Consider the following 70,695-nt stretch of genomic DNA (forward strand, 5'->3'; position numbering starts at 1 on the left):
CCCATAAGGGCAGGGGCCTTCTTTGAGTCCATTCTAAGCCCCAGCCCAGGGCCTGGGCCCCTTTCTAACACCGAAGAGGCTACAGAAACCTGTGCCTCTGACACACCATCTGCCTGGCCAAGGCTGTGTCGGAAAAAGTCTTGCATATGGAGCTGGGTACCCAGTAAGTCCTCAATAAGCCCTTAGAGAATAATTAAGTCTGCTTTAAAAATTAAAAAGGCCTCAGAGGAGTCTGCCCCTCACTCATGCCTTGTAATAATCCCTGCTCCAACCAAAAGGCTACAGTTCCAAAAACACCAATAATGCTGTTTGTTTTTTTCTGGGGGATGCAGCATTTTCCACATAAAAGGTCATAACAATAACTCATTACACAAAAATCTATTGAAGCCGGGTGTGGTGGCTCACGCCAGTAATCCCATCACTCTGGGAGGCCGAGTGAGGCAGGAGGACTGCTTGAAGCCAGGAGTTTGAGACAAGCCTAGGCAATAAAGCCAGACCCTGTCTATAATTTTTTTTTAAATCTATTGATCTCCTACTATGTGCTAGACACTACTCTATAATACTGAATAGTCTCTTTAAAAAATATGCAATTCTCCAATCCCCTCACGCCCAGTCTGACATGCCCGCGAGGCCAGGGCCTGTCTGTGAAATCCCAGCGCTGGATGGAATTTAAGAGCTGAGAGTGAATTCATTCCATCACCTCCTGGGTGCCTAGGGTGCTACACTGAGCTACCAGGGTAGGAGGGAGTCCAGAGAATGATTCCAATGGGACCCATGCATTCCATAGGGACTTATGGAGCACCTGAGAGCTGGACTCACTTTCATGGGGCAGAAATGGAAACTCGCCACTCCAAAGGGTGGGGGACACAGAGGACTGGGGGAGGGGTGCCTGAGCACTACTCCACTCTGCCATTACTCAGCAGCCTCCCCACGCCAGGCCTGAAGGGTTTGCTGATTGCATTCTAAGTCTTCATGTGAATGAGAAGGGTAAGTTCACCCTTGTGAACTAAGGGCTGACTCTAGAGATCTGGAAAAGGGGCTGGAGTCCATTTGTAAGACTGGCATTACGATGGCACCCCCCTTCCCTTCCCAGGGCTGTTGGTGAAGTCCCGAGCACTACCTCCTGCACAGTAAGTACTCTAAGTGTGATAAGACACAAACCCGAACAAAAGGGGAAGGAGACATTCTAGGACATGATGGGCTGGGGGCGGGAGCTGCACGCATATGCAGGAGGCACAGACCCCCACTCCTCAGATCCCTCGCCCCCCAGACGCCTTCATGGTACTCCTGGCAAGTGTGAAATCGGCACCAGGCCGGCGGGGACAAAGGGCGCCGAGGGGGGCACTGTACATGCGATACCCCCGGATTAAAGGGGCCTGCCACGCAGTGCGCCAGCAGCTGCGACTGGAACAGGTGCTGGGCACCCCTGCCCCATGCACCTGCTCCACCCCTCCCAGCCCCCACCCACTGGGCCCACCATTAAGGCACACAATGGGAGTCAATGAGGACCGAAATGATACATTTCAAGGGGATTTCTGTGCCTCAGCCATGCCTTTACATTAAAATAATGTCCGGATGGGAGGCGAGAGAGGCAGGCAGGAGAGCAGCATCCTGAGGGGTTCAAATCTCCCAAAATAGAGCCCTGTGAGCTGGGCAGGCACGGGGAGGCCAGCAGTTGGACCTTTACATGTTAAAATCAGGGCTACTGGTGCAGGAAGGAAAAGAAATGGGTAGCCTTAGTCGAATAAGATGCCAATAAAGCCCGCGAAATGCCAGTCCTCCCAGATACCTCACTGACCCTCACTGCTCAGAGGTCAGGCGCCGGGCCAGGAATGGTAGAACCTGGCCAGCTTGAACCCTGTGGAATCTTCTCCCTCAACTGTCCCTCTCCAAAGAGCAGCTCCAGGCACAGTGGCTGCCACCGTTCAAGTTCTAAAAAGTTCTACCTTTTCTCCATGTCCAGAAAGTTTTCTACATATTTAGTAAATTTTTGAAAGACGTGATTGTGTTTTCTGCCCTAAAATTGCTGTTTCCTGGTCTGTGTGCTAGGATTGAGTGGGGGTGGGGAAGCCGACCTGAGAACTATTCGGGTATAATAAATTACTATAAAGTGATTAGCCACCTTTACAGCCACTCTCTAAAACATATGCCGTCATAATTCTCCCGAGTCTCAGAGAGGTTAAGTTGCTTGCCCAAAGTCACACAGCAGGGAAGCAGAGCAAATGCCAAGGAACCATTTTTGTGACAGTTTAGCAGGTACCCAGCACTTTGCCAGGTGATTCCCATATGCATTCCTGCATTTAGCCTGTACAGAAACCCCACAAGCTGTTCTCATGCCCATCTGAAAGACAGAGAAAATGAGGCTCACAGAAGTGAAACATCAGCCTAAGCTTTGAGAAAGTTCTCAAAGGATTCAGAGCCAGGTGGGGGGTCTGACAACATCCTGTCTGGCTAGGGAGGGGGCGGACCGGGAGAGGGTGGGGCTGGGTGGGCCCCTTCACACCTGTGGCCCCCAGAGCAAGGTGTTGGTTGCACCTTTCCGATATCCAGCTCCAGCCCATTTGGCTGAGAAACAGGCTGCAGGGATTGGGAAGGTGTCTGCTTTGCCCATCTGCTTAGCTGATGAAGGAACGTTTCTGCCAAACATTTCCAGAGAGCAGGCCCCTGAACTTGAGCTAGAAGTTAGGAGACTCGGGGCCTCAGTGTCCACAACTTTGCGAATGAGAACAGCAAGTCCAGATTCACAAAAGCTGCCACAGAAAGCAACGGTGGGGGCGCCTGGAGGGGCACTTACCAGTGTGGGTCCGGACATGGCCTTGTAGCAGCCAGGGCCTGGAGAAAGCCTTCCCGCAGGTTCCGCAGACGCAGGGCAGCGTGTGGCTTCGGATGTGCATCTTGAGGGCACCCAGGCTGAGGTATTCCTTGTTGCAGTATTTGCAGTTGAAGGCCTTTCGAGACTGGAGATCCTTGGCCTCAGAGAGCTGGGCCAGCTGCTTGGGCACTTGGCCCAAGCCTGGGAAGGCAGCATACGCCTCAGCCTCCAAGGAAGAGGCTGAAGTAGAGGAGAAGGACGAAGTAGCCGGTGAGGGTGGGCTGGGAGGCTGGGAGCCTTTCCCACTGTCCTCGTCCGACAGGGAGGTCAGCTCTGCCGCCCTGGGACTCTCCTGGGGCCGAAGGGAGGCCCAGGCAATTGGCTGGGCTTGGGGCGCCAGGACAGAGTCCCAGATGAGCATTGGCAGCGAGGCGGTGGGGTTGAGGATCTCTGGAGGTGGGATGGCTGCCAGCAGGTGGGCCTGGTCGTAGGGCTGCTGGAAGGTAAACTCTGAGAGAGAAAAAGCAGAGTCAGGCGTTAATTAAATCATTCACTCAATCAACAAACATGAACCCACCGCTGGCCAGGGGCTGGGTAGGGCTGATTCTCAACACATAATTAGATCAAAAAAATGATCCACAGGACAGACCAGGTTCCTGCCCTCCTGGCCCAGGTCACCCAATCTGAGTCTCTCACAGGTAGGACCCCCAGTTGAAGGGGGTCATTTCCAGATCTCCCTCTCCTAAGTCCCAAGTCCCCTGCCTGAGGCCAGAACCCCATCACCCCAGCCCTGGAGCCACCACCCTGCCCCAATCCCCCTCCTCACACACATCTCGTCTCCCCACCCCTCCCCTCAACCCTCTGGACTCCGGACTCTCCCCAGCAGCGTCCAGAGGGCCTTCCTGACACAGGCCTCCTCTCCCACTCTCGCGGAGCTCCTCCGCCTCTCGCCGGCTACACAGGCCACCCAAGCACAAAACCCCTGCTCTCTACACAGCACTCCCCCAACCACCCAGACCGATCCCCGGGACTGGGGACCCACCTGCCCGGTCTCCCGAGCCCGAGCCCGAGGCCGCAATGCTCCACAAAACACCCTGTGACTCGATCCTGGCTCAGACAGGCCGCCTCCCTCAGGTGGCCCCCACGCAGCCTTCGCCTGTCTCCCCCAAACCTCCTGGAGCCCAGCACCCCTCCAACACACCTGGATTAGAGTCCTGCAGCTCGCTGTAGTTAGGCTTCCGATTGGGGTCGGAGGGCTTCCTGACGAGGAAAGAGCGCGGCATGGTGGCCGAGGCACTGGGGTCGCCGAGTCGCGCAGGAGCAGCGCAGAGATACCACTCACAAGGCCGGTCCGCGGCGCAATGAGTGCAGCCGCGCCGCCAACTCCCTTAAATACTCCAAAGGGGGTGGGAGGGGAGGGGCCTCATCTGCCACGCCCCTTTGTCACCTCCGCGCCAATTGGAGGCCCGTCTCCGCCGAAGGCCACTCCCCGAGCAGGTGCGCCGGGGGCTGGCCGGGCTCGCGCCGCGTGGCGCTGGGAGCCCGGGCGGGGGCTCCTCCGAGGCGGAGTTCGCAGGCGCAGCGCCGGTCGTCCGTGGTGCTGGGACTGTCCGGGGCGGGACGTCGAGCGAAGCGAGGCCCCTGCGAGGTGGGACCCCGCCAGAACGCCGCGCGCCCACCTGCTCAGCGCCCCGTGGTCGGAGCGCTTCTGACGCCCCCTGGCGCTGCGCGCGGGCCGGGACACCTGACCTTCCGACGCCCGCCCCCGCCTCGGGCTTGGGAGGGGGCGGAAATTTCCTCCGCCCGGCTGGCGCCTGGAGAGCGTGGCATTGACGAGGGAAATGCACATTGCTGGGGAGGAAGCGAGGAAACGGACACCGCACGTGGCTCCTGGCGGCGTGAAATGCTACGGCCTTTTTGCAAAGCAGCCTGGCCCAGCTAGCGAAGAGCGCCCGTTCCTTCCCTTAGCCAGTGTTTGCGGAGGGCCCAGCTGTACCTGGGGCGGGGCACAGCCCCGGACAGGACATTCAGGGTCTCTCCCGAAGGGTAGCTCCCGGTCCAGTGGGGGAGACAGACGAAGTAAACAGACAATTACAATGCAAAGGGAAGTGTGCTTTGGCGGGGGAGAGACGGGACGCAGCGACCGTTAAGAGGCGGGTCACCTGACAGGGGGTCGGGGTGACTTCCCAGAGGAAGTGAAGAATTATCAAGGGAAAAGGCCCGAGGGAAGAAGTGGCAACTGCTTCAGAGTAACTCCTAGAGAGCAGCTCCCAGGGATGGCGTGGGGTGGGCAGGCCCGGAGGGGTCAGATGTGTTGTGCCCCAGGGCCTCGTAGGAGGTTGGACTTTGCCTCAAAGGCACTGGGGAGCCACCGAAGGATTTTCAGCTGACGAGGGACCTGGTTAGAGTTTCGTAGAAAAAGATCCTTGTAGGCCGGCAGGAGAAAGAAGGGATGGGCCGGGCGTGTCTCCTCACCCCTGTGAAGATCCTCGATCCTGTGTCTAAAGGCTCTAACACTGCTCTGTAGGGGCCCTGACTGAATGCATGTGGGGTGGGCCCAGGTGAGGGGCAGCTGCACCCCCACCCCAGCTTCCCTGGGAGGCATACCAGGCCCGGGGGTAGCGCTGAAATAAACCTCACAGGTCTCACCGTTCTTGTTTCCACCTGTGAAGGAAGACTAGAAAAACCTATAAGCACCCCACACCACCACCAGCAACATGAAGGGCAGAACTACTGTCTGTTTTGGTCACTTGGTGCCGGATGTAACAGCCGTGAACAAAATCGTCTTCCCCTGTTTCTAGCTGGAGAGTGGGGAGTAGGGTGGAGGACAGAGGCAGGAAGCAGTTATTAGGCGGAATACTCTCCCTCCCGTGTCAATTTAGCTCCAATCAGGATCCTCTGCTCGAAGCCAGAGTGAGGCCAGAGCACCCCCTCCTCTGCTCAAACCCTCCCATGCGCCTGTCTCAGAGTAAAAGCCAAAGTCCTTTCCTCGGCCAACTCGGCCCCGCTGCTCTGACCCCGGTTGACCTTGGCTTGAGCCTCTCTCCCTCCCCCATGAACAAGGATCCCTCCCCCACCCTTCCTTCTGTTCCTCCGACATCCCAGACCTTTCCCACCTTGGCACCTGCTGCTCCTCCTCTCCCCTACGTCTTTTGCTCCTAGATCTTCACGCTGGCTTCCTTTCATTCTTTGTTTCAGCAGCAACTTTACCAACTGCTCAGCCTCGTTTAGTAAAGAGAGAAATGGCAATTTCAAGCCACAGTGAGCTGCCATTTCACGCCCATCCGAAGGACAACAAGCAAAAATTTGGTCACAATCAAGAGTTGATGAGGAGGTGAGAGCTGGCGAGAGTGTCGGTGGGCAGAGTCACTTTGGGAAAGTTTGGCATCAGCTAGCAACAGGTGACTCCTCTCCCTGTCTGTCCTCAAGCCAACTGCATCCCAGGGGCTGCAGTTGACAAGTCTGTCCTCAAACCAACTGCATCCCAGGAGTTCTCAGCTCTGGCAGCACATTAGGTCCCCACAGGGAAGGATTAAAACACCTAAGCCTCGGCCCACCCCACCCCCACCCACATATTGATTTAATTAGTCTGGGTGGGGCCTCTGGCATCAGCATTTTAAAAAACTCCCTTGGGGATTATAATGAGCAACCAAGCAAGGTAAAGAACTGTTGTCCAGCCCAAACCCTGCCCCCCCAAAAAAGGATATTCATTGCACCCTCTTTCCTAATAGCAAAGAAAGCAAAAGCAAAAACAAAACTGGATACAGCACAAATGTTTATAAACAGTAGACTGGATTAATGAACCATGGTGCGATCCTGTAATAGAATACTATGCAGCAATAAAAATCAACTACAACTCCATGCAGCAACAGGGATAAATCTCAAAAACACAATGTCCAGCAGAGGTCACAAACAAATGCATAGTTATTTGGATTTCTATGAGGTTCTAAAGCAGGCAAATGAAACCCTATATTATTTAGGGATGTATGTGGGGGTTGTAGAATTCGAAAGAAAAGCAAGGAAGTTTTTTTTTTTGTTCTGTTTTTGAGACAGGGTCTTGCTCTGTCACCCATGCTGGAGTGCAGTGGCACGATCATGGCTCACTGCAGCATGGAACTCCTGGACTCAGCCTGCCAAAGTACTGGGATTACAGAGGTGAGCCACTCTGCTGGCTGCAAGGAAATGTTTGATACAAAAATCTGAAGAGTGTCTGGTGAGGAGGGGAGGCAAGAACAGGCTGCGCATGAAGCTTCTAGAATTTTGGTAATGATCTGTTTCCTAGGCAGGGAGGGATCTTTATTGTTAGTCTTTCTACTGTACATAGACTTTATTTTACCATATCTTCATGACATCCAGTGTACTGAGACAATTTAAACACTTTTAGGTATGAATAATATATTTAACACAAAAAATATAAGTCACTTCCTCAGGGGAGCCTTCCCTGATCACCCTAGCCAAAGTAGGACCCACCCCTGCCCCAGCACCCACCTTCTGTTTTCTTTTTTTCCCCTTTTTCACTGAGACGCGCTACCATGCCTGGGTAATTTATTTTTTGTAGAGATGGGGTCCTGCTATGTTGCCCAGGCTGGTCTCAATCTCTGCGGCTCAATTGATCCTCCCACCTTAGCCTCCAAATTGGTGGGATTATAGGAGTGAGCTACGGTGCCCAGCCCACAGTCATTGCCTTATTCTGTTTTCTTCAAAGCACATAGTAGGGGCTCAATCAAGTACTTGCAGGTAGCCACTGCCTGGGCCTCCCGCTTTCCACTTTCCTTCAGTGGTCGGGCACCTGCGTGGGGCATGGGGGTGGGAGGCAACGCAGAGGGGAGGGGCATTGCTCATATCGGATCGAATTGTCCCCGCCACCCCTTCCAGGCCCGCCCTCGTCCCACTCCCTCCTGCAGGCGGCGGAGACCACGAGGTAAGAGGAGGCTTCAGGCCAGGCCTCTCGGCCGCGGATCAGCTCCCTTTGCAGGGGAAGGCGAGGTGACACTTTTGATACTGTGGTGTCAGGTCCTCCCGGAAATGGGCGACATCTGCGGCCCAGGTGGCCTCGGACCCGGCAGGGCCAGGCCCTCCCCAGCTCCCTGCACAAGGGGTCCCGCCCCAGGCCCGGGGCGCGGTCCTCTGGCGCCCTCTGCTGTCCAACGCGCTTCCCTGCAATCGTCGCGGGGTGCAGGGGGCACGCGCCTTTCACGGAGATGAAGGCTGATACGACTGCCGGGGGGCAATCTGGGAATACCTAGTGTGCCCACGAAAGGCTTCTGGAAGGAAGATATATTTGAATAGACGCTTCCATTTTCTGCAGGTGCCAATCTCCCACTAGAAGTAAAACCAATAGCTAAATAATGTGATTTACAATTACCCAACTAAAAGAAGAGTCTCCCTCCATTCCAGACCTCCTTTTCCCTCCCCAAAGCAACCTTTTTTTAAAAAAACCAGTGTCTTGTATGACCTTCCAGGGATGGCCTATGTATATATTAATATGTGCAGGGGCAGTGCGTGGTGGCTCACACGTGTAATCCCAGCGCTTTGGGAGGGCAAGGTGGGAGGATCACTTAAGCCCAGAAGTTTGAGACAAGCCCGGGCAACGTAGCAAGACCCTGTCTCAAAAAAAAACAACAAAAACAAACAAACAAACAACCAGGCAGATTACGTGCCTGTCGTCCCAGCTACTCGGGAGGCTGAGGTGGGAGGATCACTTGAGCCCAGGAGGTAGAGGCGGCCATGAGCCAAGAAAGCACCACTGCACTCCAGCCTGGGCAACAAAGCGAGATCCTGTATTTTTAAAAATATATAGACCGGGCCGGGCGCGGTGGCTCAAGCCTGTAATCCCAGCACTTTGGGAGGCCGAGATGGGCGGATCACGAGGTCAGGAGATCGAGACCATCCTGGCTAACACGGTGAAACCCCATCTCTACTAAAAATACAAAAACTAGCCGGGCGAGGTGGCAGGCGCCTGTAGTCCCAGCTACTCGGGAGGCTGAGGCCGGAGAATGGCGTGAACCCGGGAGGCGGAGCTTGCAGTGAGCTGAGATCCGGCCACTGCACTCCAGCCTGGGCTACAGAGCGAGACTCCGTCTCAAAAAAAAAAAAAAAAAAAAAAAAAAAAAATATATATATATATATATAGACGGGCGTGGTGGCGGGCACCTGTAGTCCTAGATACTCGGGAGGCTGAGGCAGGAGAATGACGTGAACCCGGGAGGCGGAGCTTGCAACGAGCCGAGATCGCTGCACTCCAGCCTGGGCGAAAGAGCGAGACTCGTCTCAACAACAACAACAACAACAACAAAAATAAAATAAATATATATGTACAACCCTTTATGTATTACAGATAGGAACCTCCACACTAACCTACACCTTGCTATAATATTTTTTTTCTTTTGAATCGTCATTACACGGGTAATGCTATAACAATATTCATTGTTTTGAAAATCATTCCATATCATTACACACAGCTCCCTTAATTTTCTGCAGGGGTGCAGACTATTCATTGTATGGATTATACCACAATCACAATTTACCTAATGAGAAGACTCATGATGGGCATTTAGGTTAGATTGCAATGTATTGGCTACTACCAATAATGTGGCAATTTCAATGAATGCCCTCTACACACAGCGTTGCACTCCAGATCAAATGGTGTGTTATATAAAATGTTGATACATTTGTCTAAATGTCATCCAAAAAGATTAAACTAAATTATACTCCCACTAGCAGGGAGTTGAGGGCCCCTTTTCAAAAGTTGCCCAACACAGAGTATTGCCTTTTTGTTTTTCTTTTTTGAGACAGGGTCTCGCTGTGTTGCCCAGGCTGGAGTGCAGTGGCATGATAATAACTCACTGCAGCCTCCATCTCCTGGGCTAAAGTGATTCTCCTACCTCAGCCTCCTGAGCGGCTAGGACTACAGGCCTACAGGCATGAGCCACCACACCTGACCCTGTCTATTTTTTATTTTTTGAGACAGTCTCACTCTGTCACCCAGGCTGGAGTGCCATGGCACAATTCCTACTCACTGCAACCACCGCCTCCTAGGCTCAAGTGATCCTCCCACCTCAGCCTCCAGGGTAGCTGGGACTACAGGTGCGAGGCGTCACATCCGGCTAATTGTCTTTAGCATTTTTATTTTATTTATTTATTTTTTTTGTAGAGCTGAGGTTTTGCCATGTTGTCTAGGCTGGTCTCAAACTCCTTGGCTTAAGTGATTCACCTGCCTCGGCCTCCCAAAGTACTGGGATTACAGTCATGAGCCACCTTGCTGGCCTTTAACTCTTTTATCTTTGCCTGTCTGATAAGGGAGAATGGGATCTCCTGTTGTCATTTGCATTTCACATGACTAGGGTGGAGCATTTTTTTTTTTTTTTTTTTTTTGGGACAGAGTTTCACTGTTGTTGCCCAGGCTGGAGTGCAATGGTGTGATCTCAGCTCACCACAACCACCACCTCCCAGGTTCAAGAGATCCTCCCGTCTCACCCTCCCGTGTAGCTGGATTACAGGCATGTGCCACCACACCCACCTAATTTTGTATTTTTAGTAGAGATGAGGTTTCTCCATGTTGGTCAGGCTGGTCTCGAACTCCCAACCAAGGTGATCCACCCACCTCAGCCTCCCAAAGTGCTGGGATTACAGGCATGAGCCACCATGCTCAGCCATGAGCCACCGTGCCCGGCAGGGTAGAGCATTTTTTACATACTGCAAAGCCATTTCTGTTTCTCTGTGTTCTGAACTATTGCTTCATGTCCTTTGGTCACCAAATTGATGAACTTGATTTCTTTCCTTTTTTTAAATCCTGCATGTCTTTCCAGTGAATGAACTTCTTAATTTCTCTTTTTTTTTTTTTTTTTTTTGAGGCAGAGTCTGGCTCTCTTGCCTAGGCTGGAGTGCAGTGGCCGGATCTCAGCTCACTGCAAGCTCTGCCTCCTGGGTTCACGCCATTCTCCTGCCTCAGCCTCCCGAGTACCTGGGACTACAGGCGCCCGCCACCTTGCCCAGCTAGTTTTTTGTATTTTTTAGTAGAGACGGGGTTTCACTGTGTTAGCCAGGATGGTCTCGATCTCCTGACCTCGTGATCCGCCCATCTCGGCCTCCCAAAGTGCTGGGATTACAGGCTTGAGCCACCGCACCTGGCTGAACTTCTTAATTTCTAAGAGCTCTTTATTAGGCTGCTGGCCCCTGTTGATTAGATCATTATCAGTGAATGAATTGATCAGGAGTTGGAAAGTTAATCTTGACCAGGAGAAAGACATTGTCTACAGAAAGTTCAATGAACGAGTCAATACTCTACTGCCAACCTCATCCTGGATTTAACCTCTTCCGATGTCTCCCACTTGCCTAAAAACAAATAGTGATTCAGCCGTGGGCCTTACCCAATAAGCCCTCTGTGAAGTCACCATTTCAGAATACAAGTTGCTTCCAAGGGAAGTTTCTGGGTCAAGGTCTAAGTCTGTTGGGCATGACCCACAGGTGGAGGCTCCAAGATAAGCTATACAAGCCTTTTAAAATTTGTATTTATTTATTTATTTATTTATTTATTTATTTATTTTTTTTTTTTTTTTTGAGACGGAGTCTCGCTCTGCCGCCCAGGCTGGAGTGCAGTGGCCAGATCTCGGCTCACTGCAAGCTCCGCCTCCCAGGTTTACGCCATTCTCCTGCCTCAGCCTCCCGAGTAGCTGGGACCACAGGCGCCCGCCACCTCGCCCGGCTAGTTTTTTGTATTTTTTAGTAGAGACGGGGTTTCAACGTGTTAGCCAGGATAGTCTCGATCTCCTGACCTCGTGATCCGCCCGTCTCGGCCTCCCAAAGTGCTGGGATTACAGGCTTGAGCCACCGCGCCCGGCCTGTATTTATTTTTTATAATTTTAAAAATTAGAGACGGGGGTCTCACTATGTTGCCCGGGCTAGTCTCAATCTCCAGGGCTGAAGCGAACCTCCCACCTAATCCTCCCAAAGTACTAGGATTACAGCTAGCCTTTTCATTCCTATTACTGAACACCTGCTGGGTGCCAGGCTCGATGCAGGAGGCTCACCTCAGGGATGTCCCTATAGCATCCCACAGTTGTATTCTAGGCTCCTGCACACAGGCTGAGACCATGTGGGGAATACATTACCCATCTGCCCCGAAAAGAAGGAAAAAGCTCTGGATGTAATGAAATCATATCAAGATATTAAGCGCTAAAAAGCAAGGTGCAAGCTGGGCTCGGTGGCTCACGCCTGTAATCCCAGCACTTTGGGAGGATGAGGCAAGTGGATCACCTGAGGTCAGGCATTCAAGACCAGCCTGGCCAACATGGCAAAACCCCGTCACTACTAAAAATAGAAAAAAATTACCCGGGCGCGGTGGTGTGCGCCTGTAATCCCAGCTACTTGGAAGGCTGAGGCAGAATGGCTCGAACCTGAGAGATGGAGGTTGCAGTAATCCGAGATTGCGCCACTGCACTCCAGCCTGGGCAACAACTTTGTCTCAAACAAACAAACAAACAAACAAAAAAACAAGGTGTGAAACACCATTATACAGGTATTTCTTAGAGACATATAAACCATCTCTGGAGAGAGGGTAATGTGCCTGTCTCTGAGGAGTAGCTGGTAGCTGTCAGCAGGGGTGTAAGGAAGATTCTTTACTAAATATCCTTTCCCATGTCTTTTTTTTTTTTTTTTTTTTTTTTTTTTTTTTTTGAGACGGAGTCTCACTCTGCCGCCCAGGTTGGAGTGCAATGGCCGGATCTCGGCTCACTGCAAGCTCCGCCTCCCGGGTTCAAGCCATTCTCCTGCCTCAGCCTCCCGAGTAGCTGGGACTACAGGCCCCCGCCACCGCACCCGGCTAGTTTTTTGTATTTTTTAGTAGAGACGGGGTTTCACCGTGTTAGCCAGGATGGTTTCGATCTCCTGACCTCGTGATCCGCCCGTCTCGGCCTCCCAAAGTGCTGGGATTACAGGCTTGAGCCACCGCGCCCGGCCCCTTTCCCATGTCTTGATTTTATTTTTTATCATTTACAAGTATTATCGGCATTATTATTATTATTATTATTATTTAGAGATGGGGTCTCGCTATATTGCCCAGGCTGATCTTGAACTCCTAGGTTCAAGCAATCCTCCCTCCTCAACTGATCCTCCCGCCTTGGCCTCCCAAAGTGCTGGGATTACAGGTGTGAGGCACTGGGCCCAGCCAGTTTTTTTTTGTAAGCATGAATTATTGTTGTTATTATTTCAAGACAGAATCTCTGTTGTTCAGGCTGGAGTTTGATGGCACAATCACCACTCACAGCACCCTTGACCTCCTGGACTCAAGTGATTCTCCCACCTCAGCCTCCCAAGTAGCTGGGACTATAGGTGCCCAGGACTTTTCCTTTTTGGGGCAGATGGGTAATGTATTCACTGGTCCCCACATGGCCTTGGCCTGTGTGCAGGAGCCTAGAATACAAATTTGGGATGCTATAGGGACACCCCTGAGGTGAGCCTCCTGCATCGACACGGTCCTACAGGATTGGCCCCCTGTGGCCATTTGAGCTCCCCACCCTAGCCCCCATACTCACTATCGCCCACAAAGTATTGGAATTCGGGTGTGAGCCATGAATCTGGACAATTGGATTAATTTTTAATAGGGTAGCAAAAAGTCGTCCATGATAGAGGAACTGTTGAGTGTAAAACTGGTCCATCAATGGAATTTTTTACAGCTGTTAAAATGTTGATGCCCGGCTGGGCCTGGTTGCTCATACCTGTAATCCCTGCACTTTGGGAGGCTGAGGTGGGTGGATCATGAGGTCAGGAGATCAAGACCATCCTGGCTAACACGGTGAAACCCCATCTCTACTAAAAAATACCAAAAAAAAAAAAAAAAAAAAAAAAAAAAAAAAAATGAGCTGGGTGTGGTGGCAGGCACCTGTAGTCCCAACTACTCGGGAGGCTGAGGCAGGAGAATGGCGTGAACCCGGGATGTGGAGCTTGCAGTGAGCTGAGATCACACCACTGCACTCCAGCCTGGGCAACAGAGCAAGACTCCGTCTCAAAAAAAAAAAAAAAAAAAAGATGTTGATGCCTGGCCGGGCATGGTGGCTCACACCTGTAATCCCTACACTTTGGGAGGCCAAGGTGGATGGACTGAGGTTGGGAGTTCAAGACCAGCCTGACCAACATGGAGAAACCCCATCTCTACTAAAAATACAAAATTAGCTGGGCGTGGTTGCGCATGCCTGTAATCCCAGTACTTTGGGAGGCCAAAGTGAATGGATCACTTGAGGTCAGGAGTTTGAGAGCAGCCTGGCCAATGTGGTGAAACCCTGTCTCCACTAAAAATACAAAAAATTAACTGGGCGTGGCAGCAGGCACCTGTAATCCCAGTTACTTGGGAGGCTGAGACAGGAGAATTGCTTGAACCCAGGAGGTGGAGGTTGCACTGAGCCAAGATTGTACCACTGCACTCCAGCCTGGGTGACAGAGCGAGACTCCATCTCAAAAAAAAAAAAATGGCTCAAGCCTGTAATCCCAGCACTTTGGGAGGCCGAGACGGGCGGATCACAAGGTCAGGAGATCGAGACCATCCTGGCTAACACGGTGAAACCCCGTCTCTACTAAAAAAATACAAAAAAAACTAGCCGGGCGAGGTGGCGGGCGCCTGTAGTCCCAGCTACTCGGGAGGCTGAGGCAGGAGAATGGCGTAAACGCGGGAGGCGGAGCTTGCAGTGAGCCGAGATCCCGCCACTGCACTCCAGCCTTGGCGACAGAGCGAGACTCCGTCTCAAAAAAAAAAAAAAAAAAAAAAAAAAAAAAGTTGATGCCCTTCTGTGGGTACATAAACCCTCCCCCATCCCAGATCTCTTGTAGGAAAAGCCAGAGCCTTCACCATGGCCCACAACAAGGTCCTACAAGATTGGCCCCCTGTGACCATTGGAGCTCCCCACCCTAGCCCCCATACTCACTACTGCCCACAAGGCTCCGGCTACAGGGGAACCACATCAGCCATGCTCCTGCTTTGGGGACCTTGCATCTGGTGTTCCCTGTCTTCTCCCAGCTCTTCTCACAGATAGCCACAGGGCTCACCCCCCATCGCAGCAAAGCCTCCCAGGCCACCATTTCATCCCCCTCTCCTCCCTTTCCCTCTGGCACTCCTTACCCTCTTGCTGCTTAGTTTTTCTCCACTTCGCTCACAATTTGGCATGGTGTATGTTTCACTTATTTTGTTGATTTCCCTTTAGACCAGAGGTTGCCAAACTACAGCCCTCAGGCCAAATCTGACCAAGGTTTGTTTCTTATATGGTCCTTGAGCTAAGAGTAGCTTCTACGGATGAACACTGCAACCGATTTAATGATAGATAACACTAACTTGGAACCTCAATTAAGGCAATATGTAAACCTTCAAAATTCCATGCTTGCGGGACCTCGTGGTTCATGCCTGTAATCCCAGCACTTTGGAAGGTGAGGCAGGCGGATTGTTTGAGCCCAGGAATTTGAGACTAGCCTGGGTAAAATGGCAAAGTCTCATCTCTACAAAAAATACGAAACTCAGCCGGGCATGGCGGCGTGCACCTGTAGTCCCAGCTACTTGGGAGGCTGAGGTGGGAGGATCACTTGAGCCCAGGAGGTCAAGGGTGCTATGAGCGGTGATTGTGCCATCGAACTCCAGCCTGGACAACAGAGATTCTGTCTTGAAATAATAATATTAATAATAATTCATGCTTACAAAAAAAAAAACTGGCTGGGCCCAGTGCCTCACACCTGTAATCCCAGCACTTTGGGAGGCCAAGGCGGGAGGATCAGTTGAGTCCCGGAGTTCCAGACCAGCCTGGGCAATGTATCAAGACCCTATCTCGATTATTTATATTTTAAAAACAAACAGGTTGGGCATGGTGGCTCACACCTGTAATCCCAGCACTTTGGGAGGCCAAGAAGGGTGGATCGCTTGAGTTCAGAAGTTTGAGATCAACTTGGCCAACATGGCAAAACCCCGCCTTTACCAAAAAATAAATACAAAAATTAGCCAGGTGTAGTGGTGTGTACCTATAGTCCCAGCTGCTCAGGAGGCTGAGGTGGGAGGATTGCTTGAACCTGGGAAATCGAGGCTGCAGTGAGCCAATGTTGCACCACTGCAATCCAGCCTGGGTGACAATGGGAGACCCTGCCTCAAAAAAAAAAAAAATTAAATAAAAAAAATGAAAAACAAAATTGTACTCAAATATTATCATAATTTAAATATTGTCCATAAAAATTTGTGGAAATTTGTTTTATCTTGTTATATGAGTACTGACAACATCCTTGCTATTGAAGTCCGCAAAACCTAAACATTCACTCTGTGCTCTAGACAGCTCCGCACAGGCAGGAACTTCGTCTGTCCGCTGCTATGACCTGAGCGCCAGGAACAGGGTCTGGTTCAGTAATTATTAGCTGAATGAAATGAATGAACTCATACATATATATACACACACACATACACACGTGTGTGTATATATATATGTACACACACATATATGTATAATTTTTTTTTTTTTTGGAGGCAGAGTCTTGCTCTGTTGCCCAGGCTGGAGTGCAGTGGGATGATCTCGGCTCACTGCAGCCTCTGCTTCCCAGGTTCAAGTGATTCTCATGCCTCAGCCTCCCGAGTAGCTGGAATTACAGGCGCGAGCCACCACACCAGGGTAATTTTTGTATTTTTAGTAGAGATGGAGTTTCACCATGTTGGCCAGGCTGGTCTCGAACTCCAGTTCGAGAGTTATATATGCCCAGTCTGAACTCATATATTTTTAACTGAAAAAAATATCAGGTGTTGCCGGGCGCGGTGGCTCATGCCTGTAATCCCAGCACTTTTGGGAGGCCGAGGCGGGAGGATCACCTGAGGTCAGGAGTTGGAGACCAGCCTGACCAACATGGAGAAACCTTGTCTCTACTAAAAATACAAAATTAGCTGGGCGTGGTGGCAGGTGCCTGTAATCCCAGCTACTTGGGAGGCCGAGGTAGGAGAATCACTTGAACCTGGGAGGCGGAGGTTGCAGTGAACCAAGATCGCACCATTGCACTCCAGCCTGGGCAACAAGAGCAAAACTCCATCTAAAAAAAACAAAAACAAAAACAAAACAGGTGTTTTAAAAAAAAAATCAAGCGGGCTAGGTGCAGTGGCTCATGGCTATAATCCCAGCATTTTGAGAGGCCAAGGCAGGAGGATCAGTTGAGCCCAGGAGTTCAAGACCAGCCTGGGCAAGATGGCAAGACTGTGTCAACAACAACAAAATTAATAATTAGTTGGGCATGGTGGCACACACCTGTAGTCCCAGCTACTTGGGAGGCTGAGGTGGAAGGATCCTTTGAGCCCAGGAGTTGGAGACTGCCATTAACTATGATCATGCCACTGCACTCCAGCCTGGGTGACAGAGAAGACTCCATCACTTTTTCTTTCTTTTAAATTAAAAATATGGAATGCTTTATGAATTTGTGTGTCATCCTTGCACAAGGGCCATGCTAATGTTCTCTGTATCATTCCAAATTTAGTGTATATGCTGCCAAAGCGAGCGCAGGACTTCATCTCTTAAAAAAAATATATCAGGTGAACAGCATATGTAATAGGCTGCCTTTTGTGCAGAAGTAAATAAGATAATATCTGTCTCTGAGAGATCCAAGAAGCTGGCTGCTTCAGAGGACGGGAGCAGGGCGGGGAAGAAAGATGGCTTCTTTCTCTATAAGCATTTTTTAAAGTTTTATTTATTGAGACGGAGTCTCACTCTGTTACCCAGCCTGGAGTGCAGTGCCATTATCTCGGCTCACTGCAAGCTCCGCCTCCCAGGTTCATGCCATTCTCCTGCCTCAGCCTCCTGAGTAGCTGGGACTATAGGTGCCCACCACCACGCCCAGCTAAATTTTTTATTTTTAGTAGAGATGGGGTTTCACGGTGTTAACCAGGATGGTCTTGATCTCCCGACCTCGTGATCCACCTGCCTCGGCCTCCCAAAGTGCTAGGATTATAGGCGTGAGCCACCTCGCCCGGCACTTTTTTTTTTTTTGAGATGGAGTCTGGCTCTGTTGTCCAGGCTGGAGTGCAGTGGCTCAAGTTCGGCTCACTGCAACTTCCATCTCCCAAGTTCAAGTGATTCTCCTGCCTGGTCTCCTGAGGAGCAGCTGGGACTACAGACACATGCCACTGTGCCCAGCTAATTTTTGTATTTTTATTAGAAACGGGTTTTTGCCATGTTGGCCAGGGTGGTCTTGAACTCCTGACCTCAGGTGATCCACCTGCCTTGGCCTCCCAAAGTGCTGGGATTACAGGCGTGCGCCACTGTGCCCGGCCTCTAGAAGTCTTTGTTTGTTTTTGTTTTTAGATGAAGTCTCCCTCTGTCACCCAGGCTGGAGCGCAGTGGTATGATCTTAGCTCACTGCAACTTCTGCCTCCTGGGTTCAAGCCATTCTCCTGCCTCAGCATCCCCAAGTAGCTGGGACTACAAGTGTGCACCACCATGCCCAACTAATTTTTTTTTTTTAGTGGAGACGAGGTTTCACCATGTTGGCCAGGCTGCTCTTGAACTCTTGACCTCAGGTGATCCACCTGCCTCGGCCTCCCAAAGTGCTGGGATTACAGGTGTGAGCCCAGCCTAGAAGCCATTTTAAAGAATATGAATGTTTTATTTCAGAGATATGTGTCACTATTTCAAATAAACTTTTCATGAAAAAAATCCAGCCACAAAAAATGAGGCAGATACTGACAGCCTCTGAGACTCTTCTTCCTCTGTCCAATGGAGTAATATGTCTGGTGACCAACCAGCCCAGTTTGCCTGGCACTGAGGGTGTTCTGGGGCAATCCCAGACAAAGTGGGAGGAGGTGGTCACCTTGGAAAAAGGAAAGTTGTGGAAGCCTTCAAAGGTGGATGTTAGGGGGCTGAGCTGGGCCCCGAAGCCAGGCCTCTGTGCACCTGCCTGGGTCCGATCACGTGTCTGCCAGAGCCCAGTTCCACACCTGGGAGATCGATGCCTCTGGAGCTCAAGGCCTGAGATAGGCCACTGGGATGTCCCTATAGTGCAAAGCCCACCTTCCCCAGTGAGTCTCTGGGCACTTGCAGGGTGGGCGGGCTCAGGGTCTCATACATGCACACTTGCTCCCACACTTCTCATTCAGACTGTCTCAGACTTGGCCCCTTACCCGTCAGACTGCACTGATAGAGCCCTGCTCTCTCCATCTTCCTGGCAGAAGGCTGAACCTGCCTCCAGGAAAATCCCAGGGTCTCCTGGCTCCCCTGCCGGCACCTGCCTTGCATACCTGTAGAGCTTTGTGCATCTTTGACCCACAGCAGGTGAGAGGTATTGGCAAGAAGAGGAAAGTGAGAGCAAACTCTTTTGTTTTCTTTTTCTTTTTTATTTAGGGACTTGGCTGCCGCGCAGACCACAGTGACCTGGCTCTCGCGGCTGCCCGCAGTCTCCTTTTTCCCCAAGGATGCCTGGAATCCTTCCCCAGATCCTCCCAGAGCTGGCCTCAGTTCAAATATTACCTTAGTGATGTTAATGCCATTTCCCTTTCCCATCTCTGTCACATTGGCCTTGAGTGGTAGGCAAGATTATCAGCTCCATTTTATAAATGAGGAAACTGAGGCTCAGAGAGATGCTGTACTAACATGCCCAAGGCGTAGTGAGCAACTGTGGCGGGTACCTGGCTGAATGGGCTAGGATACTGTGATAAACCAGCTATGCAGACAAGGTTCCTGCACCGCGCAGCTCACAGGCGAGGGGGGAAGAGGGGTAACAGCTGGTTCAGTGTTCATGCAACTCTGAGGCACCTAAGGTGACTCAGAGGAGTGAGAGCCAGGCTGACTCCAGCTTGAGGTCACAGGCATGAGCAGGTGAGTGAAGGGGCTGGCGGAGGGTGGGGTAAGAGGACATTCCAGGTGACAGTGATAAAAAAGCCCAGGGGCAGATGAGTGTTCCAGGAAATGAAAGTGTTCAGGGAGGCCCCTTAGAGTTTCTGAGACTGCCAGTTTTTGTTGTTGTTGTTATTTTATTTTGTTTTATTTTTGGTGAAACGGAGTCTCATTGTCACCCAGGCTGGAGTGCAATGGCGTGATCTCGGCTCACTGCAACCTCCACTGCCCAGGTTCAAGCGATTCACCTGTCTCAGCCTCCCAAGTAGCTGGGATTACAGGCGCCTGCCACTGCATCCGGTTAATTTTTGTATTTTTAGTAGAGATGGGGTTTCACCATCTTGGCCAGGCTGGTCTTGAACTCCTGAACTTGTGATTCTTCCGCCTTGGCCTCCCAAAGTGCTGGGATTACAGGTGTGAGCCACCACACCCAGCTGAGACTGCCAGTATTTTTTTAAATCAGAAATGCTTAAATGGAGTTTAGAAAATTATGGCCGGGCGCGGTGGCTCAAGCCTGTAATCCCAGCACTTTGGGAGGCCGAGGCGGGCGGATCACGAGGTCAGGAGATCGAGACCATCCTGGCTAACATGGTGAAACCCCGTCTCTACTAAAAATACAAAAAAAAAACTAGCCGGGCGTGGTGGCGGGCGCCTGTAGTCCCAGCTACTCGGAGGCTGAGGCAGGAGAATGGCCTGAACCTGGGAGGCGGAGCTTGCAGTGAGCCGAGATCGCGCCACTGCACTCCAGCCTGGGTGACACAGCGCGAGACTTCGTCTCAAAAAAAAAAAAAAAAAAGAAAATTATGGTCTGTTTGTCGTACTTTTATTGAAAACATTAACACTTTTAACACATATATACAAATCACTACAGAGCACGGAGCCTGGGGTGGAGCCTAGCCCTTCAACCTTTGCTTCTGTGACCCCGGGTCAGTCCCTTTCCTTCAACTGTAACCACACCCAGGACAGGAGCTGAAACTGACGGCCACCTCAGCAGCCCACACACACACACCCCTTCACCAAGAGCAACCCCTCTCCTGACCTCACCTGGCTTTTCTCACTTATCTTAGAGATTAATAGTTTCCAGATAAAATACAGATGCCCAATTACATGTGAAGTTTAGATAAACAACAAATAGGTTTTTAGTGTATAAGGCTGCATGAGACACATGCTTCATTTTAAATTCAAATTTAACTGGGCCTTCTGTGGTTTTATTTGCTATTATCTGCCAACCCTACTTGGAGATGGGCTCCTATCAGCGTTTCCAGCACAATCTATAACCAGTCCCCTGTTGATGGGCAATTAGGTCGTTTCCCATTTTTTGCTTTCCAGGAACAATAGCCCCATGAAGATCCTTGCACAAAGGACTCTGACCTCATCTACGATTGTATCCACTGGGTGTGTTCCTAAAAGTCGCTTAGTCACTTTCCTGACTAGATTCCTGTGGCCATGGAGACCCCATGGATCAGAGGAATTCCTTCTCAGTCTCCATCGAAAGCAACTCCCTGTCACTCTCCCAATCTCACTCTCTATCAACCTTGCTCTTTCTCGTCTCTCTCCATCTCTCTCTTTTTTTTTTTTTTTTTTTTTTTGAGACAGAGTCTCGCTCAGTTGGCCAGGCTAGAGTGTAGTGGCCGCGATTTCGGCTCCCTGCAACCTCTGCCTCCCAGGCTCAAGAGATTCTTGTGCCTCAGCCTTCTGAGCAGCTGGGACTACAGTCGTGTGCCACCAAGCCCAGTTAATTTTTGTATTTTTGGTGGAGACAGGGTTTCGCCATGTTGGCCGGGCTGGTTTCAAACTCTAGAACTCAAGTGATCTGCCCAATTCAGCCTTCCAAAGTGCTGGGATTACAGGCGTGAGCCACCGCACCCAGCCTCTGTTTCTCTGCATCTGTCTCTTTCCACCTCTCTCTGCTTCTATAGATCTCTGACTCTCAGTCTTTCTCTCGCAATCTCCCCAGACTGTCAGCCTCTGTCCCTTCTCAGAGACTTTCTCCTTTTGACCCAGCAGCTCTACAAACAAAATAATCTGACAAGTTGGGGAAGATGTATTTTTAAGGATGCTCACTCTAGTACTGTCTGTAGGAGTCAAGCTAGAAACAACCTAAACACCTATTGCTAAACAAAGTATGCTCCGTCCCTACCAGGCAGCATCATGCGGCCATTGGAAATAAAACCACATCAACATGGAAAGATGTTGACAGATATCAGCGTGAAAAACACAAGTTATAGATGGACAGTAAAGCATTCGCGCATTTTCGGTTTCAATCAAAACTATAATGACCTGGGCCAGGCAAGGTGGCTCACGCCTGTAATCCTAGCACTTTGGGAGGCTGAGGCGGGTGGATTGCCTGAGCTCAGGAGTTCAAGACCAGCCAGGGCAATATTGTAAAACCCTGTCTCTACTAAAATACAAAAAATCAGCCTGGCATGGCAGCGTGTACCTGTAGTCCCAGCTACTTGGGAGGCTGAGACAGGAGAATCACTTGAACCTGGGAGGTGGAGATCGCAGTGAGCCGAGATTGCGCCATTGCACTCCAGCCTGGGCAACCGAGCAAGACACTCTCTCAATAAAAATAAAAATTAAAAAAAAATATATATATATAATAACGCAAAGACATGTAAGAGTTTCACTACTGATTGAAATAGTCATCCCGGTTGTCTCAGGGACTGGGGCCGGGGGGCCGTAGGAGGAGGAGTGGCTTCCACTTCCTTCTTTATATTTGTCTTCCCTGTAACTTTTTTTTTAAACAAGGGGCATTGTAATTTTTAACACTGTGCATTTGTGCATATTTGCTTTATTATACCCTACCTGTGTGCTCATGTGTGTGTATATGTATATTTTTTATATGCACATACACCATTATTTTCTAAACCATATCAGAGTAGATTAGAGATGTCATGCCCCTTTACCCCATACTCTTTACTGTATGTCTGCTAAGAACAAGGACATTCTATTATGTAACTGTGATATGATTATCAAAATCAGGAAATCTAACAGGGATCAATTACTTATTCCTTATTCCATAGGCCATATTCAGTTGGCCCAATAACATCCTTTATAGCAACCCTCACAACCTCAAGGATTCAATTCAGGATCATGCAGCATTGCAGTTAGTTGTCAGGCATCTTTAGTTTCTGATCTTGACGTTTTGAAAGATTTGCGAACTCCCTCAATTGGATTTGCCTGATGCTTCCTTATGATGACACTCAGCCTCTATGTTTTCCTTCCTGGAACCGCAGAAGTGGTGCTGCCTCTTCAGTACATCCCATTGAGTCACCTATGGTCTGTTCCATTATCTGTGACAGAAACTTTCATCGCTTAGTTAAGATGGGATCCGCTAGGTTTCGACACTAGCAGTGATTCTACAAAGTCACTAATTTTCCCTTTCTAAATAATGTATGCAATCATCTGAGACCATGTAAATAGACTAGATGATTTATTTTTTCTTTTTTTTTTTAGACAGCGTATCACTCTGTTGCCCAGCCTGGAGTGCAGTGATCTCGGCTCACTGCAACCTCCACCTCCTGGACTTAAAAGATCCTACCACGTCAGCCTCCTAGCTGGGATTACAGGTGTGCGTCACCACACCTGGCTATTTTTTTTACATGTTTTTTGTAGAGAGGGGGTTTCACTATGTTGCCCAGGCTGATCTCAAACTCCTGAGCTTAGGCGATCTTCCTACTTAGGCATCCCAAAGTGCTGGGATTACAGGTGTAAGCCACTGCGCCCAGCCCTAGATGATTTTTATAATCAGAAAAGGTAATCATGACTTTAAATTCTTGCAACCTGTAAGGGCTGAGCTAATCCACCTGACTCTAATCACCAGGAGTCTCCACCCCACCCCTGTCACAATGTGTTTAATGTAGCACTATCCCGTCTTTTTTTTTTTTTCTTTTTTTTGAGACGGAGTCTTGCTCTGTCACCCAGGCTGGAGTGCAGTGGCATGATCTCGGCTCACTGCACCCTCCACCTCCTGGGTTCAAGTGATTACTCCTGCCTCAGCCTCCCGAGTAGCTGGGACTACAGAAGCCTGCTACCACGCCTAGCTAATTTTTGTATTTTCAGTAGAGACTGGGTTTCTCTTGACCTCGTGATCCAACTGCCTTGGCCTCTCAAAGTGCTGGGATTACAGGCATGATCCACCACGCCCTGCCTTTCTGGTCTTACATTACATAAGGACTTTTGAAACCAGCCTACAGATGGATTTCACCTGAGGCTTTTTTAAAGATACAGATTCCCAGGCCCCACCAATTAGAATCTCTAAGGCAGGGGCCCGAGAATAGATTTTTGTAGCAAGTGCCCCCCAGGTAATTCATCTCTTCAGGCCAAATTAGGGAATCACTTCACTTCATAGTAATGTTTAGTCATCAAACATTAATAGCTAGCCTGCTGGGGTGGGGTTGGGCCCTGGGAGGTCTCAGGAATGGATGAGACAAACAATAATGACATTGGTAGCTTGCACTGATTAAGCACTTACATTGTGCAATGTTCTGGATTATTTCACTAAATTCCCACAACTCTATGAGAAAGACACTTATTAGCCCCATTTACAGATAAGCACAAACGGATTAGAATAACTTGTTCAAGGTCAAGTTAGTGAGTGGTCACCTGACCCCTAGATTAGCTAGTGTGGATGCTGGGAATAGGAGACTCCACGCAGTCTGTGCTGGGGACTATACATCTAATCGCACCTCTGCACTGGAATATCAAGTCTCACTTCTTGTCCTGGGCAAATGACCTCAGCTTCTCTGGGCTCCATTCCCTCCTCTACAAAGGTAATGCTATTTAGTATCCCTCCACCAACGCTGGCTAAGCTAATTCCATGAGATCCACTTTCCTGGAGAAACTGAATGCTTGGTTTTGATCACCTTTCAGGGCCTAAAGTGGGAAGGATTAAATCAAAATTACTGTCAGGAACCAGGGATGAAAATAATTACCATCATTGTCACTATTCTTGTATTCATGGAGCCCAGCTGAGCCCTGCATGGGACATTCAGCAGAAGACACTGCAGAGAGCCAGGAAATAACAAGGGAGGAATAAAGGGACCACACTGAGGACCTGGGCAGGTACGACCCCACCTGGCGGTAGCCATCTTGCCTGCCCACCTGTCTTGCCTTCTCTGCCTTCCAAGTTCCGACTTCATGTGCTTCCGATTTGAGGCCCCGCCTCCCCATGGTGATGGACAACGGGAGGCCAGAGCCAGGGGGTGACACTGCCCCCTTCAGGCTCTCCTTACCGCTGCACCAGACTCCTTCCAGGGTGGACAAGCTGCCACGGAAAGAAAGTAACCATTGGAAAAAGTCCCCCTCTTAGCTCTATTTCAATTCTAGAAACAATTATTGAGTCTACCCGGGGTCAGGCATGGAGACCAGTGGTGCATAAGACAGACACAGCCATTACACTCAAGGGCTTAACTTCTTGTAATTGAACAAATAATTTAATGAGAAGGTGTCGGTCGTCTGGCACAGAGCAGATGTTCAGAACGTTTATTCTGCAAATGTATGTCGAGTAGGGTTGCTAGAGTTAACCAATAAAAATACAGAATGCTCAGTTAACTGAATTTCAGATAAATAGCAAATAATTTTTAGTATGAATATTCCTGGCATTTACTTCCTGGCCTGCTTGTGCAAATTATTCACACTCATATGCAATATTTGGAAAATATTTATACTAAAAAAAATTTGGCCAGGTGCGGTGGCTTGTGCCTATAATCCCAGCACTTTGGGAGGCCAAGGCAGAAAGATCCGTTGAGCCCAGGAGGGAGAGGTCGCAGCGAGCTTGATGGTGCCACTGCACTCCGGCTTGGGAAATGAAGCAAGACCCTATCTGGGGGAAAAAAAAAAAAAAAAAAAGGCAAAGATGGGCCTGGGGCACCCAATATTTCAGAGGAAAGGGAATGTGTGTACTCCTTGAGGTAGGGAACATGACCCACTTGAGGTGCAGAAAGAAGACTTGTATGGGGCCGGGCGCAGTGGCTCACCCCTGTAATCCCAGCACTTTGGGAGGCCGAGGCAGGCGGATCACCTGAGGTTGGGAGTTCGAGACCAGCCTGACCAGCCTGAGAAACTCCATCTCTACTAAAAATACAAAATTAGCTGGGCGTGGTGGCGCATGCCTGTAATCCCAGCTACTCGGGAGGTTGAGGGAGAATTGCTTGAACCTGGAAGGCAGAGGTTGAGGTGAGCCAAGGTTGCACCATTGCACTCCAGCACTCCAGCCTGGGCAACAAGAGCGAAACTCTGTTTTTAAAAAAAAAAAAAAAAAAAAAAAAATTAATAAGGCCCGTATGGTTGGAGTAAAAAGAGTGCAGAAGTAGATGTGAAAATATCAACCTAAGTAACAGAAAGAGGCTCTCTAAAAGAGGAAGAGTCCTCAGCCTCCTGAGTAGTTGGGACCACAGGGGTGCATCACCATGTCTGGCTAATTTTTTATAGAGGTGGAGTCTTTCTATATTGCCCAGGCTGGTTTAGAACTCCTGGACTCAAGCTATCCTCCTGCCTCCACCTCCCAAAGTGCTGGGATTACAGGTATGAGCCACTGCACCTGGCCATATACAGGATTTTAAGATAACAACCAGAATCATGACTGACAGAGTCACATAAGGAACATCAGACATTCATAAATTGAATATAATCTGTAGAATATTCACATTAATTGGCCGGGCACGGTGGCTCACGCCTGTAATCCCAGCACTTTGGAAGGCCAAGGTGGGTGGATCACATGGTCAGGAGTTCGAGACCAGCCTGGCCAACATAGTGAAACCCCATGTCTACTAAAAAATACAAAAAATAAGCAAGGTGTGGTGGCGGGTGCGTTTAGTCCCATCTACTTGGGAGGCTGAGGCAGGAGAATGGTGTGAACTCGGGAGGCTGAGGCAGGAGAATGGTGTGAACTCGGGAGGCTGAGGCAGGAGAATGGTGTGAACCCGGGAGGTGGAGCTTCCAGTGAGCCAAGATCATGCCACTGCACTCCAGCCTGGGCAACAGAGCAAGACTCTGTCTCATAAAAAAAATTCACATTAATAAAATATCCATACACATTTAACTTTAGAAGAGATTAACATAACCAAAATTATGACAGATAACATTAGGAATCTATGGATTTATATAATTTTTGAAATATTTATACCAATAACATATCCATAAATGTAACTGAAAGATCTAGTAATAGAATCACTTATCACTTGACAATGCTTCCTGTACAACTTACCAGATAAATCTAATCGTTTAATATCTCTACAAGTTGAGAAATACATCATTAGAGGCCCTCCATGGGCCCAACTGCAAAATCCCAAAGTTCATTCCAGTTCAAAAAGACTTAATTGGCTGGGCGTGGTGACTCAGGCCTGTTAATCCCAGCACTTTGGGAGGCTGAGACGTGAGGACTACTTGAGGCCTGGAGTTCCGGACCAGCCTGGGTAACATAGCGAGATTCCCATCTCTACAACAACAAATAAATACAAATTTAAAAGAAAAAGAAAACTGCCAGGCATGGTGGCTCACGCCTGTAATCCCAGCACTTTGGGAGGCCGAGGCGGGCGGATCACCTGAGGTCAGGAGTTCGAGACCAGCCTGACTAACATGGTGAAACCCCGTCTCTACTAAAAATACAAAAATTAGCCCGTCATTGTAGCACACACCTGTAATCCCAGTTACTCAGGAGGCTGAGGCAGGAGAATTGCTTGAACCCGGGAGGCAGAGGTTGCAGTGAGCCGAGATCGCGCCACTGCACTCCAGCCTGGGCAACAGAGCAAGACTCCATCTCAACAACACCAACAACAACAACAAAAATTAGCCAGGCGTGGTGGCGTGCCTGTAATCCAGGCTACTCTGGAGGCTGAGACAGGGCGAATTGCTTGAACCCGGGAGGCGGAGGTTTCAGTGAGCCGAGATCGCGACACTGCACCCCAGCCTGGGTGAAAGAGCGATACTCTGTCGAAGAAGAAAGAAGAAGAAAGGAGGAGGAGGAGGAGGTGGAGGAGGAGAAGAAGAAGAAGAAGAGGAAGAAAAAAAAAACCTGGGCCGGGGGCGGGGGCTCACACCTGTAATCCCAGCACTTTGGGAAGCCGAGTTGGGCGAATCACGAGGTCAGGAGATCAAGACCATCCAGGCTAACATGGTGAAACCCCATCTCCACTAAAAAATAGAAAAAAATAGCCGGGCATGGTGGTGGGGACCTGTAGTCCCAGCTACTCGGGTGGCTGAGGCAGGAGAATGGCGTGAACCCAGGAGGCGGAGCTTGCAGTGAGCCGAGATTGTGCCACTGCACTCCAGCCTGGGCTACAGAGTGAGACTCTGTCTCTACAAAAAAAAAAAAAAAAAAGAAAAAGAAAAAGAAAACCTGGTTAACATAGGGGATATCAGGTTTTTAGTTCTGTAGCAGTGTATTTTTAATATATCTTTAGAAGGACATATAAATAATTCCCTTCTAATTATAGCCAACTTAATCACACACAAAATGCTTTTCATAAATTCTCCCTTCATGAACATCATCATGACTTATTCGGACCACTGAAGATGTGCTTTGACTCTCTGCCCTGTCTTATACTTCCTCTTCGTTAAATACCAATCATTTCACTTTAGAACATAAATTTACCAAAGATTCTTTCCCATACAAAATTATTCTCTTTTCTTAACCTTCCTTATTAAAAATATATCTTCATATCCATAACTTTCTTCATATCTCTCTCAGTTATTGGTACTATTATCTTGTTTCTATTTCCTTCATAAGTCCATTTTTTCTTTTCTGTTTTTGAGATGGAGTCTCGCTCTGTCACCCAGGCTGGAATGCAGTAATGCAATCTCGGCTCACTGCAAGCTCTTCCTTCTGGGTTCAAGCGATTCTCCTGCCTCAGCTTCCCATGTAGCTAGGACTACAGGCATGAGCCATCACGCCCAGCTAATTTTTGTATTTTTAGTAAAGATGGGGTTTTGCCATGTTGGCCAGGCTGGTCTCAAACTCTTGACCTCAGGTCATCTGCCCACCTCAGCCTCCCAAAGTGCTGGGGTTACAGGCGAGAGCCACCGCGCCCAGCCAGTCCATATTTTTTAAAAACTTACATAACCTCCAAATTAAACAAAATTATCCTTTTATTTTCAATAAAGAACACATTTTTTGGTCAGGTGCAGTGGCCCACGCCTGTAATCCCAACACTTTGGGAGGCCAAGGCGGGCGGATCACGAGGTCAGGAGATCAAGACCATCCTGGCTAACACGATGAAACCCTGTCTCTACTAAAAATATAAAAAAATTAGCCAGGCGTGGTGGCGGGGGCCTGTAGTCCCAGCTACTCGGGAGGCTGAGGCAGGAGAATAGGGTGAACCAGGGAGACAGAGCTTGCAGTGAGCAGAGATGGCACCACTGCACTCCAGCTTGGCAACACAGCAAGACTCCATCAAAAAAAAAAAAACCCCACAGTTTTGACCGGGCACCGTGGCTCACGACTGTAATCCCAGCACTTTGGGAGGCCAAGGAGGGTGGATCACTTGAGGCCAGGAGTTCAAGACCAGCTTGGGCAACATAGTGAGTCCCTATCTCTACAAAAAAAAAAAAAATTAGGTGGGTTGGCTGGGCGCGGTGGCTCATGCCTGTAATCTCAGCACTCTGGGAGGCCGAGGCAGGCGGATCACGGGGTCAGGAGATCGAGACCATCCTGGCTAACATGGTGAATGAAACCCTGTCTCTACGAAAAATACAAAAAAAAAAAAATTAGCTGGGCATGGTGGCGGGCACCTGTGGTCCCAGCTACTCAGGAGGCTGAGGCAGGAGAATGGCGTGAACCCAGGAGGTGGAGCTTACAGTGAGCCGAGATCGCGCAATCGTACTCCAGCCTGGGCAACAGAGCTAGACTCCGTCTCAAAAAAAAAAAAAAAAAAAAAATTAGGTGAGTGTGGTGGCACATGTCTATAGTCCCAGCTACTTGGGAGGCTGAGGCAGGAGGATCACTTGAGCCCAGGAGTTCAAGGCTGCAGTGAGCTATGATTGTGCCATTATACTCCAGTCTAGGGGACAGAGTAAGACCCTGTCTCTAAAATAAAACAAAACAAAACAAAAAAGCCTCTACCAAAAAGAGGGAGGCTCACCTGAGAGAAAACTCACCAGCGCAGAAAAGGTGAGCCATGGAAGCAGTGAGCTCAAAGGGCTCTAGTGTATACTGTACACCAATTCCAAGAATCACTGATTTTTTCCAGTACTAATCTTTTTCAGGTCCCATTTCTGACACCATATATGTCAACCTAAATTAACAGAGAGAGGCTCTCTAGAAGAAAAAGATATTTAGTTGGGAATAGAGCATTGCCATGGGTACATGTGCAAACTACTGTATATTCGGGGAGGTAAAGGAAGACAAAGGTTTTTGTTTTGTTTGTTTTTTGAAACAAGGTCCCCCTCTGTTGCCCAGGCTGGAGTGTAGTGACGCAATCATAGCTCAGGGAAGCCTTGGACTCCTGGACTCAAGCGATCTCGCCTCAACCTCCTGAGTAGCTGGGACTGCAGGTGCGTGCCACCACACATGGATAGACAAAGGTTGGTTCTTTTTGATGATCAAGTATCAACCAAGCTATGGAACAGACAAAGGTTTTTAAAGGACAAAATGAGGGTTATGCTTTTTAAAAATTTTATTTTTTATCTTTGAGACAGGGTCCCGTTGCGTCATCCAGGCTGGGGTGCAGTGGTACAATCTTGGCTTATTGCAGTATCAACCTCGTGGGCTCAAGCAATCCTCCTGCCTCAGCCTCCTGAATAGCTGGGACCAGAGGCAGGTGTCACCACACCCAGCTAATTTTTTTTTTTTTTTTTTAAGAGGTGGGTCTGGCTTTGGTCTCGAACTCCTGGGCTGGAACTCCTGGGCTCCAGCGATCCTTCTATCTCTGCCTCCCAAAGTTCTGGGATTACAGGCATAAGCCACCGTGCCCAGCCTACATAGTTAATTTTTTTTTCAAAGACAAGATCTCACTATGTTGGCCAGACTGGTCTCTAACTCCTGGCCTCAAGCGATCCTCTTGCCTCGGGCCTCCCAAAATGTTGGGATTATAGGTGGGAGCCATTGCGCTGGGCAGGTAATTTTTTTTTAAATTTATCTTTGGCTACAAAGATCATTAACAAAGGTGTCGGCAGTGTGAGGTTGTACAGGCAGTTGCTGAGCGGATGTCCTTGTAGAAGTATTTTTTGTATAAAGTTGCATTCCGGGCTGGGTGCAGTGGGTCATGCCTGTAATCCAAGCACTTTAGGAAGCTGAGGTGGGAAGATCACCTGAGGTCAGGAGTTCAAGACCAGCCTGGCCAACATAGTGAAACCCTGTGTCTACTAAAAATACAAAAATTAGCCGGGCATGGTGGTGCGCGCCTGTAATCTCAGCTACTAGAGAGGCTGAGGCAGAAGAATCGCTTGAACCTGGGAGGCAGAGGTTGCAGTGAGCCAAGATCATGCCATTATGCTCCAGCCTGGGCAACAAGAGTGAAACTCTGTCTCAAAAAAAAAAAAAAAAAAAAAGTTGCATTGCGACGGCCTTTGTGCAAGGTTGTTTTGTGATGTTTGTGAATCTTTTGTGATAGTTTTTGTTATTAGGCATACAAGCATTCATTGCATAGCCTTCCCTGACTATGTGTCAGGGTTTTTTGGGGTTTTTTTGAGAGGCAGTTTCGCTCTTGGTGTCAGGGTTGTTTTGTTTAACACTAGTGACTACGTTTTGATTCTGAAACGTAGAATCACAAGAAGCCGAGGTTGGAGAGGGAGGCAGTTGGCAGAGGTCACAGGGTCTTGAGGACCCTGTGGGGTGTGGGGCTTTGAGGGTAACTGAAGCCACTGAAGGGTTTTAAAGGATATGGTCACATTTGGATTTTTGGAAGATCCTTCTGGCTGCTTGGTGGCAGGGGATTGGATGTTGGCTGGGCAGCAATGGAGAGAGGTCACATGGAAAGTTGTGGCAATATTTCAGATGAGATCACAGTGGCTTTTAAGATGTAGGTGCCAGTGGGATGATAAGAAAACACAAACGTGTGTTTTGGTTTTTTTTACCTCTGAACTTTTTATTGACCTCCTGTTCCCCAAAGGGTACCCTGCTTCCACTGGCTTAATGTCTCAGAACTTTGGTGTCATTGGTCTCAGACACCATTTTGCCATCCACTACCTGGTGGGTAGTGGTCTTTTGGATGGTTTGCATGGAGTTGCGGCTGTCCAGGGCATCACCAAGATTGAAGTCCTCGCTCTCTTCCAGCAGGCGGCAGTAGGTGGCGATCTCAGCCTCCAGCTTGACCTTATGTTCAGCAGGGCCTCCTACTCCTGGGCCTGGTGCTATCCCTCTGCCTGGGTCTGTGCCAGCTCTGACTCCAGGTGCAGCAGTATCCCGCTGAGCTGTTCCATCTGCAGGGCATAGCAGGCCTCCACCTCCCTCAGGCTGTTCTCCAAGCTGGATGGAGTCCAGATAGATCTCCAAGGAGTGTACATCTCAGTTCTGTGAGAGTCATCTCAGCAGCTCCAACCTTGGTGGACTGCGTGGTGACTACTGTGGTGCTCTCCTCAGTCTACTGAGACCAGTACTTGTCCAGCTCCTCTCGGTTCTTCTGAGTCAGCTCGTCATATTGGGCCCGGATGACCTTGCCGAGGTCCTGAGATTTGGGGCATCTACCTCCACGGTCAACCCAGAGCTGGCAATCTGGGCTTATAGGCCTTTTACTTCCTCTTTGTGGTTCTTCATGAAGAGCAGCTCCTCCTTGAGAGCCTCGATCTCTGTCTCCAGCTGCAACCAAGTGACACTGATGTCATCAATGACCTTGTGGAGCCCATGGATGTTGCTCTCCACAGACTGGCACATGGCCAGCTCTGTCTCCTACTTGATTCTAAAGTCATCAGCAGCAAGATGGGCACTGTCGACCTGCAGAACGATGCGAGCATTGTCCACGGTATTTGTGAAGATCTGAGCCCTCAGGTCCTCGATGGTTTTGAAGTAATGGCTCCAGTCTCTGACCTGGGTCCCTTCTTCTCCAGGTGCTCCCGGATTTTGCTCTCCAGCTTCTGGTTCTTGGTCTCCAGGCCTCTCATTCTGTCCAGGTAGGAGGCCAGAAGGTCGTTCAGGCTTTGCATGGTCTCCTGCTCATTCTGGATGCCTCCCATTCCTGCCAGATCCCTAGCCATCCCCACGGACAGGTCCCCGGACCCCATGCCACCCCGGAAGCTGGTGGAGCAGGATTTGGAGATCCGGGAACCAGAGCCCCTGGTGCCTGCATAGATGCTGACTGGGCTGCTGACCAGCAAGGTGCCATAGCTAGGCGTCTGGACAGAGCCCAGGGACCGGTAGGGTAGTTGGTGGAGAAGGTGGAGTGGTGAAGCTCATGCTGTCCGGGGGGGAGAGTGAGAGGACAGGACTCAGGCTTTGCTGACATTCTTTCTTTTTTATTATTTTTTTGAGACAGTGCCTCACTCTGTCACCTAGGCTGGAGTGGCGCAACTGCGGCTCACTGCAACCTCTGCGTCCAGGGTTCTGTGATTCTCCTGCCTCAGCCTACCGAGTAGCTGGGACTACAGGCACCCACTACCACGCCCAGCTAATTTTTGTATTTTTAGTAGAGACGGGGTTTCATCATGTTGGCCAGGCTGGTCTCAAACCCCTGACTTCAAGTGATCTGCCCGCCTAGGCTTCCCAAAGTGCTGGGATTACAGGTGTGAGCCCCCACACCTGGCCCAAATGTGTTATTTAAGAGCTAAAATTAACTTGAGACAACAGAGCGAGACTCCATCTCAAAAAAATAAAAATAAATAAAATTAACTTGATTTGGTAATATGGGGCATGGAGGTGGACAAGGAGTTAAAGATGAGGTGTGGGTTAATTCTTGAGCAGTTACAAGGATGGTGGTTATGTCTGCTGGGAAAGAGAAGCTGAGCAGACAGCGTGGGGTGGTAGCAAGGTGGTGGATGAGTTCAGTTTGAGTCATGCAGAACTTAGAATGCGTTTATTTATTTATTTATTTAGAGACAGAGTTTCACTCTTGTTGTCCAGGCTGGACTGCAATGGCGCAATCTTGGCTCACCACAACCTCTCCCTCCCGGGTTCAAGTGATTCTCCTGCCTCAGCCTCCAGAGTAGCTGGGATTACAGGTATGTGCCACCACACCTGGCTAATTTTGTATTTTTAGTAGAGATGGGGTTTCTCCATGTTGGTCAGTCTGGTCTCGAACTCCTGCCTCGGCCTCCCAAAGTGCTGGGATTACAGGCGTGAGCCACCACACCCAGCCTAGGGTGCCTTTAAATCACACAGCTGAGCAGGTCTACGAGGAAGCTGGCCAGAGAGCTGTCAGGCCTAGGATCATCGTTCTGGGTGCACTGACACAAGAATGGTAATGAAGACCAACGGCAGAGGGGTGAGTGGGTGAATCTGCCCAGGAAGGGAACACAGGGTGAGTGGGAGCAGAGCCTGAGGAATCCCACTAGCGAGGAGAAGGGAACCAGGAGGAGCAGGCTGCCGAGGAAACAGAATAGGAATATGGCAGAGAACTGAGAAGAGAAACCAGGAGGGCCTCCCAGCTAAAAAGTCAACAGAAGCAACTTCTGTGAAAAGAGGGAGGGATCAAGAGCGCCTTGAAGAGGGAGCTGGACAAGGACTAATGTCTCAGTTCAAATGTCATTTTCTCGACCTGTTTTGGCATGACATAGGATTTCATTTCCAGAGGATGTCAGACCTCAAAGAAACAGGCACAAATTGCAGTTCTCAGAGGTAACTGGAGTCCAGGACTCAACCGATACTTAGACAAAGGTGGCCTGCATGGATATGGAGGCGGAAGAGGCCTCCCAGGTATCTGGCTGGGGTAGTTACCACTGCAAGATGGAATAATACAAAAGAGGGCATGGGTGAAGATTGGAGATGCTGGCTGTATTAAATGAGGTTTCAGGGCCAGGTGCAGTGGCTCACACCTGTAATACCAGCACTTTCAGAGGCCGAGGCAGTCGGATCACATGAGGTCAGGAGACGAGCCTGACCAACATGATGAAACACCATCTCTACTAAAAATACAAAATTAGCTGGGTATGGTGGTGGGCGCCTGTAATCCCAGCTACTCGGGAGACTGAGGCACGAAAATCACTTGAACCTGGGAGGCAGAGGTTGCAGTGAGCCAAGACTGCACCACTGCACTCCAGCCTGGGCAAAAAGAGCGGAACCCCAACTCAAAAAAGCAAAACAAAACAGGTTCCAGGCCAGGCTCGGCGGCTGACACCTGTAATCCCAGCACTTTGGGAGGCCAAGGTGGACCACCTGAGCCCAGGGGTTCAAGCCCAGCCCAGGCAACATAGTGAGACCCTCTTTTTTTTTTTTTTTGAGACGGAGTCTCGCTCTGTTGCCCGGGCTGGAGTGCAGTGGCCGGATCTCAGCTCACTGCAAGCTCCGCCTCCCGGGTTCACGCCATTCTCCTGCCTCAGCCTCCCGAGTAGCTGGGACTACAGGTGCCCGCCACCTCGCCCGGCTAGTTTTTTGTATTTTTTAGTAGAGACGGGGTTTCACCATGTTAGCCAGGATGGTCTCGATCTCCTGACCTCGTGATCCGCCCGTCTCGGCCTCCCAAAGTGCTGGGATTACAGGCTTGAGCCACCACGCCCGGCGACCGTGTCTCTTACTAAAAAAACAAAAAACAAAAAACTAAGATTTCTATGGGATTGGAATGAAGCTCAAGCAGCCAAACACTACAGTGGGCACCTACGATGCTGTGCAGGGAGAGCTCTGTATACTTTGCTCCTTGGATCCTAGCATCCTTAAGAGGCAGATAAAATTATCTCCACTTCATAGGAGACAGGTTCAGAAAATATTCACTAGATGCCCCACAGCTCACAGCAGAGTATGAACTTAAACACATCCAGGACCTGAAACTTGACCCTGCAGAGTCCCTTTACTACAAGCCCTCAGCACTGCTGCTGTTATGCACACGCAGCGGAAGCCGCATGTCTAAAACCTTGCTATATGGAGCACTGTCACTTCTCACCTCCCAGAGCCTCCCAACTGTAACAAGTGTTCTTTTTACAGAGGACAGGCACCATGAGGCCCAGCTGATGGCGTCAGAGATTAGACGCCAAATAGGACTCAGCAACAAGCAAGAACTTCCCTTCTAGAAAGGGTTAACAATCTCCTGGAGGTTCCCCAAGCCCATTGTGTGGCAAATGGTGTTGAATGAAAACAAGAACCATAGCTTCCCAGTTACATTAAGTTATGAAATTTATTTATATTTGACCTTTAAAAGCCAGAACATAACAAATCTCACTTTCTGGAAAGTCATCTTACTAGAAATACAAGAAGTGCACTTAATACAAGGAAATAAGTTTCTTGGTGCCACCAGTGAGGTGGACATACACTCGTATCAGTTCCCTCAAATGAAGGTTTCGTCAGATTTCCCTCCAGACTTCTGAGATGATCTGAATTCAGGAAGGTCTGAGAGAACTTTTTCCAGAAATTACAGTGAACAAGCTGATCTTAACTTTTGGGTCCTCCCGAGAAATACTAATGAAAGAACTATTTTTTCCAGTAGGCCCTGTCTTTGCTGGCTTCTTGGCATCTGCAGCTCTTCACCGGCAGGCACGGAGCCCCACAGCAGCAGTGTACAAGCACAAGGTCACTTGCAGCCCCATTAGAGACATATGACATCAAAGAACCAACCTAAACCCATATGCCTTTTGGTCAGAGGTTCTGCTCCTACAGATTAGGCTGACAGCTCTTGGACTTATATTTATTAATATTTGTGAAATATGAACTCCAAGCTTCTTGAGCTGTTACTAAAGCAAGTTTCCAGCAACAGCTTTTATTAACAACTGTTCATCATGCGATGTGCTGTGCCTTATGAACAATGTCTCGTCACAACAGACCAGGGGGCGGTACTGGGTTTCCTACAGCTTCTCTCTGCATCTACAAAGCAGGTTTTCAAACACATTTTACATGTCGAAACCAGTGTCATAAGGAAAACATATGTGATAGAAAAACAATGCTCAGTTTAATCTAAGTTACCAAGCAGAAGGTAAAAGAACTAGTATCCGCTGAGTCCCCAAACTTCTTTCTTCTAATTCATCTGAGGATTCTTTTTTTGTGCTTCTAGAGTAAGAATTAGGCAGGCTCCCAAATGGAGAGGTAAACATGACCTCGTTGTTTGAAACTACTTCATTACTTTGTAAATCAGAACCAAAAAGCTCTGGCCCTCCCACTTCTCTTCGCTGACCCTCCTCCCCACTTATGGATAAACAGACTTTAACTTCCCTAACCCAGAAACACTTCCACCAAAAATATATGGTTATACCTTATCCTAAAAAGGCACCATGCAGGCATTTAAGACTGAACCAGTGAACTCTAAGGATATGTAGTATTAGGAAAATATCACTAATCAAAACATCCAGCATCAGATGGTGCAAAACCCCAAGAGGACTGGTGACATGTACCCCGGGATGGCAACCCCAGCTTCTGGCAACCCCACAGCCCAGCGGAAGCTTCAGCTCTGGTCAGGTGCACGGCTGCCAGAGTCTGCATACCTCGGGGACAAGGAAAGGAGATGCTTGCTTCATTGTGCTATTCATGACCCTGAAAAGGTCCTGGCTGGCTTGCAGGACTCGAGAGACAAACACTGGATGGGAGGAATGAGTGTGAAACAAGAGGTGGAGAAGCTAGATTCTCTTCCACAGGAGGCGGCAGAAGCTCCAGAAAGTAGCCGAGAACCAACACAAACTCAACCATGTGACAAACAAGGTTAACAGTAGGGGAAGACAGCTTTGGCAAGAGCCCAAAGGGAAGAGGAGGGCTGACCTGGGGACCCATTTCCCCTGTCAGAAGTGACCCTGTCCCAATGCCATGGCTCATTTTCAGGTCTGTTGAACAGGTAAGGTACAGGAGTCATAGGTTTCACGTTTAATATGTAATGGAAGCTCTGGAACATGAGACAGACAGCAAGCACAGACTCTGCTCACTGGTCGATGATGGAGCGCTGCAACACCTGATTCATCATGTCCTCTTCATCAACATCATAATCCTAAGGGCAAAAACAGACATGCAGCCTCAGCAACTGTTCCCAGATGCAAAGACTGGCTTTCAGTAGAAGCAGGACAGCCTAGCAACTGGATCTGGAGCAGGCTGCCAGGAACTGGATCCCTGATTCAACTGTCTGTGATGCTAGCTATGTAACTTTGGGAAAATTAATCTGTCTCTGTTGCCTTATTCTTTTTTTTTTTTTTTTTTTTTTGATGGAGTCTCGCTCTGTTGCCAGGCTGGAGTACGGTGGCACAATATCAGCTCACCGCAACCTCTGCCTCCCAGGTTCAAGCGATTCTCCTGCCTCAGCCTCCCAAGTAGCTGGGACTACAGGCGTGTGCCACCATGCCCAGCTAACTTTTGTATTTTTAGTAGAGATAGGGTTTCACCATGTTGGCCAGGATGGTCTCAATCTCTTGATCTCGTGATCTACCCGCCTCGGCCTCCCAAAGTGCTGAGATTACAGGTGTGAGCCACTGCACCTGGCCAGTCTGCTGCCTTATTCTTAAATGAAGATAAGGATGCCTCCCTTAAATGGAGATTGAGAGACCCAGACAGCACATGAATGGAGCCTGGCACAGACCAAGTGCTCAGAACGTTTATAAGTTTGTTGGAACAGAGCACGCAGATGCACTGAGCTGAAGAGTTGTTTCTGAGAGGTGGAATCAGTGCCCAGTACAGAATCAGTTTTTTAGAGCCATACAGTACAGCAGAAACTATAGTGCAACCAGCCCTCTTTAATGAGGCATTTTTAGGAATTACATTCATCTGTGTCACATTAACAAAAAGGGAGTTATTCTGAAGTCTGAGTTTCAGACACTGTTCAGACTGAGAATAAATATTCTTTATGATAATTTAGGAAAGAGCTTTCTTTCTTAGATACTGAAATTCAGCCATTAAGACCGAACACCACTCTAAAATCCTAACCTGACATCTATATACGTAGGAGGTTTACCTGATATAGTTGGCCAAATTTACCTATTACTATAATGCCAAGACAACAGTGTGCCCCTTTGAAACCACCCAGCTCTAGGGAAAGAATATAAACCTGACAGCCGTATTTGGCTAGTGGATATATGCTATTTGACCTGAAGTACTTTTGAAGATAATTAAAACCTGTGAAACTTCCTGTGAAATTTTCCTGTCCTGCTTTGGGCATGGGGTGGGGGAATGGAGAAGCTAGGCAATGCTGCGCCTGCATTTCCACAGGAAAACAAGGGGTGGAGGTGATGGCAGCATAGAGTCGGACACAACCCGGCTTGGAAATCCTCAGGAGGATCATTTCAATTATGGTCCCCATGGACATGTGAGCTTGAGCCTCTCAAGTCCAAATTGTTTTTTTTTTTTTTTTTTTTTTTGAGACAGGGTCTCATTCTGTTGCCCAGGCTGCAGTACAGTGGCATGATCTCAGCTCACTGCAACCTCTGCCTCCTGGGCTCAAGAGATCCTTCTGTCCCAGCTCCCTCAAAGTAGCTGGGACTACAGGCAGGAACCACCAACAACTGGTTAATTTTTGTATTTTTTTTGCAGAGACAAGGTTTTACCATGTTGCCCGGCTGGTCTGAAACTCCTGAGCTCAAGCGATCCACCTGCCTCAGCCTCCCAAAGTGCTAGGATTATAGGTATGAACCACCGCACCTGGCCCCAAACCAAGTTCTATAACAGGCAGAAGTTATATAAACCACAAGGAAAGTAGACAAAACTTTGGGGGCAGGGCTAGGAGATGGAAAGAGCAAGCATCACTGTCTCTGTCTCAAGACTGACCAAATCATCTTCGTGTTTTGTTTTGTTTTGTTTTTTTTTTTTTGAGATGGAGTCTCGCGCTGTGTCACCCAGGCTGGAGTGCAGTGGTGTGATCTCGGCTCACTGCAAGCTCTGCCTCCCAGGTTCAGGCCATTCTCCTGCCTCAGCCTCCGAGTAGCTGGGACTACCGGCGCCCGCCACCACGCCCGGCTAGTTTTTTGCATTTTTAGTAGAGACGGGGTTTCACCATGTTAGCCAGGATGGTCTCGATCTCCTGACCTCGTGATCCGCCCGCCTCGGCCTCCCAAAGTGCTGGGATTACAGGCTTGAGCCACCGCGCCCGGCCGTTTTGTTTTGTTTTGAGACAGAGTCTCGCTCTGTTGCCCAGGCTGGAGTGCAGTGGCGCAATCTTGGCTCACTGCAACCTCGCCTCCCAGGTTCAAGCGATTCTCCTGCCTCAGCCTCCCAAGTAGCTAGGATTACAGGCACCTGCCACCACACCCGACTAATTTTTTGTATTTTTAGTAGAGACAGGGTTTCACTATGTCGGCCAGGCTGGTCTCGAACCCCGACCTCGTGATCCGCCCACCTTGGCCTCCCAAAGTGCTGGGATTACAGGCGTGAGCCACTGCGCTTGGCCCAGATCATCTTCTTAAATGTCACTCTGGGTGGGGCGTGGTGGCTCACGCCTGTAATCCCAACACTTTGGGAGGCCAAGGTGGGTGGATCACGAGGTCAGGAGTTCAAGACCAGCCTGGCCAACATAGTGAAACCCTGTCTCTACTAAAAGTACAAAAATCAACAGGGCATGATGGCATGCGCCTGTAGTCCCAGCTACTCAGGAGGCTGAGGCAGGAGAATCACTTGAACCCAGGAGGTGGAGATTGCAGTGAGCTGAGATCATGCCATTGCACTTCAGCCTGGGTGATGGAGTGAGACTCCATCTCACATAAACAAATAAATGTCACTCTGGCCACCTGCCTGGCCCATGAATAGAAACTGTATAGTAGCTACAGTATACATACTGGAAGCCCATCTAGCTCCCCAGCTACAGCTGCCTGCTCACCTCTTTCACTCACTCTTCTACCATCCCAGATTTCTCTCTTGACAATCCCCTTTATCACTGTATCCAGTATACAGACTGGAAGCCCATCACAACAGTGACAAAGTTCAACACTGGGGGGGCCCCACTTCCCCTTTTGAGAAGAGTGAAGCAGCCGTGCCATTCCCCCAGGGGAGGGATCAGAGCCTAGGCTCCAGACTTACCACGAAAGTGTCGTAAGAAAACCGGTGCCGGCGTTGGATGTGCTCTCTGAAGTTGGCGCTGCGGTAGTTGGGGTCTCCCCAGGGCATTGAGGCACATATCGGACAAACCTTTCAACACAAAAGCAAGGTCTTAGGCACCCAATTTCCAAGCTTGCACCAGCCCTCTGTAGCCTGTGTCTGGCCTCCTTTCTTCCAGGACAGCTTTCCTGACATACTGTCCAGGGCCTGTAACTCCTTCCTGTGCACATCAGCAGCCCAGAAAACACTGCAAATTTCCTACTCAAGTCAAATGACACGTGGGAGTGGGTAAAGTTCAAATCATGATACCACCCTTTCTCATTCCCTACTGTAGGCAGAGAAGTGAGTCAGCCTGGTGGGGGGGGCCTAGACTGGCCTTCCAATCCAGCAGCACGAGGAAAACTAAGAAAATAAGCCAATGAGCGATGTCCCAGGGAAGTAAAACACAGCCTCACATGCATCTTAACAAAGGAAATACTCAGGTAAGGGGGATGGGGCCAAAAAGCCCTCACGCAACAGGTTGATTTGGGTTTTGAAGATTGGGAGGTATTTGGAAAGGCAAAGAGAACATGATAGGGTGCTCCAGGCCAGGCACAGTGGCTCACACCTGTAATCCCAGCACTTTGGGAGGCCAAAAGCGGTAGATCACCTGAGGTCAGGAGTTTGAGACCAGCCTGGCCAACATGGTGAAACACTTTCTCTACTAAACTTACAAAAATTAGCTGGGCATGGTGGCACACACCTGTAGTCCCAGCTGCTTGGGAGGCTGAGGCATGAGAATTGCCTGAACCCTGGAAGTGGAGGTTGCAGTGAGCCGAGATTGTGCCATTGCACTCCAGCCTCCAGCCTGGGTAACAGAGTGAGACTCTGTCTCAAAAAAACAAATGCTGCTCCAGAAGAGCTAGCAACACGGAGAAAAGGCCAGAAGGTGGCGGTTACTGTCAACACACGCAAACGACCAGACCAGTGAGCATGGAAAACTCATGCCAGGGAGAGAGATGACCTAAGTGCCCCCACTCAAAGGTGCAACCCTACCCCACAGCAAAGAGGATACAGTGATAAAGGGGACTGACATGAGAGAAATCTGGGATGGTAGAAGACTGAGTGGAAGAGGTGGACAGACAGCTGTAGCTGGGGAGCTAGAACACAGGACGGGACTAGAGACTGAAAAGGAGATGGCTTCCAAAGGGAAGGGAGAAACGCAGAGTTAAGAACTTGCAGAGGAAGAGGAAGACAGAACAGAGGGCCAAAGGCTGAAGAGAAAGCCTCAACATAGATAACATAATCAGAGGGATTTCAGAAGCCAAAGGAGGGGAAAAAGACAGAAAATTAGGCTGCCATACCAGAAAAGTTCAGCAATAACAGTATCCAACAAAATTATGAGTGCAAGTAACATTTAACCAAGTCAATCTGTATCTAAGAATTTAGCTTATAAACATACATAGATACAGGCAAAGATATGTTTCTCAAAATGGCCAGTTCTATCTTAAGATGAGCATTGATAGCTGCCCTAGTACTCTCACAAAAGCTCATTAAAATTCTAAAATCTCTGCACCACTGTTTACAGCAATGGAGCTGAAGGCTGCCCATACAACAGAGTATGTAGTTCAAGAGAAGCAGTATGAGATAAATGGAAAAATTAAAACAAAACTATAGAGGAAGTATACACCTAACTATAAAAAAAGACCTAGTCTGTCAATCACATTGAGAGAAAGGTAACGCATTGCTGAGATGGAACAAATACCTTTTTTTTTTTTTTTTTTTTGGGAGTTTCGTTCTGTTGCCCAGGCTGGAGTGCAGTGGCATGATCTCAGTTCACTGCAACCTCTGCCTCCCGGGTTCAAGCAATTCTCATGCCTCAGCCTCCCAAGTAGCTGGGATTAAAGGCGCGTACCACCATGCCTGGCTAATTTTTGTATTTTTAGTAGAGATGGGGTTTCACTATGTTAGCCAGGCTGATCTGGAACTCCTGACCTCAAGTGATCCACCCGCCTTGGCCTCCCAAAGTGCTGGGATTACAGGTGTGAGCCACCGTACCCGGCCTATGTTTTTTTTTTTTTTTTAAAAGGCGACTACACATGCCAGTCAGTGATATCTGAGTAAAATGTCCAAGGATTGGTAAGCCTTTTCCTAATAATTTCACCTAAATCCTCTTTCCCCACAAACACGAAGAAGTTACTTCCAAAAGCTTCATGGAGAAATCTGGTGGATACCAAGGGATCCAAGTTAATGTTAGCAACAATAGACATCACATGACTTAATGTAGCACCCAGAGAACTCATGTACCATCCCTGCCTCTGCTTTGGGGGGAGGGGAAAATTGCTATGAAGGACATTACCATTGTTAAAATTAAAACATGAATTTTATGTTAGATATTAGATTGTATCAATGTTAAATTTCTTGAATATGATTATACACACAAAAATATAATTTTCCAGGAAAACACTCTTGTTCTTAAGACATACACACTCCTGTATCAGGGTGCAAACTATTCAGGGTGCAAAAAAGTCATGGTGTCTGTAGCTTATTCCCAAGTGGTCAGCAAAAAGTGTGTATCATAGAGCATGGTTAAGCAAATATGGTAAAATGTTAACAATCTGTGAATCTAGGTGTAGGGCACACAGGAGTTCATTTTACTAATCCCATCATTTTTCTCCAAGCTTGATCCTTTCCCATAATAAAGTTTAAGAGAAAAAAAAAAAAGGTTACTCTTACCACAGATTTGGTATCCGTGCTATGGAATAATTTGCAGTGTTCCACAAGTCCTTCCTGATCAAAGTTCTTCTCAGGACAGTAAGGACAAGGAAAGGTATAACGGTTTGGAACATTCCTGGAAGGTGAAAGACAGGAAAAAAGAAAATTTTTCTGTGAGTACCTTTCCATTCAACTTCAACCACAGTACACTCCTAAAAGGAGCAAAGCTCACCGAATGTGTAACGACAAGGATGCTGATGATCACTTTAGACTCAGATCAAGTGTTTTGAAGACAATAGCTCAGCTGGTCGGACATGGTGATTCACACCTGTAATCCCAACAGGCCAAGGCAGGAGGATCACCTGAGGTCAGGAGTTCAAGACTAGCCTGGCCAACATGGCGAAACCCTGTCTCTACTAAAAAATATAAAATTTAGTCAGGATTACTGGCAGGTGCCTGTAATCCCAGCTACTCGGGAGACTGAGGCAGGAGAATCTCTTGAACCCGGGAGGCAGAGGTTGCAGTGAGCTGAGATAGCGCGACTGCACTCCAGCCCAGACAACAGAGCAAGACTCCATCTCAAAAAAGAAAAAAAGAATAGCTCAGCTAACATCTGAAGTGAACACCAGAGTCCTCCCTTGCATACTCCTCCCAAAATACTTGTATCAGCTTTAGCCAGCATAACAATTCATACAACTAAACCCCTGACCATGCAAGGTGTCCAACCTCTTTGTATTAATAGCAAGAGATGACCTCCACCTAAGGGGAGACTGAGTCATTTACCTTGGCTGAAGAGATGCATCCTTAATGGTGGCCTTCACACCTTCCATGATGTAATTCTGGTATTTGGAACAAGTAGCCACGTGGGACCGGATCTTGGATAGGAAGAACTCAAATAGGAAGAATCAGAGCCCACAAGTTAGTGAGGACCTTGTAACAGGCCAAATGTAGTCCCAAACAAGGGCGCAAAGAAAACTAGACCTACAGCACCCTGGCAAATAATCTCACCAGACTCCTGAGTATGCTGATGGGGCTGAAACCCTGATTATTGCAGATTTCCCATTAATAACAAGGCTGCTATTTTATTTGACTAAATCAGGATATCCGCTTCCACTTTAAAATAACTCTTCTAGAGGTTTGCTCCTATTCATGACAGGCTGTGTGCTCACAGACAAGTTCCAAATCTAGGATGTTGTTAACAGTTTTCTATACTAGCATTTAAACTAGTCTCCTTATAGCAAGCCAAAAGCCACATTCTGTTATGTGCAGCAGAGAAAAGTGATCATTTTGGTAAAACGTATAAAAGCCACCAACCCTGATTAAAGTATCAATCACCAGACTCTGAGAAATAATCTTTAAAATCTAAATTCTTTTTTTTTTTTTGAGACGGAGTCTCACTCACTCTGTTGTCCAGACTGAAGTGCAGTGGCACCATCTTGGCTCACTGCAACCTCCGCCTCCCGGGTTCAAGTGATTCTCCCACCTCAGCCTCCTGAGTAGCTGGGGTTACAGGCGTGTGCCATCATGCCCAGCTAATTTCCATATTTTTAGTAGAGATGGAGTTTCACCGTGTTAGCCAGGATGGTCTCGAACTCCTGACCTCAAGTGATATGCCTGCCTTGGCCTCCCAAAGTGCTGGGCTAACAGGTGTGAGCTACCATGCCCGGCCCAACCTTTCACATAAAATCTAGGCTGTGCAATAGTAAAATAGAAAGAGAAGAAAACCCAGAGAATAGTGCTTCATTACAGGTTTTCTAAAAAGAAAGAAAGTTTTACGAATTGAAGAAAAGAGGGAAGGAAAGAAAAACATTTTTAGAGGCATGCCAACCATACAATAACTAATCTTGAAAATGGAGAAAAGCAAAAGCACACAGTAAAACAAACAAAAAGCCCATCATGGGTGGAGCGTGGTGGCTCACACCTGTAATCCTGAGGGAGGCTGAGGTGGACCATCACTTTGCACTCCCAAGTTTCAGATCAGCATGGGCAACATGAAAACTCTGTCTCTACTAAAAATACAAAAAAAATTAGGTGGGCGTGGTGACACATGCCTGTAGTGCCAGCTACTTGAGAGGCTGAGGTGGGAGGATGGTTTGAGCCAGGGAGGCAGAGGTTGCAGTGAGCCGAGACCACACCATTGCACTCCAGCCCGGGCAACAAAGCCAGACTCCGTCTCAAAAAAAAAAAAAACAAAACAAAACCAAAAACCACATTATGCATGCATAAATAAAGATGAAGAGACCGGGTGCAGTGGCTGACACCTGTAATCCCAGCACTTTGGGAGGCCGAGGTGGGCGGATCACAAGGTCAGGAGATCGAGACCATCCTGGCTAACACGGTGAAACCCCGCCTCTACTAAAAATACAAAACAAGAGATATATACATATATATATGTATACATATATATATATCCGCGCGTGGTGGCAGGCACCTGTAGTCCCAGCTACTCCAGAGGCTGAGGCAGGAGAATGGCGTGAACCCAACAGGCGGAGTTTGCAGTGAGCCGAGATCATGCCACTGCACTCCAGCCTGGGCGACAGAGTGAGACTCTGTCTCAAAAAAAAAAAAAAAAGGCCCAGTAGGAAACTGTAATTCAGTATCTTGAGTTTCTAAAAGTAAACTTCAAAGGGGGAAAAATGCTCCAAGATTGGAGCTCCAGCTTACCATGATGATTGTCTCACCTCCAGCTAAAGAACTTGACTTTAAGCTACAAACTGAGGAATCCCCAATTTTTTTTTTGTAGAAACTGGGTCCACTATATTCCCCAGGCTGCTCTCAAACTCCTGGGCTCAAGCAATCTTCCCACCTCAGCCTCCCAAGGAGCTGGGACTACATGCAGACACCACTACACACAGCTAGTTTTGTTTGTTGGCTTGTTTTGGTATATACAGTGTCCCACTATGCTGCCCAGACTGATTTCGAACTCCTGGGCTCAAGTGATTCTCTTACCTTGGCCTCTCCAAGTGATAGGATTACAGGCATAAGCCACCATGCCCAGCCTCAATAGTGAAGCCCCCAATTAAGATATAGAAAATAGCCCTATTCAGCATTAAAATGGTCCTACTATGCATCGCTAATACTAAATCACTCTGAAAAGGAGATGGTAAGGTATATTCATACTATGGGCATCCATACCGAAGTGTTAAAAATAATGAAACTGACATGCAAGGCTGTCCAATATGTAAGAGAAAAAAAAAACTGAAAGTGAAAAAAAAGTTGGGAATGAATGTACATTTAAACAAGTGAAAAAAGTTGAAGAAACATATATATTATAGTGTGATCTCATTTTGCAAAAATTCTACAACTGGGTTGGTAAACATTCTACAGTTTTTACCAACTTTTGGTAAAAATTTGTCAAAGGGCAGAAAATGTTATGCAGCTTTCGAAACTGAATCACTTTTTTTTCTTGAGACAAAAAAAAAGTCCAGCTCTATCGCCCAGGTTGGAGTGCAGTGGTGAGAACTCAGCTCACTGCAATGTCTGCCCCCTGGGCTCAAGCCATCCTCTCACCTGAGCCTCCCGAATAGCTGAGACTACAGGCACACACCATCATGCCCTGCTAGTTTTTTGTATTTTCAGTAGAGCTGAGGTTTCACCATGTTATCCAGGTTGGTCCAGAACTCCTGGACTCAAGCAATCCACCCACCTCGGCCTCCCAAATTGTTGGGATTACAGGCATGAACTACCTTGCCAGGCCTTAAATTGAACCATTTTTGAAATAATCTCTGGAATGAGGAACAAGCCTACATTATTGTGTATTTTTGTATGGTCTGCAATTTTAAAAATTTTAATGATTCTAAAATCAACAAGGCTGTGTATATCTCTTGGAAAATAAGACAACAGTATTTCTCCTTTCCAGTAGCAGTTATAACACGTATGAAAATAAATATACTTGACTTTGATTATACAAGAGCATTTCAAATGTTAGCTATTGTTACTATAATCCAATGATTTCATATTGACTTTTTTTTAAGAGACAGGGTCTTGCTGTCAGCCAGGCTGGAGTGCAGTGGCATGATCATAGATCACTGTAATCCCAAACTCCTGGGCTCAAGTGATCCCTCCGGCCTCTGCCTGCTGAGTAGCTGGGCCTACAGGTACATACCACCACATCCGGCTACTTTTATTTTTTGTAAAGATGAGGTCTCACTATGTTGCCCAGTCTGGTCTCTTAACTCCTAGCCTCAAGCTCTTGTCTTGGACTCCCAAAGAGCTGGGGTTACAGGCATGACCCACCACGCCCGGCCAAAATTGATCTTTTATAGGAAAAAACTGGGATAACTCATTTCTATGGCTTTCAAAGCTAAAATATATACTTAACCAACTCTTAAAAAAAGAAACAAAAACCAGTAGGTTATGAAAACAAACCAGCCCAGCCATCATCACCACAGGTAACTGGCATGCACGCGTGCTGTTAGTGACCTAGTCATGCTCTAACTTCAGAAACAACATGGTAGCTGTACGTTTTACCCCATCTTATCATGGAAAGACATGGACTCTTCCACATTACTTCCACATACATTCTTACGGCAGCCATGGCAAGAAGTCTCTGTGCTCTCAATCTGCCGCTCGAGCTCCATGGCTCGGACGCCAGGTGCCAGAGCGCTGCGACACACCCCACAGACAGGCTTCTTCGGCTTCAGACATTCCTGCAGGCATGCAGAGCAAAAGCTAGAACAAGACATACGGAGAACCTCTGTCACGCATCATGGAGACAAGAAAACAAATATGGATCAACTTTTAAAAAGACATCAATGGATAATGGAGTAAAAAACAACTTGCTCTCTCCTCCCAATTCAAATACTAAGTCCTTCCAGGCCAGAAGAATTGAGGGATAGGAGTGGACTACAAAGAACACAACAACTACAGAAACAAATGCAAACTCCTGTGATATGCAGTGAAGGTGTTAAGGTTGAGGGTTCAAGCCTTAGGCCCTGCCACTGAGGGATCTCAGTGGGGTTTCTTTTTTTTTTTTTTGAGGCGGAGTCTTGCTCTGCCACCCAGGCTGGAGTGCAGTGGCCGGATCTCAGCTCACTGCAAGCTCCGCCTCCCGGGTTCACCCCATTCTCCTGCCTCAGCCTCCCGAGTAGCTGGGACTACAGGCGCCTGCCACCTTGCCCAGCTAGTTTTTTGTATTTTTTAGTAGAGACGGTGTTTCACCGTGTTTCTCAATCTCCTGACCTCGTGATCCGCCCGTCTCGGCCTCCCAAAGTGCTGGGATTACAGGCTTGAGCCACCGCGCCCGGCTTCAGTGGGGTTTCTTGAATCTTATTCTTTACTTTGTGAAATAGAGAGTAGTACCTACCTCTAGGATTGCTGGGAGGATACAGTTTGTATAGCAGACCCCTGGCAGAGTATCCAGCATGTACGAAACATACCATAAAGGGGAGCTGCTATCATTAGAGGTGAAGGCAAAGCTCTACAGGAACATAAAGGGAAAAGCAACTAGTTGTGACCTGAGAAGGAAAGGGCTGGAAAGACTGCAGAGACGGCTGGGCGCTGTGGCTCATGCCTGTAATCCCAGCACTTTGGGAGGCCAAGGTGGGCAGATCACGAGGTCAGGAGTTGGAGACCAGCCTGGCCAACATGGTGAAACCTGTCTCTACTAAAAATACCAAAATTAGCCAGGCAAGGTGGCAGATGCCTATAACCCCAGCTAATTGGGAGGCTGAGGCAGAAGACTCGCTTGAACCTAGGAGGCAGAGGTGGTTGTGCACTACAGCCTGGGCAACAGAGCGCGACTCTGTCTCAAGGGGGAAAAAAAAAACAACACTGCAGAGACAGCGTCTCTGATCAGCCTTAAAACCGTTCAGCTGGATCCTTTTGTAGTTCATGGACGTGAGGACTGGGTGTTCATGTGCATGTGTGAGATGTGCCACCCTCGAACCTTGTTACAGATGTTGGCCCATTACCCATCTGACATTTAAAAAAAGAGGTCAGCTAGCAGAGGAAGGGAAGACTATTCTAGGCCTAATTTAGGCTTAAAATTCGTATGTATCTGAGGAAATAAAAATCTAACAGACTTTTCCTCATAAGCAGTAGGGAGCCAGAAGTTTAAAGCAAGGTATTAACAAAACAAGACCAAATCCAGGTTTCAGAAAAATATTTCTGTGCTATCACGGAAAACAAAGTTTTGTTGTTGTTGTTTTTGAGACAGAGTTGTGCTCTGTTGCCCAGGTTGAAGTGCAATGGTGCGATCTTGGCTCACTGCAAAATCCGCCTCCCGGGTTCAAGCGATTCTCCTGCTTCAGCCTCCCAAGTGGCTGGGGTTACAGGCACGTGCGACCACACCCAGCTATTTTGTATTTTTAGTAGAGACGGGGTTTCACCACGTTAGCCAGGCTAGTCTCGAACTCCTGACCTCTGGTGATCCACCTGTCTTGGCCTCCCAAAATGCTGGGATTACAGGCATGAACCACTGCACCCAGTCCTATACTTCTTCTTTTTTTTTTTTTTTTAGGTGAGAAGGTGAGAAGAGACAACGTAGAAACCAAACAGATGGCTAAAGGCAGAGGATTGTGAGGGTCTGACTGAAGCAGTAGGGGATGAATTCAGGAAACCATTCATAGAGAGGCAGAATCAGGAGGACTTGATAACTTACTGACTTTGAAGAAAAGAAGTCAAAGATGACCGAGTTTCTATCCTAAAGCCTAGGCAGATGGTAATGCTGAGATAAGGCATACAGAAAGAATGGAGAAGACACCCTGGGCTACTTACCCAACCTGATAGATTAAGACAGTATAACCAAATCTGCCAGAAAGAACTAAGGAAATATAATGAAAGGCAATCTTCTGAACACTTGACCATTTTCTATTGCCTCTAAGAATCTCCTTCCTCCTTGTCACTAAGTTAGATGTTAATGCTGTTAGGCAAAATTCCAGACCAGGTACAGAGAAGGTAAGGGAGTCTATTCATTCACCACTAAGGGCAATGGAAACTTGACAAAGCCCTGTTCTCATGATGCTTACATTCTAGAGTGAAGGGAAACACAAATGTTATTTTCAGATAGTGATTAAATATATGAAGGAAATATGGCAAACAGACCAGCTGGAGGGATCACAGAAAGCTGCTTCTGAGGAGTTGGCATTTGAGCTGAGTGGGACCTGATTACGAGGACAGCCACACAGATCTGGGTGCAGAGCTCCACACCAAGATGATGCCACACACAAATGAGGACTGGGAAGGCAGGCAGGCAGACCTTGGGGGCCACAATGCAGTAGACCATGGTGAGAAGGGCAAGCGATAAGGCAGTAGACACAGGCAGGGCCTGTGGCCATCACTTCTGTTGCCTGTTCACAAATGCAGATGACAACAGGAACCCAAGAGAGCACAGAGGGTCCAGTGCGTATAATGCAACCAAACCCAGCATGCAGATAAAAGCAGCTCGAAGTCTCTTTGCAAGCACACACACAGAGGTTCAGCTCATCTATCAAATGTTCATGAGTCACTTTGTGCCTGAGACATACCCAAATTACCAGACTGCTTTTGAACTGCTCAAATATCCTGGGCTGGCTTTTCAGTTTCTATTTCCTATTTATGGGCCCTTTCCCAGTTCAGCCTTCTGACGCTCCACTCCGTCACAGTGCTAGGAAGAAATTCTCCTCTCTTGGGCACCCAGCCAGCTGCCTTTCTCCAGCTGTATTCTACTGGATTGGAGAACGCAGTCATTCAGGGCTTGAAATAAAGTTTTATAAAAATCCAGTGCCCCAGCCAGAGTTGTAGTGATGCTCAACTTTCCAAGCACAAAAGGTAAAAATCAAGTAGGCACAGGAGAAAGCATTCAGTTGGAGCTAAGGGGGACTCAGGCTGCCCTCAGAGAGGTGCTTCCATCTGTCTTCAATTTGCACTGAACTGCTGAGCACGTGCGGCTAGGGCAGTGAGGATAGAGAAGAGCCAAGGTTTGAATACCAGTAGTTCCTTGCCCTCTGACCTAGGAAAGGTTCACCCAGCTCAAGAAAATCTCAAATTTTGCTGCTCTTCATTTAGCAAACTGTGCTGGGTCTAGCCTTTTTACAAATGTTAACAGTAAATGAAATCCACTGAATTAATCCAAAATCAGGTAAACCTGATCCAAGGATAAGCGGATTCAATGAAAAAGCTAAAGACCACTTCAACTCTCATGAAGCTTGCTTACACGACTTATTAGTTCATTCAACCATTACCTGATCATTCACCCCACGCACAGAGGTGTGATCCCTGAAATACCCTCCCACTTGCAGAATGAATTTTTACAATAGTTTGACGAGTCATTGGTACTTATTTGTAAACTCTGAAGGCAGAGTCTACCCCAAGATCTGGCACATAGAGGCCATTCCAGTCAGTTGAGGGGCAAAAAAGATATGGCCACTCCATCATGAGCTGTAAGTTTTGCTCTGTGCAAGCAAGGAGAAGGAAGTTAAGTCCCAGAAAGGAAGTGGGGGAAGTAATTTAGATGGGGATGGGTGTTTGGTGAGGTAACCTAACCAGGGACTTGAAGCCCGAAGCGGGGGAGGGGGGTGGGTAGGGGAGGAGTTCCAGGCTAACTGAATTGCAAAGAGGAATAGCCTAAAGCTACATGATGAGGCAAAAAGCAGCCAGTTAGGTGCCAAGCACTGTTCTCTAGACTATTAAAACGTCACCTGCAGTATATCTGGGAAGAGTTAGGCCACGGCGACCCTTCGACAGGCAAGCGTCGGACCCTCGGTGTATTCACCTGTAAAATGGCTGCCAACCCTCCCCCTCTGCAGGGTGGCTATAGAATAATGCCCATGGAGTGCAATGGCTACTGTGCCTGCTGACTAGTGAAGGGGTGCCAAGACCAATGCCAAGGTGATCCCACGGTAAGCACTGAGAGAGACGAGAGGAAAAGCCAATTCTGAGGCACGAAGCAGGTGGCCACGTTGTCTACAATTCTTTCAACTCAGGTGTGTCTGTGCGTCTGATGGAACAAGGCTTAGATTCAAATCGACCAACCTCGAAAGCCCCGGCCACAGCCCAGGACTGGACATCTTTACACATATCTGCTTTAATCATTATAACCAGTCTATTCACAGTATTCAGGTCATGAAGGCTTAATTGAAAACTGAAAGAAACAAACCTCCTACACAGGAAGTAGAATGCTAACAATCCCATCTGCCAACTCCCACCCCCTTTCACAGCTAAGGGCAAACTGGCCAGATCCCCATAAAGACTTCCCTTTTGTTGTTTTAGTCTAGTTCAGCGTTTCTCCCAACTTTGGTTCATATTAGAATAACTCGCCACAGCTAGACTCAATGCCAAATGTCCTATGCTTTAAGAGCGACGCGGTCTAGAAAGGAAACGTCGGCTCTCCAAGGGCGGACTTTCGAGCCTAAAGTCCCCACAGGGCACGAGTCCACTATCACGTGTGGGAAGGAGACTGACAGGCGGCCTGGAACATCGCAGGCGCTCAACGGACAGCAGTTGCCCCGCTAAGACGGGCGGAGGGACGGGATACTTAGAAGTAAGCGGGGCGGGACAGAAGAGCGCCCCGGCAGCTTTCACGGCCCTTAGGAGCCCCGGGGGACACCCCCGGGAGGCCCCTCTGGGTGGGTCCTCTGGCTCCCGCCCTGAGACGCATCTCGCTCCTCGGCTCCATTTCCTTCCCAGTCAGTTAAGTGCCTCCCGACCAGGCCCGGGCTCGCCGCTTACACGTGTCCGCAGGGCACCTGTACCGGCTTCTCGTACACCTCTAAGCACACGGGACACGTGAAGCGGCCTAGGGGATCAGCCTCCGCCGCCGGCCCCGCCAGCTGCGCAGCTCCCCCGCCGTCTTGCTGTTGCGCCGCCATCTTGCTGCCGCTCTGCGCCGCGCAACGGCGGCCGATGAGGAGTAGGCCAAGGGGGCGGGGCTCGCTGCCGGAGGGGGCGGGGCTCGCGGGGCGGTGAGCGGTTGGGGGCGGGGCTCGTGGGTGGGCCGCCCCTCGCGGCCCCTGGGGCCCCTCTGACCCAAGCGAGCTGGAGGCCGAGGGAAATCTGGAAAACGTGGAAGCCAAATCCAAAGGCTGCCAGAATTGGGACGGGCTCTGCGCGTGGGCCGCTGTTTTCCAAATTTAAGTCGTTAGTTCGGCACCACTTGCACTTATCACTATTTATCTTCGAATCAAATTGCTTTTTCCTTAAATTTATTTATTTATTTATTTAATCTATTTTGGGAAAAGGTCTTGTTTTGTCGCCCAGGCTGGTGTTCAGTGGAGCGATCATGGCTCCCTGCGGCCTCGACCTCCGGGGTTCAAGCGATCCTCCCACCTCAGCCTCCTGCGTAGCTGGACCACAGGCAGTCACCACTATGCCGGACTAATTTATTAATTTTTGGTTTTTTTTTTGTAGAGATGGGGAAAGGAGGTGGGGAAGGGGCGGTGCCGAGAGCGGGCGGGTCTCACTGTTGCCGAGGCTGGCCTCGAACTCTTCGAGGTATTTAAGAAATACCCAGCCATTTCTTAAATTTAAGCAAATTTAATAACATCTAATTCCTGAGCTGCAAGAAGAAAGTCAATATCATTTATTTATACAAAGGAGCTGGGTACGGTGGCTTACGTCTGTAATCCCAGAACTTTGGAAGGCCGAGGCGGTCGGATCGCTTGAGCCTATGAATACGAGAGCAGCCTGACCAACAAGGTGAAACCCTGTCTTTACTAACAATACAAAAATTAGCCAGGCGTGGTTGCCCATGCCTGTAGCCTCAGCTACTCAGGAAGCTGAGGCAGGAGAAGCCTTTCACCTGGGAGGCGGAGGTTGCCGTGGGCGAAGATCGTTCACTCACTCCAACAGTCACTGAACTTCAGCCTAGGCAACAAGAACAAAACTCCATCTGAAAAAAAAAAAAAAAAAAAAAAACCAACAATAAAGCAACATTCCTTTCAAATTGTGCAATAATCACCATCAGCTATCTCTAGAATTCTGGTCGTCTTGCTAAACTGAAACTGAAACTCTGTCCCCATTAAACAATAACTTCCTGTTCCCTCCTCCCATCCCCATACTCCCAGACCCTGGCAATTTTGTCTATGCTTTTGAAGCACTTACAGCTATAAAATTTCCCCTGAGCACTGCTTTCACTGTGTCCAATAAATTTTGGCATGCTGTGTTTTTGTTTTCATTTGTTTCTCAATATTTTCTCTCTTTATTTTATTTATTTATTTATTTTGAGATGGAGTCTCACTCTGTCGCCCAGGCTGGAGTGCATTGGTGCGATCTCTGCTCGCTGCAGCCTCCACCTCCTGGAGTCAAGCAATTCCCCTGCCTCAGCCTCCCAAGTAGCTGGGATTACAGGTGCCTGCCACCACTCCTGGTTAATTTTTGTATTTTTAGTAGAGACAGGGCTTCACAATGTTGGCCAGGCTGGTCTCAAACTCCTGACCTCAAGTGATCCACCAACCTCGGCCTTCCAAAGTGCTGGAATTACAGGCGTGAGCCACTGTGCCTGGCCTGTTTCTGAGTATTTTCTAATTTCCCTTGTGATTTCTTCTTTGATCCATTGGTTCTTTAAGAGTGTGTAAATTTCCACAAATTTGTGAATTTTCCAGTTTTTCTTTGATATTGATTTCTTCTTTTTCATCCCCCCTCCCCATATTGATGTCTAGCCTTATCCAGTTGTGCTTGGAGAAGACATTTGGTATGATCTCTTCTTTTATTTCTTGTTTCTTTCCTGGTTTGTTTGTTTGTTTGTTTGAGACTGAGTCTTGCTCTGTCGCCCAGGCTGGAGTGCAGTGGCACGATCTCGGCCCACTGCAAGCTCCACCTCCCGGGTTCACGCCATTCTCCTGCCTCAGCCTCCCGAGTAGCTGGGACTACAGGTGCCCGCCACCATGCCCGGCTAATTTCTTTTTGTATTTTTGGTAGAGACGGGGTTTCACTGTGTTAGGCAGGATGGTCTCGATCTCCTGACCTTGTGATCTGCCCGCCTTGGCCTCCCAAAATGCTGGGATTACAGGCGTGAGCCACCCCCGCCCCCTGGCCCTTTCTTTCCTTCTTATCTTTCCCTCTCTCTCTTTCTTCTTTTCTTCTTTCTCTTTTTGTAGAGATAAAGTCTTGCTGTGTTGCCCAGGCTGGTCTCAAAGTCCTGGGCACAAGCAATCCTCCTGCCTCAGCCTCCCAAAGTGCTGGGATTACAGGCCTGAGCCACCACGGCTGGCTGATGTCTACCTTTTAAAATCTCTTGAGGCTTAATTTGTGGCCTAACATATGGTCCATCCTGTAGGCTATCCCATGTGTGCCTGAGAAGAATGTGTATGCTGTTGTTGGGTAGTGTCTGTATATGTGTTAGGTCTGGTTGTCTTACTGTGTCGCTCAAGTCCTTTATTTCCTTACTTATCTCCTATTTGTTCTATTTATTCTTGGGAGTGGGGCATTGAAGTCTCGACCTATTATTGTGGAATTGTCTATTTCTTCCTTCAATTCTACCAATTTTTGTTTCATATGTTCTGATGGTCTGTTATTAGGTACATAAATGTTTATAATTGTTATATCTTCTGGCTGCATTGAACTTGTTATTAATATACAATGCCTTCTTTATCTATTGTAATCTTTTGGACAAGTAATTTTTCTTTTTTCTTTTTTTGAGATGGAGTCTTGCTCTATCGTCCAGACTGGAGTGCAGTGGTGTGATCTTGGCTCACTGCAACCTCTGCCTTCTGGGTTCAGGTGATTCTCCTGTCTCAGCCTCCTGTGTAGCTGAGACTACAGGCATGCACGACCACGCCTGGCTAATTTTTGTATTTTTAGTCGAGACAGGATTTCACCATATTAGTTAGGCTGGTCTCGAACTCCTGCCACCGTGCTCGGCCTGGACAAGTAATTTTTCTGATATTAGTATTGCCAGCCCTCCTGTTCTTTGGTCACTATTTGCATGAAATATCTTTTTCCATCCTTTCAGAGCCAGTCTATAAAGTGAGTTTCTTGTAGACAGCAATACAGTCGAATCATGTTCTTTAAAAAAAAAAAAAAGCTGGGTATGGTGGCTCATGCCTGTAATCTCAGCACTTTGGGAGACCGAGGTGGGTGGATCACCTGAGATCAGGAGTTTAAGACCAGCCTGACCAACATGGTGAAACCCTGTCTCTACTAAAAATACAAAAATTAACTGGGTCTGGTGGTGCACGCCTGTAGTCCCAGCTACTCAGGAGGCTGAGGCAGGAGAATTGCTTGAACCTAGGAGGCAAAGGTTGCAGTGAGTGGAGAACGAGCCACTGCACTCCAGCCTGGGCAACAAGAGTGAAACTCAGTCTCAAAAAAAAAAAAATTCTTTTTCCTTCCCTTCCTTCCTTCCTTCCTTCCTTCCTTCCTTCCTTCCTTCCTTCCTTCCTTCCTTCCTTCCTTCCTTCCTTCCTTCCCTCTCTGTTGCCCAAGCTGGAGGGCAATGGCACAATTTTGGCTCACTGCAACCTCCGCCTCATGGGTGCAAGCCATCCTCCCACCCCAGCCTCCCAAGTAGCTGGGACTATAGGCGTGCACACCACAGCCAGCTAATTTTTAAATTTTTTGTAGAGACAGGGTTTCACCATGTTGCCTAGGCTGGTCTCAAACTCTTGAGCTCAAATGGTCCTCCTGTCCTGGTCTTCCAAAATGCTGGGATTACAGGCGTCAGGCATCATTATTAAAATTTGTTTGCTTAAATTTAAGAAGGGGCTGGGAATGGCTGCTCACGCCTGTAATCCCAGCACTTTGGGTTGCTGAGGCGGGTGGATCGCTTTTGTCCAGGGTTTTGAGACCATCCTGGGTAACATAGTGAGACACCCCATTGCCCCCAACTCCCTTCCCTGTCTCTACAAAAAATACAAAAGTAAGTGGATCACTTGAGGCCAGGAGTTCAAGATCAACCTGGGCAACGTACCAAGACCCCACTGTCTACAAACAAACAAACATAAAATTAGCCGAGTGCAGTGGCATGGATGTGCCTGTAGTCTTAGCTACTCGGAGGAGGGCTGCTTAAGCCCAGGAGTTCAAAGTGTCAGTAAGCTGTGATCTTGCCACTGCACTCCAGCCTGGGCAAGAGCAAGACCCTGTCTCAAAAAAAAAAAAAAAAAAAAATTAATGCCAGGTGCAGTGGCTCACGCCTGTAATCCCAGCACTTTGGGAAGTCAACATGGGAGGATCACTTGAGGCCAGGAGTTCGAGACCAGCCTAATCAACATAGCAAGACCCCACCCCCCCGCCCACCATCTCTACATAAAAAAAAACTAGCTACGTGTGGTGGTGCACACTTGTGGTCCCAGCTACTCAGGAGGCTAAAGTGGGAGGATTGCTTAAGCTCTAGAGGTCGAGGCTGCAGTGAGACATGATTGTGCCACTGCATTCCAGCCTGACTGACAGTGACCCTTTCTCAAAAAAAAAAAAAAAAAAAAAAGGCCAGGTGCGGTGGCTCACACCTGTAACTCCAACACTTTTGGAAGGCCGAGGCGGGTGGATCACAAGGTCAGGAGATTGAGACCATCCTGGCTAACATGGTGAAACCCCGTCTCTACTAAAAAATTACAAAAAAATTAGCCGGGCGTGGTGGTGGGTGCCTGTAGTCCCAGTTACGCGGGAGGCTGAGGCAGGAGAATGGCGTGAACCTGGGAGGAGGAGCTTGCAGTGAGCCAAGACCGCGCCACTGCACTCCAGCCTGGGCAACATAGCGAGACTTCATCTCAAGAAAAACAAAAAACAAAAAACAAAAACAAAATAAATAAAATTTAAAATTCTATTCCTCAGTCTTACCAGCCATATATCTAGTGCTCAATAGCCACATGTGACTCGTGGCTACACATTGAAAAGAGCAGACATAGAACATTTCCATCGTTGTGGGAAGACCTATTGGACAGCGCTGCTATAGATACCCTCATGCATGTGAGACAGCTACATGCACACAGATATCCAGGACAGTGTTGTCACAGTAGGAAGATACTGGAAGCAACCAAAATGATGATTGGGGGTTGATTAAATAAATGCAATAGATATAATTACTAGTATGTCAATTCTATGAGGTCACGGGGTTTTGTCGATTTCATTTACTGTTGGATCTTCAGCTTCCAAAATAATGCCTGGTGCATGCTAGGTAACTACATAAATATTTGTTAAATAAATATGAAGCTGATATTGAATCATCTCATATATATATATATTTTGTTTTGTTTTGTTTTGTTTTTTTCAGATGGAGTCTCGCTCTGTCACCGAGACTGGAGTGCAGTGGCACAATCTGGGCTCCCCGCAACCTCGCCTCCTTGTTTCAAGTGATTCTCCTACCTCAGTCTCCCGAGTAGCTGGGATTACAGGCACGCACCACTGCTCCCGGCTAACTTTTGTATTTTTAGTAGAGATGGGGTTTTGCCATGTTGGCCAGGCTGGTCTTGAACTTCCAACCTCAGGTGATCTGCCCACCTCGGCCTCCCAAAGTGCTGGGATTACAGGCATGAGCCACCGCACCGGGCCCAAAATATATTTTTTAACTAAAACAACATCAAGATGCCAAGTAATGCAACTAATATATGTGTATGTTTGTATATGATAAATAGATGCCTTTGGAAAGTAGGGTGACCAAGTGTCCAGGTTTGCCTGGGAGCGAGGGGTTTCCCAAGATGTGGGACTTTTTTTTCCCAGTTTTGGGACTTTCCCAAAAGTGGGAAAGTCCCGGGCAAAACAGGATGAGTCAATTGCCCTACTGGAAAGATTTTTTTTTTTTTTTTTGAGATAGAGTCTCACTGTGTCACCCAGGCTGGAGTGCAGTGGGACCATGTTGGCTCACTGCAACCTCCATCTCCTGGGTTCAAGCAATTCTCCTGCCTCAGCCTCCTGAGTAGCTAGGATTACAGGCGTCCACTACCACGCCTGACTAATTTTTTTTTTTTTTTTTTTTTTTTGAGACGGAGTCTCACTCTGTCGCCCAGGCTGGAGTGCAGTGGCCGGATCTCAGCTCACTGCAAGCTCCGCCTCCCAGGCTTACACCATTCTCCTGCCTCAGCCTCCCGAGTAGCTGGGACTACAGGCGCCCGCCACCTCGCCCGGCTAGTTTTTGTATTTTTTTTTTAGTAGAGATGGGGTTTCACTGTGTTAGCCACGATGGTCTCAATCTCCTGACCTCGTGATCCGCCCTTCTCGGCCTCCCAAAGTGCTGGGATTGCAGGCTTGAGCCACCGCGCCCGGCCCCGGCTAATTTTTTAATATTTTTAGTAGAGATGGGGTTTCATCATGTTGGCCAGGCTGGTCTCGAACTCCTGACCTCTGGTGATCCACCTGCTTTGGCCTCCCAAAGTACTGGGATTACAGGCATAAGCCACCGCGTCCAGCTTCCTGGGAAGATTTCTGAGAATCTGGTACCAGTGGTTCCTATTAGAAAGGGAAACTGGCCTGGGCGTGGTGGGTCGCGCCTGTAATCCCAGCACTTTGGGAGGCTAAGGCAGGTGGATCACTTGAGCCTGGCGGTTCAAGACCAGCCTGGGCAACATGGCAAGACCCTGTCTCTATTTTATATGAAAAGAAAACAACAACGAAAGGGCATCTAGGGAACTGGGTCTTAGGTTCTGGGCCTGGAGAAAGACTCATCCTTCTGTTACCTTTTGTGTTGTCTGAATATTTATATCAACTTCATGCACCACTTTTTAATTAAAAATTCGGGACCAGGTGAGGTGGCTCACATCTGTAATCCCAGCACTTTGAGAGGCTAAGGCACTTTCCTGGAGCCCAGGAGTTCGAGACCAGCCTGGGCGACATAGCAAGATCCCATCTCTACAAAAAATACAAAAATTATCTGGGCATGGTGGCATGCACAGGTAGGCTCAGCACTTTGGGAGGCTGAGGAGGTCTGCTTGATGCCAGGACATTGAGGCTGCAATAAGCCATGATTGTGCTATTGCACTCCAGCCTGGGTGACTTTTTTCTCTTAAAAAAAGAAAAAAATAAACAAACAATGATGCTTTAAGAACAGTTAAGATGAATCAGAAATAACTCCAGCCCTCAAATCCTGTAACTCTCAGGCGTCAGAGTTCTATCAGCCTCAGGCCACATGTAAAATTTATCACTATACTTATCTAAGTTAGGCATAATTTACCCCATCATGTATTGCTACATATTTAAACCTGTGGGCAGATAATTTCATCTTGATTTCAGCTGATTCTTCAAGATTGCCAAATTGCTGAGAGCCAGGAGGAATTCCTACTGACACCACCAGGGGGCGTGTGAGCATCTCACAGACTTACCTGGCTCTGCAGAGAACACGGGCTCCTTTATTCTTTCCAGTTCTCTAAGTATTCCCTGCCTCTGCCCATCATGGCTTACTGTACATTGCCTGAAAACAAAAATAAAAAAAAAGACAGAGTCTAGGCCTAAAAGGAATCTTAACAGAGGAGACACTGGCAGGTAAATATTCATTCAACCAATAACCCTGTGTGCTAAGTATCCTGCTAAGTGTTGGAAATGTAACAGTGAATGATTCCATCTCAAACAAGAAAGCCACGCGGGAATGATCACATAAAAATGCGGCTCCTGGCAGGGCGCGGAGGCTCACGCCTGTAATCCCAACACTTTGGGAGGCAGAGGCTGGCGTATCACTTGAGGTCAGGAATTTGAGACCAGCCTGGACAATATGGTGAAACCCCCGTCTCTACCAAAAAAAATGCAAACATTAGCCGAGTGTGGTGGCACATGCCTGTAATCCCAGCTACTCGGGAGGCTAAGGCAGGAGAATCGCTTGAACCCAGGAAGCAGAGGTTGCAGTGAGCCGAGACCGCTCCACTGCACTCCAGCTTGGGCGACAGAGTGACAGCCTGTCTCAAAAAAACAAAACAAAACAAAAAAAACTGCCTCTAGAAGAAAATTGCATTCATTCGTTATCCCACCAGCTCATAGCATTTTATAGTTTCTATTATATCAAGGGTCAGCCACGTAATGGTAAAAACATAACGATCTCATAATATCTGACAAGAGCTGCAACCAAATAATGAATACTAACAAGAAGGCATTGAAATGGGGGATTTGAATCCACCTTCATCTACAATAAACTGCACCTCATGTGTACATTGTGACTTGAGACATTGGCTGAGGATAGAACAAAGTCATCACAATTAACAAGACATTTCAAAACTAAGCATTCACATAGAAGTAGAATTTCCAGGTCATTTGGTAAATGTGTGTTTAATTTTTGTTTTGTTTTTGAGATGGAGTCTTGCGCTGTTGCCCAGGCTGGAGTGCAATGGCACGATCTCGGCTCACTGCAACCTCTGCCTCCTGCGTTCAAGTGATTCTTCCGTGCCAGCCACCTAAGTAGCTGGGATTACAAGCACCTGCCATCATGCCTGGCTAATGTTTGTATTTTTGTAGAGATGGGGTTTCACTATGTTGTCCAGGCTGGTCTTGAACTCCTGATCGCAGGTGATCTGCCCACCTCGGCCTTCCAAAGTGCTGGGATTACAGGCGTGAGCCACTGTGCCTGGCCAATGTGCGTTTAATTTTATTAGAAACTGCCAAACCGAGCCATTTTCCAACTATTTCCCATGACCACTAACAAGGTATGAGTTGCTTCACATTCTCACCAACATTTGGTTGTCAGACACTTTTATTTTAGCCATTCTAGTGAGTGTGTAGTGGTATCGTGCAGTTTTAGATTTCATAACGATTAATGCCATTGAGTACCTTTTCATTTGCTTATTGGCCATTTGTATGTTTTACCTCTGTGAAGTGTCTGTCCAGATCTTTTGTTATTTATTTATTTATTTATTTTTCGAGATGGAGTCTCGCTTTGTCACCCAGGCCGGAGTGCAGTGGTGCCATCTCGGCTCACTGCAACCTTTGCCTCTGGGGTTCAAGTAATTCTTCTCCCTTAGCCTCCCTAGTAGCTGGGATTTCGGGTGTGTGCCACCACGTCCAGCTAATTTTTTTGTATTTTTAGTAGAGACAGGGTTTCACCATGTTGGCCAGGCTGGTCTCAAACTCCTTACATCAAATGATCCACCCAGAATGGCTTCCCAAAGTGCTGGGATTACAGGCATGAGCCACTGTGCCTGGCCACACCATTCTTTTTTTTTTTTTTTTTTTTGAGACAGAGTCTTGCTCTGTTGCCCAGGCTGGCATGCACGTAGTCCGGTGGTGTGATCATGGCTCACTGCAACCTCCGCCTCCTGGATTCAAGCAATTCTCCTGCCTCAGCCTCCTGAGTAGCTGAGATTTCAGGTGTGTGCCATCAGATCCAGCTATTTATTTATTTTTTTTCGCATTTTTAGTAGAGACAGGGTTTCACCATGTTGACCAGGCTGGTCTCGAACTCCTGACCTCAAGTGATCCACCCGCCTCAGCCTCCCAAAGTGCTGGGATTACAGGCGTGAGCCACTGGCCTGGTCCCCCCAAAAAGGTTTTTATTGTGATAACATACATAACATAAAAATTGCCATGGTAACCACAATAAAGCATATACTTCAGTGGCATTAATTACATTCACAATGTTGTGCAAATATCACCTCTGCTTCCAAAATTTTTTCAGCAACCTAAACAGAAACTCCATATATTAAGAAATAGCTCTGCATTCCTCCCTCTCCAGTCACTGGTAACCTCTAATCCTTTTTCTGCCTCTATGAATTTGCCTATTACAGACATCTGATATAAATGGAATCACAGCCGGGCGCGGTGGCTCAAGCCTGTAATCCCAGCACTTTGGGAGGCCGAGACGGGTGGATCACGAGGTCAGAAGATCGAGACCATCCTGGTGAACACGGTGAAACCCCGTCTCTACTAAAAAATACAAAAAACTAGCCGGGCGAGATGGCGGGCGCCTGTAGTCCCAGTTACTTGGGAGGCTGAGGCAGGAGAATGGCGTAAACCCGGGAGGCGGAGCTTGCAGTGAGCTGAGATCCGGCCACTGCACTCCAGCCTGGGCAACAGAGCGAGACTCCGTCTCAAAAAAAAATTAAAAATAAATAAATAAATAAATGGAATCACAACAATGTTTGTCCTTTTGTGACTGGCTTCTTTCACTTAACATAACATTTTTAAGGTTTATTTATGATGTAGCATTGGAATTTCCTCTTTTTTTTTTTCTGAGATGGAGTCTTGCTCTTTTGCCCAGGCTGGACTGCAGTGGGTCTATCTCGGCTCATTGCAAGCTCCACCTCCTGGGTTCATGCCATTCTCCTGCCTCAGCCTCCCGAGTAGCTGGCACTACAGGCGCCCACCACCATGCTTGGCTAATTTTTTGTATTTTTAGTAGAAACGGGGTTTCACCGTGTTAGCCAGGATGGTCTTGATCTCCTGACCTTGTGATCCGCCCACGTTGGCCTCCCAAAGAATTTCCTCCCTTTTTAAGGCTGAATAATATTCCATTGTATGGATGTACCACATTTTGTTTATCCATTCATCTGTCAGCAAACACTTGGGTTGTTTCTACCTTTTGGCTAATGTGAATAATACTGCAATGAACATTAATGTACAAGTGTCTGTTTTGAGTCCTTATTTTCAATTCTTTTGGGCATATGCCTAGGAGTAGAATTTCTGAGTCATATGGTCATTTAACTTTTTGAGGAATTGCCAGACTGTTCTTTACAGCAGCTGTACCATTTTACATTCCCACCAGCAAGTACAAGTATTCCATTCTTTACATCATTGCCAGCATTTGTTATTTTTCTTTTCAAAACATTTTATTATAGCCACCCTAGAGGGTTTGAAGTAGAATCTCACTGTGGTTTTCACTTACATTTCCCTAATGATTAGTGATGACACACATCTTTTCACATGCTTATTGGCCATCTGTGTATCTTCTTTGGAGAAATGTCTATTCAAGTCCTTTGCCCATTTTTTATTTTGTTTATTTATTTATTTTGAGACAGAATCTCACTCTTTTTTTTTTTTTTGTTGAGACGGAGTCTTGCTCTGTCGCCCAGGCTGGAGTGCTGTGGCTGGATTTCAGCTCACTGCAAGCTCTGCCTCCCGGGTTTACGCCATTCTCCTGCCTCAGCCTCCCAAGTAGCTGGGACTACAGGCGCCCGCCACCTCGCCCGGCTAGTTTTTTGTATTTTTTTAGTAGAGACAGGGTTTCACTGTGTTCGCCAGGATGGTCTCGATCTCCTGACCTTGTGATCCGCCCGTCTCGGCCTCCCAAAGTGCTGGGATTACAGGCTTGAGCCACCGCGCCCGGCCTCTCAGAATCTCACTCTTTTGCCCAGGCTGGAGTGCAGTGGTGAAATCTTGGCTCACTACAACCTCCACCTCCTAGGTTCAAGTGATTCTCCCACCTCAGCCTCCCTAGTTGCTGGGATTACAGGGGCCTGCCACCACACCCAGCTAATTTTTGTATTTTAATTTTTTTAAATTTTATTTTATTTTTTATATATATATATATTTATTTATTTTTTGAGATGGAGTCTTGCTCTGTCGCCCAGGCTGGAGTGCTGTGGTGCAATCTTGGCTCACTGCAAGCTCTGGTTCCCAGGTTCACACCATTCTCCTGCCTCAGCCTCCCAAGAAGCTGGGACTACAGGCACTCACCACCATGCCAGGCTAAGTTTTTGTATTTTTTAGTAGAGACGGGGTTTCACCGTGTTAGCCAGGATGGTCTCGATCTCCTGACCTCGTGATCCACCCGCCTTGGCCTCCCAAAGTGCTGGGATTACAGGCGTGAGCCATCGTGCCCGGCCTTATATATGTTTTTTTGAGACGGAGTTTCGCTCTTGTCACCCAGGCTAGAGTGCAATGGCGTGATCTTGGCTCACTGCAACCTCTGCCTCCTGGGTTCAAGCGATTCTCCTGCCTCAGATTCCTGAGTAGCTGGGATTACAGGTGCCTGCCACCATGCCCGGCTAATTTTTCTTTTCTTTTCTTTTCTTTTTTTTTTTTAAAGACAGAGTCTCCCAGGCTGGAGTACAATGGCGCTATCTCGGCTCACTGCAACCTCCACCTCCTGGGTTCAAGCAATTCTGCCTCAGCCTCCTGTGTAGCTGGGATTACAGGCACATGCCACCATACCTGGCTAATTTTTGTATTTTTAGTAGAGACGGGCTTTCACTATGTTGGCCAGACTGGTCTCAAACTCCCAACCTCAGGTGATCCACGCACCTTGGCTTCCCAAAGTGCTGGGATTACAGGCGTGAGCCACCACACCCGGCCAATTTTTGCATTTTTAGTAGAGATGGGATTTTGCCATGTTGACCAGGCTGATCTTGAACTCTTGAGCTCAAATGATCCGCCTCCCTTGGCCTCTGAAAGCGCTGGGATTATAGGTGTGAGCTACCATGCCCAACCACCTTTGCCCATTTTTAAATTGGATTGTCTATTTGTTGTTGAGTTACAGAAATTCTTCATATATTCTTGATGTTATACAATTCTACTCTTTTTTTAACTTACTTTTTTTAGAGACAGGGTCTCACTCTGTTGTTACTGAGGCTGGAGTGCAGTGGTGCCATCATAGTTTGCTGTAACCTCAAATTCTTGGGCTCAAGAGATTGTCCCACCTCAGACTCCCCAGTAGCTAGGACTATGGGCTCATGCCACGTGTCTACCTAATTTTAAAAATTTTTTGGAGAGATGGGGCTTTACTATGTAGCCTAGACTGGTCTCCAACTCCTGGCCTCAAGCAATCTCCAGCCTTGCCCTCTCAAAGCATTGGGATTACATGGTGAGCCATGGCCCCTGGCCAAAATCCTACTCTTTTGAGCAGCATAAATGCAAGATGTCAAGGCCTGACCATAACGGCATAAGTCCCATTATGTTGCCCATTGGTCTGAGGCTGACTCTACACCCCAGCCTGGCAAGCTCTGTGACTGAGTCAGTCATACCTGGCTTGCGTTGAATGCTCACTCTGCAGTTGGCATCGTATGTTACTAGCTCATTTAATCTCCCAGTAATCCTCAGGGTTACTATTAATCCCATTTTACTGATAAGAAATAGAGGCAGTCCCAGAAAGGTTAGATAGCTTGTCCAAGGTCACACAGATGGAAAGCGGCAGGGCTGGGATCTGAACTCAAGCCTTTCAGCTCCAGAGCCTACTTTGACTTCTAGCCTAGGGATAATGTTGCTATGTAGTAAGGACAACCTGTGTGTGGCTTTTCTTTGCTTGCTTCAAGGGAGAGGCAAGGACAAAGATGTTTGCTTCCAGCAAGCAGTCTTCTAAAACCCAATACCTTGTTTTTTTTCTGCAACGGAGTCTTGCTCTGTTGCCCAGGCTGGAGTGCAGTGGTGTAATCTCGGCTCACTGCAACCTCTGCCTCCCGGTTCAAGCAATTCTCCTGCCTCAGCCTCCCAAGTAGCTGGGATTACAGGCATGCGCCACCATGCCTGGCTAATTTTAGTATTTTTACTAGAGATGGTGTTTCACTACATTGGCCAGGCTGGTCTTGAACTCCTGTCCTCAAGTGATCCGCCCACCTTGGCCTCCCAAAGTGCTGGGATTACACGAGTGAGCCACTGTGCCTGGCCCTGAAACCCAGTACTTTAAGAGACTGTTGTAGTACACACCCGGGGCTCGTAACCTCGGGGTTACTGTTTTCAGGTGCAATTAAGAATCATAAGGAAGAAATGCTGAGTTGCCCACATCCAATCCCGTGAAGTGTGTCTCCCTGGAGCTGGGCCGGGCTGGGTGGATCCCACTAACAACAGCCCTCTGCCAGCTGCCTCACTTTTGGACTCACGGATTGCTTCTGCTGCAGACATGAAGACTTTAAAGCGATTGGCAGTTGGGGTTTATATTTAGGGAAAAGGGGGAAGAAAGCCGTTCTTACTGATTGTGAAGAAGCTTGACAGCGCCAGCTTTCAGTTCAAGACGTGCCATCTTTAGAATTACAAACCTCCCCCAAACCCTGCCTCCACCCGTGGGAGGCCAGAATGAATTCTGAGCTTTGGGAGCCAGACGGAATCTGTAGCACCCAGCAAATTCATGTGGGACAACAAGAATCCTAATCGTGGATAACATTTGATGCAGGATCACTCCCTTCCAGGCACCGGTGGAACTTCTTTGCACATGTTATCCCATTCAAAATGCAAATAACCTTATGAAGAAGATACTATGATCAGCTCCATTTTACAGGTGGGGAAACTGAGGCTTAGAAAGATGGTGAGGCTGGGTGCAGTGGCTTATGCCTGTAATCCCAGCACTTTGGGAAGCCAAGGCGGGTGGATTGCTTGAACTCAGGAGTTTGAGACCAGCCTGGGCAACATGACCAAAGCCTGTCTCTACAAAAAATACAAGGGCATGGTGGTGCACGCCTGTAGTCTCAGCTACTTGGGAGGCTGAGGTAGGAGGATCGCTTGAGCCTGGGAGGTGGAGGTTGCAGTGAGCCGAGATGGCACCACTGCACTCTAGCCTGGGCGACAGAGAGAGACCCTGTCTCAAAATACTAAATAAATAAAGATGATGTCCCAGGCAGTATGACTCCATGTCATAACCCTGAAGATAAGCTGTCTGACAACACAATTAAATCACGCTCTTAGACTAGAGTGAGGATCCTGAAAAGAAAACAATATGGGAAATAAGAGCTAGTAGTTAGCAAAACCGTATCATTTCATTCAATCAAGAGAAATGTAATAAATGTAATAAGCAGCCACTATGGATAAAGTGCTTCTCTAATCTTTAAAACATATAAAAGGGTTGATTCATGATAGCTAATGCTAATTGAGTAATTAACATGTTATCGTATCACAAGGACTATCTCATTTAACTTGTATTTTGGTAGGTACTATTGTTACTTGTAGCACCAACCAGCTCGACTGCCTGTTGTTCCTCACTCATCCTTAGTGCAGGGTGCAGACCTGGCACTCAGGGCCAAACACAGCCTCAGACACGCTCCTGTGATAACCATGGTATTAGCTGGTCCAATGGCAGTGGTGCTTACAACTAATTCATCCAAACCAGTTATAGATTTGTTTCTTCTCCATTCCCATTGCTTCACTTGACTAGCTTAAAAAAATAAATAAATAAAACATGGTTGTGGTGGTGGTTGTTGTTTTGAGACAGAGTCTCGCTCTGTCACCCAGGCTGGAGTGCGGTGGTGTGATCTCAGCTCCCTGCAACCTCCACCTTCTGGTTTCAAGTAATTCTCCCTCCTCAGCCTCCAAAGTAGCTGGGATTACAGGCACCCGCCATCATTACTGGCTAATTTTGTTTTGTATTTTTGTAGAGATGGGGTTTCACCATGTTGGCCAGGCTCCTGACCTCAGGTGATCCACCTGCCTCGGCCTCCCAAAGTGCTGAGATTACTGGCTGAATCATGATATTTTATGTTTAGCATTAGTATGGGCTCATAACTTCTCTCCCCACAATTAAGTTATTATAATCTGCTATTATTATTTATTTTGATACTCACATTGCCCCAGATCTGGCCAATAGGGACTCTCCATCCTGGCTTTTGTGTACTTTTTTTTTTTTTTTTTTTGAGACGGAGTCTCGCTCTGTCACCCAGGCTGGAGTGCAGTGGCCGGATCTCAGCTCACTGCAAGCTCCGCCTCCCGGGTTTACGCCATTCTCCGGCCTCAGCCTCCCGAGTAGCTGGGACTACAGGCGCCCGCCACCTCGCCCGGCTAGTTTTTTGTATTTCTTAATAGAGACGGGGTTTCACCGTGTTAGCCAGGATGGTCTCGATCTCCTGACCTCGTGATCCGCCCGTCTCGGCCTCCCAAAGTGCTGGGATTACAGGCTTGAGCCACCGCGCCCGGCCTTGTGTGCTTTTAACACGTCCCATCATTCTTTGGGCACTTCCTACTTTCTGGCTGACTAATATGTTCCAACCTTATGTTGTAGTTTCCCTGACCCATCCCTGGGAATCAGCCATTTCTCCAGGAAGCCCTGGTTCCACGGACTAAGCTCTGGCTAGTCTTAGTCTAGGCGCTTGTTGCTACAGGGGTGCCATTTCTTCTAGGCCCTGTCAACAGATAGAAACAGGAGGTATACTTACAAATGGTGTTTACAATTAAGAAATTTTATTTAAAAATCTGGATTCCAGGCTGGACGCAGTGGCTGGTGCCTGTAATCCCAGCACTTTGGTGGCTGAAGTGGGAGGATCACATGAGGCTAGGAGTTTGAGACCACCCTGGGCAACATAGCGAGATCCCATGTCTTCACAAAATAATTACCTGGGCATGATGGCATGAGCCTGTAGTCCCAGCTATGTGGGAGGCTGGGGTGGGAGTATCCCTTGAGCCCAGGAGTTTGAGGATGCAGTGAGCCATGATCGTGCCACTGTACTCCAGTCTGGATGACAGATCAAGACCTTATCTCTAAATAAGTAAGTAAATAAATAAATAAACAATCTGGATCTCTAACTTGTCTCCAAAAATCAGAGTATCTGGTCACGCCTGGTGAGCGGGAAGCTTGGCCACAAGTCAGCTGAAGATGGAAGGGATTCAACAATATTTGTTTTCTCACAGAAGTACTTATTGGATGCCTGCTGTGAGCCAGGTACTATGTTAGATTACATTACTAATTTCCAGTCCTACGCAGTGCGAGGCTATAGTACTCTAGTACCTCGTATTTGTCCACATTATGTGCTTGCAGGTGCTGAATTTGTGTTTTTGTTTTTGTTTTTTTGAGACAGGGTCTCCCTCTGTGTCCCAGGCTACCATGTAGTAGCGTGATCTTGGCTCACTGCCACCTCCGCCTCCCAGATTGAAGCAATTCTCTAGCCTCAGCCTCCTGAGTAGCTGGGACCACAGGCACATGCTACTACAGGCTGACTAATTTTTGTGATTTTAGTAGAGATGGGGTTTCACCATATTGGTCAGGCTGGTCTTGAACTCTGGACCTCAAGAGATCTGCCTGACTCAACCTTCCGAAGTGCTGGGATTACAGGCGTGTGCCACTGAGCCCAGTCACAGGTAGCTGAGTTTTTGACCTCAGGTCCTTGCCTTTGATTGCTCCCTTTACTCCAGCTAGAAGGAAAGCTGGACATCCTCTCATGTCCAAGTCACTCAAAGCCCAGCTCAAATTCTACCTCCTACTGGAGGCATCCTTAATTTACCCTTTCAGAGGTCACTTCTCCATGCTCTAAGCTCTATACCCCTCTCATATCATTCACCATCTTCTATCCTGAATTCTAGGGTTTTATTCATCCTACTCCTATGTTATGAATATTCTCTTTCTGATAAGGAGACTCGATGCTCTGTGAGGGCAGGAACTGTGTCTGTCTCACTCAACAGTTATGCCCTTTAAACCTAACATCAGGCCGGGCGTGGTGACTCATGCCTGTAATTCCAGCACCTTGGGAAGCCAAGGTGGGAGGATCACTTGAGCCCAGGAGTTCGAGAGCAGCCTTGGCAAAATTGCGAGATCCTCTCTTTACAAAATAGTTAACAAAATTAGCCAGATGTGGTGATGTGCAACTGTGGTCCCCACCACTCAGGAGGCTAAGGTGGGAGGATCGCTTGAGCCTAGAAGGTTGAGGCTGCAGTCAGCTATGATCATGCCACTACAC

At 48.1% G+C, this 70,695-nt stretch overlaps 2 protein-coding genes, 2 non-coding genes and 1 pseudogene across 5 annotated transcripts in view; 1 reads left to right on the forward strand and 4 right to left on the reverse strand.

Annotated features, from left to right (window-relative positions):
- The window catches only part of SNAI1 (snail family transcriptional repressor 1), a 5,728-nt gene extending 1,557 nt beyond the window's left edge, over positions 1-4,171 (reverse strand). Inside the window, exons 1-2 of the mRNA XM_025399385.1 lie at positions 4,014-4,171; positions 2,795-3,322 (exon numbers count right to left, since the gene is read on the reverse strand). Coding sequence (XP_025255170.1) covers positions 2,795-3,322; positions 4,014-4,095 — 610 coding nt within the window. The 5' untranslated portion in view covers positions 4,096-4,171. The remainder of the gene's footprint in view (positions 1-2,794; positions 3,323-4,013) is intronic.
- A 13,033-nt stretch (positions 4,172-17,204) lies between these two features.
- On the reverse strand, positions 17,205-17,311 carry LOC112633943. The gene has a single exon (XR_003121692.1). It is a non-coding gene; the product is annotated as a U6 spliceosomal RNA (small nuclear RNA).
- A 14,397-nt stretch (positions 17,312-31,708) lies between these two features.
- Positions 31,709-35,564, reverse strand: LOC112632466 (annotated as a pseudogene).
- Positions 35,565-35,819: 255 nt separating this feature from the next.
- On the reverse strand, positions 35,820-53,192 carry RNF114 (ring finger protein 114). 2 transcript variants are annotated; one of them, XM_025398673.1, is made up of 6 exons: positions 52,994-53,192; positions 47,866-48,016; positions 44,129-44,235; positions 43,367-43,481; positions 40,634-40,741; positions 35,820-37,625 (listed from the first exon to the last, which is right to left on the reverse strand). In XM_025398673.1, the coding sequence occupies exons 1-6, from the start codon at positions 53,131-53,133 to the stop codon at positions 37,560-37,562; spliced, it is 687 nt and encodes a 228-aa protein (XP_025254458.1). In that variant the 5' UTR covers positions 53,134-53,192; the 3' UTR covers positions 35,820-37,559. The 2 variants fall into 2 exon arrangements, with proteins under 2 accessions (XP_025254458.1, XP_025254459.1); XM_025398674.1 differs by lacking the exon at positions 40,634-40,741.
- On the forward strand, positions 49,163-49,267 carry LOC112633906. The gene has a single exon (XR_003121665.1). It is a non-coding gene; the product is annotated as a small nucleolar RNA U13 (small nucleolar RNA).
- Positions 53,193-70,695: the final 17,503 nt, after the last annotated feature.

The sequence above is a fragment of the Theropithecus gelada genome, chromosome 10 (genome assembly GCF_003255815.1).
Source record: "Theropithecus gelada isolate Dixy chromosome 10, Tgel_1.0, whole genome shotgun sequence".
Classification (NCBI taxonomy): domain Eukaryota; kingdom Metazoa; phylum Chordata; class Mammalia; order Primates; family Cercopithecidae; genus Theropithecus; species Theropithecus gelada.

Bases quoted from the DNA above. Each gene is read 5' to 3' on its own strand.
- RNF114 (XM_025398673.1), bottom strand. From the start codon at position 53,133: ATGGCGGCGCAACAGCAAGACGGCGGGGGAGCTGCGCAGCTGGCGGGG. The intron at 43,482-44,128 runs GTAAATGACTCA...TTCACCTTCCAG, and splicing joins GATGCATCTCTTCAGCCAAG to GAATGTTCCAAACCGTTATA. The intron at 40,742-43,366 runs GTAAGAGTAACC...TTGTGTTGAAAG, and splicing joins GCACGGATACCAAATCTGTG to GTTTGTCCGATATGTGCCTC.